Source organism: Rutidosis leptorrhynchoides, chromosome 6, assembly GCF_046630445.1.
Source record: "Rutidosis leptorrhynchoides isolate AG116_Rl617_1_P2 chromosome 6, CSIRO_AGI_Rlap_v1, whole genome shotgun sequence".
In the NCBI taxonomy this organism is placed as follows: domain Eukaryota; kingdom Viridiplantae; phylum Streptophyta; class Magnoliopsida; order Asterales; family Asteraceae; genus Rutidosis; species Rutidosis leptorrhynchoides.
Genome location: NC_092338.1, coordinates 110,070,040 through 110,142,128, shown reverse-complemented (window position 1 = coordinate 110,142,128; position 72,089 = coordinate 110,070,040). Strand labels below are relative to the sequence as shown.

General features: G+C 34.0%; 6 protein-coding genes across 6 annotated transcripts; 2 read left to right on the top strand and 4 right to left on the bottom strand.

Moving 5' to 3' along the window:
• The first annotated feature begins 1,724 nt into the window (after positions 1–1,724).
• LOC139853262 (triacylglycerol lipase SDP1) lies at positions 1,725–5,009 on the top strand. Its single transcript, XM_071842632.1, has 3 exons — positions 1,725–3,680; positions 3,786–3,929; positions 4,044–5,009. Exons 1-3 carry the CDS (start codon positions 2,250–2,252, stop codon positions 4,938–4,940), a joined length of 2,472 nt encoding a protein of 823 aa, XP_071698733.1. The 5' UTR covers positions 1,725–2,249; the 3' UTR covers positions 4,941–5,009.
• A 72-nt stretch (positions 5,010–5,081) lies between these two features.
• LOC139853263 (GTP-binding protein BRASSINAZOLE INSENSITIVE PALE GREEN 2, chloroplastic) lies at positions 5,082–9,099 on the bottom strand. The gene is made up of 4 exons (XM_071842633.1): positions 8,893–9,099; positions 7,467–8,806; positions 6,151–6,318; positions 5,082–5,483 (listed from the first exon to the last, which is right to left on the bottom strand). Exons 1-4 carry the CDS (start codon positions 9,002–9,004, stop codon positions 5,166–5,168), a joined length of 1,938 nt encoding a protein of 645 aa, XP_071698734.1. The 5' UTR covers positions 9,005–9,099; the 3' UTR covers positions 5,082–5,165.
• Positions 9,100–35,945: 26,846 nt separating this feature from the next.
• Positions 35,946–37,886, bottom strand: LOC139853965 (uncharacterized). Its single transcript, XM_071843300.1, has 3 exons — positions 36,824–37,886; positions 36,239–36,751; positions 35,946–36,130 (listed from the first exon to the last, which is right to left on the bottom strand). The coding sequence occupies exons 1-3, from the start codon at positions 37,884–37,886 to the stop codon at positions 35,946–35,948; spliced, it is 1,761 nt and encodes a 586-aa protein (XP_071699401.1).
• A 2,290-nt stretch (positions 37,887–40,176) lies between these two features.
• Positions 40,177–43,226, top strand: LOC139852888 (peptide chain release factor PrfB3, chloroplastic). Its single transcript, XM_071842229.1, has 6 exons — positions 40,177–40,364; positions 40,737–40,954; positions 41,056–41,256; positions 41,760–41,969; positions 42,061–42,238; positions 42,788–43,226. The coding sequence occupies exons 1-6, from the start codon at positions 40,202–40,204 to the stop codon at positions 43,072–43,074; spliced, it is 1,257 nt and encodes a 418-aa protein (XP_071698330.1). The 5' UTR covers positions 40,177–40,201; the 3' UTR covers positions 43,075–43,226.
• A 463-nt stretch (positions 43,227–43,689) lies between these two features.
• On the bottom strand, positions 43,690–60,535 carry LOC139853369 (probable 3-beta-hydroxysteroid-Delta(8),Delta(7)-isomerase). The gene is made up of 4 exons (XM_071842756.1): positions 60,266–60,535; positions 52,541–52,687; positions 52,352–52,460; positions 43,690–44,141 (listed from the first exon to the last, which is right to left on the bottom strand). The coding sequence occupies exons 1-4, from the start codon at positions 60,426–60,428 to the stop codon at positions 43,874–43,876; spliced, it is 687 nt and encodes a 228-aa protein (XP_071698857.1). The 5' UTR covers positions 60,429–60,535; the 3' UTR covers positions 43,690–43,873.
• A 2,188-nt stretch (positions 60,536–62,723) lies between these two features.
• LOC139855823 (transcription termination factor MTERF8, chloroplastic-like) lies at positions 62,724–64,268 on the bottom strand. The gene has a single exon (XM_071845068.1). The coding sequence runs from the start codon at positions 64,145–64,147 to the stop codon at positions 62,948–62,950; it is 1,200 nt and encodes a 399-aa protein (XP_071701169.1). The 5' UTR covers positions 64,148–64,268; the 3' UTR covers positions 62,724–62,947.
• Between the last annotated feature and the right edge of the window lie 7,821 nt (positions 64,269–72,089).

Genomic DNA, 72,089 nt, shown 5'->3' with positions numbered 1-72,089 from the left:
TAGTAGACAATTAATTTTAAACATTTCAAAATAGAATAGTGGACTATAGATTTGGGACTGAAAAAAGAGATAATAATAATAGTAACTTGGTTTTTAACGTATTCACAAAATTAAATTCCCTATTTGTCTATCAATCAATCTTTTTATGATTGCTTGGCATCTTATATGACCAAACTCTTTAGTTTTTTGTTTTTATTTTCACCGTTTTGTTATTGAATTCTTGTTTGGATTTGATTTCATTTGCGTCATGTGATTACTAAAATAGTTAGATTAGAGTTCAATATAGATAGTTAAATTTAATAATGTTTTAATATCTATAATTTTTTTTCACTATATTCGATTTCTATAATCTTAAACGTGTTTGTAAAATTATCACTAAATAATTGAAGCTTTATTATATTAATTTATTTCATTTCATTTCCACTGCTCTATGATAACGTTGTGTTCTCGAAATTTTTTTAGCGAAAAAGAAAAGGGTGGAAAGAAGAATAGAAAATAAAGTTGGAAATGACTGTAACGGAAACTAGTTTATGTGTATTTTTGAGTATGATGGATAGTAAATGAAAAGAAAGGAAATAACTACTTGTGTGTATTTTTGAGTTAGGGTGTGTTTGGACGAAAGTAACTAGAGCTGAAGCGTATTATTTTTATAATTGTTCGATAAGCAGCTAGAGTTGGAGTTTATACTTGTGAAATGACTTAAAATAACACATATATAAAATGTAAAAACTAATACAATAAAGGGTATATTAGTACATTTATATCTTATAAGCTTTACATTATTTATGAAGCTAATTTCAAGAGTTTATTTTCCTGGGACTTCTTTTATTATAAGTTCTACTTTTTGTTGATGTCAAACAAAACTTATGATTTGTAACTTATTAAAATCATAAGTTCAAACTTCTCTAAAGTCCCTTAAATTCTCATAAGTTTGTCGGCCAAACACACTCTTACACTAAAAAGTAAAGATACGCAATCAACATATAAAAATTTACAATTATACCATTTTAAATAATTTAGCTATGTAATTGAGTTAGAAGTCAATTACATAAATGCAAAATTAGTAACAAATAGAAAATAAATCACAAATTAAAGTCAAGATTTAAATAAAAAATGTAATATAACTGAAAAAACCGTTTCAATCCAAATAAAAGCTCATAAAATCTTAACGCATTGAATATATAAATTTTATTTTTATAAATATACTTTTTTCTGTCTCAATTTAATTGTTAAGTATTTATTTTAAGATGTATCAAATCAAATTAATTATGCAAAGTTTCATAAATATACTCCTTCCCTATTTGTCTATCAATCGTTTTGATAATGCCAAATCTTGAATAGGTTAAAATTGGATTAGGTGTCTTTTTTGTCCTACTAAAAATCCATGTGTATGATTGCTTTGCATGACCAAACTCTTTAACTTTTTGTTTTTATTTTTACCTTTTTTGTTAATGAATTGTTGTTTAGATTTGATTTCATTTCCCTCACGTGATTACTAAAATAGTTGGATTACACTTTAATATTTTTACTAATATATAATTGATAATAATTGATAAATTCACTCATAATTATAACAAGTAGAAATAAGTGAATTTATCAATTTAATAAGTGAAATTATCACTCCTTTTACAAATAAACGATGACGTTGATGATTCGAGTTACCCGAGAATCTTTATCTTAAAACGGATAAGAGTGAAGCAGCTGAAACACACAAGTTGCGCCAATAATTCCCCCCACCCTTTTTCCTCAAATCCACTCACTACTCAAATCCAGTCCCGTTTAAAACCCTAATTTCAATTTCCACCACCACAAATTCAAATCTTCATTCATCCTTCATTATCTAATCTATACTCATACTGATACAGTCATACATATACACGCGCTTCTTATCTGCAATTCAATTCCCTGTCTCTATTATCTGCAATTATTTTCCACCTATATATTAATTTGTATATGTATTATTTGTATATATAATAGTTTGAATACAAAATTGATTCTACAAAAGACACGTTGCACCTCAGCGTAACCGCCACGGTACTCATATATCTTCATAAATCTATATTCACACTTCTTATATCCATATCTGTACAATTATATACAGTTTGTTATTGTATAATCCAATTTTGATCATTTGTTGTGCAATTGATATGAGTTCTAGCAATTGTAACAAAAATTAGTTTAGAATTTGTGTCAATTGAGCTGTTATTGGAGCAGGAAGACGAATTAGGTTAAGTGATTGTACTTACAAAATGGATGTGAGTAGTGAAGCTAAAGTCGACGCGTTTTCGATCGGACCGTCGACGATGCTAGGCCGGACTATTGCTTTTAAAGTTCTGTTTTTGAAGTCAATGGCTCATTTTAGGCATCAGATAGCTCATTTGTTGGTTTATTACTTTTATAGTATTAAGGGGTATGTATCAGGTACTGTTACGCCTGTGATCTCGTGGTTGCATCCACGTAATCCGCAAGGTATATTAGTGTTGGTGACATTAATGGCGTTTTTACTTAAACGATGTACGAATGTGAAAGAGAGAGCTGAAATGGCATACAAGAGGAAATTTTGGAGGAATATGATGAGGGCTGCGGTAACGTATGAGGAATGGGCTCATGCTGCTAAGATGTTGGATAAAATGACGCCTAGATTGAATGAGTGCAACCTTTATGATGAGGAGCTTGTTAGGAACAAGCTTGAGGAGCTCAAACACCGTCGTGAACAGGGCTGTTTAAGAGATATTATATTTTATATGAGAGCTGATCTCGTTAGAAACCTTGGTAATATGTGTAACCCGGAGCTTCATAAGGGTAGACATCAGGTGCCTAAGCTTATAAAAGAATACATTGATGAGGTTTCAACACAATTGAGAATGGTTTGTGATTCTGATTGTGAGGAGATTCTTTTGGAAGAAAAGCTTGCATTTATGCACGAGACACGTCATGCATTTGGAAGGACGGCTTTGCTTTTAAGTGGCGGTGCGTCTCTTGGTGCTTTTCATATTGGTGTAGTGAAAACATTAGTTGAACATAAGCTTTTACCTCGAATTATTGCTGGGTCTAGTGTTGGATCCGTTATGTGTGCTGTTGTTGCCACCAAATCGTGGCCAGAGCTTCAGAGTTTTTTCGAAGATTCATTGCATTCTTTGCAGTTTTTTGATCAAATGGGTGGAATTTTCAATATTTTTAAAAGGGTTACAACACTGGGTGCGGTTCATGATATTAGACGTTTGCAGGTGATTTTAAGGAACTTGACTAATAATCTTACATTTCAAGAAGCTTATGATATGACGGGCCGTGTTCTTGGGATAACCGTATGTTCCCCTAGAAAACATGAACCTCCAAGATGTCTTAACTACTTGACTTCACCTCATGTAGTTATATGGAGTGCGGTTACTGCTTCTTGTGCGTTCCCGGGACTGTTTGAAGCTCAGGAGCTCATGGCGAAGGATAGAAGTGGAGAAATCGTTCCCTATCACCCTCCATTTCATTGGGGCCCAGAAGAGGCCAATGGCAGTTCGACACGTCGCTGGAGGGATGGTAGCTTGGAGATAGATTTACCCATGATTCAATTGAAAGAGCTCTTTAATGTAAATCATTTTATTGTGAGTCAAGCAAACCCTCATATTTCTCCTTTACTCAGGCTGAAAGAAGTTGTAAGAGCTTATGGAGGCAACTTTGCTGCAAAGGTATGTTTGATTAATTCAAGCCATTCTTTCATTAGATTGAAATACAGCATACGATTTACTTTACTTTTAATAAATTTCTACTTTTTTGACATTTTAACGATGCAGCTTGCCCATCTAGTAGAGATGGAGGTGAAATACCGATGCAACCAGGTGTTGGAACTTGGCTTCCCATTAGGAGGACTTGCAAAGCTATTTGCTCAAGATTGGGAGGGTGATGTCACTATTGTTATGCCTGCTACCTTAGCTCAGGTTTGTTTTAGATTATTCATAATTGAATGATTTTAATTGTTAACTTTTTGATATAAAGTTTTTTACTGTTTATAATGGACTGATTAATATGTTTTATGTATTTGTGTTATCCAGTACTCAAAAATCATACAGAATCCATCTCACTTGGAGCTTCAAAAGGCTGCAAACCAAGGCAGGAAATGTACATGGCAGAAGCTTTCAGCTATTAAAGCCAATTGTGGGATCGAGCTTGTTCTTGACGAGTGTGTTGCGATTCTGAACCACATGCGCAGGCTCAAAAGGAGTGCAGAGCGAGCTGCTTCGGCTACAGCTACACATGGGTTGGCCAACACGGTCCGGTTCAATGCGTCTAAACGAATCCCTTCATGGAACTGCATGGCACGTGAGAGCTCAACCGGATCATTGGAAGATCTTGCTGACGTGGCGTCATCTATCCACCAGGGGCTCGGTGGACGGAACTGGCGGCTCAACCACAACATACACGATGGAAGTGACAGTGAATCCGAGACTGCAGACTTAAATACCTGGACTAGATCTGGTGGGCCTTTGATGAGGACAGCCTCAGCTGATCAATTTGTTGACTTTGTTCAAAACTTGGACTTTGACTCCAAAACAAACATAACAACGCCACATCGTCAGAACTCGAGGGTGACAATAATCCCACCAGAGAGAAGTTTAGATTTAGAGTCAGAAATTAGGGATATGAACAATAGACTTCATACAAGTATTACAGTTTCTGAAGGTGATCTTTTGCAGCCTGAAATGATCCAAAATGGCATTGTATTTAATGTTGTTAAGAAAGAAGACTTGACCCCATCAAATAGAAGCCATGATTCAGAAAATAACAACTCGCCTTCAGACTCAGCTGCTGAATGTCTCCAACTCGATCGCCCAGAAAAAGAGACAGATGGTAGCTCAGCATCTGAATACGGTGATGCTGATGTCGGTCTTGATGACCATGAATCCATGGATCGAAGCGGTCCTATAGATGATGAACATGGTAGTCAGTAGTCACTTATGTATTTGAAGGTTATTAACTGTTGTAAGCTTATAATTGCTTTATGTTTTCAGGTTTCAAGACCTTGCTTTCTTAACTAATCCCCTTAAATATGCATTAAAAAACGGATACAATCTACGATAACAAACGAGAGATACAAAACTGTAAATACAACATTTTTGTTTCTGTGTAACATTGAAAGATGGAAGACTCAATTTAGTTATATGAATAAGTAAAAATTATAGTAGCACGTCTACGTTATGTGACTGGGTTTTCTTTTCTTTTGCAAGGGCTTCGGATATAGCCTTTGGAAGTAAGAAGCCAGGTCTTTCGAGAAATCGTGCACGATCAAGCACCAAAGGTTCTCGGGATGTTATCTCGATGCCGTCAAAAGTCCATAACGTTACAGTTGCTTCTCCTTTCAAACCCAACGAAAACCACCCTAGGCCTGCAGCTGATAGGTCGATGCTGTTCACGTCCCAGCTCGTTCCAGACACTTTGAATTCCCTTGACTCCCACTTGCCCAATTCTGATACTCGATCTACACCGACTGGTGGCTGAAACATAACAAACAAATTTAATCATTTAAACAAAAAGACTTGTTATTCAGTGTTAGGATGCAAAAATAGCATTTTTCTGTACAGATAATCTAAAATAATGATTTCTTGGTGCCGAATATAGAACAGATTAGGGGAACCAAGGTTGCGAAACTCCCTAATTGGGGACCCTAGAACTCGTTCAGGACTTTGGAGGGAGTAATCGGCAACTCAGGAGGGAGTAATCGGCAACTCATGGATTAATCGGATTGAACTTTTCATAAATTTTAATAACAAGTTTCAAAATTATATGTTAATCGGATTGAACTTTTTATAAATTTAAATAACAAGTTTCAAAATTATATGTGTAACTACGGGAAAAAATTATAAAAACATAAACTTTAACGTATTTGTCAAAATATATAAACATAATCAATCATTTATTCACAAACTTTAACATTCTAGATTAAATTCATAATATAATAATATAATGTTGCCCAATTTTGACATTGATCGACTTTGGCCAATAAATCCAATTTTAACCCATTAACCGACGTTGACTGATTAATTAAATCGGACTTTAAAATCAGATCGGTACATTCTAAAAAAGAGTAATCGAGGATTAATCGGGTTTTTTACAACAGTGAGGGGAACACTTGCATGCATGACATGCATCAAATTAGGATACCTGTAATCTAACACCGGCATGCTTGTTCCAAATCTCGTCTGCATTTTCAATCTTTCCAAAATGTAGAGAAACATTTGGTGAAGCCCAAACGGTAACATAGATCGTCTGCACAGACGCTTGAGTTAGGTCCAGTCTCATCAGACCGCCCACATGTATCGCCTGACCTTGCTGCAAATATCAAAATACAAACATCTTGCATCAGATACAATATTTGGTTCAGTCGTCCATTTATTCACACGAATCGCTCTTGACATCTAAATATCCAAACCAGTACTTCTACTTCAATGTTATTATTTTCCTGTTTATAACACCGTACATCCCCATCCATAGAACGTTGCATATAGTGTAAGGCATTTATTATATTTCATATCAATTTAGATGTTAAAGACAATGGTAGCGGCTCATTTGGGTATGGGATTACTTAGACCCGGCCCAAACCCGACCCAATGCCATCCCTAGTTACGGCTTGTTTTGGTTTCTCTATATCGGTTGTACTTGTTGATCTTCGGATCTGTTCTATATTGTGGCAAAAACGTTGATACCCGGCAACCCGATTGGCCCACAATCAGCTGCCAATTATATAATGTGGGGGGGGCATACATGACACACTTGGCTTATGGAGGTGGCAGGGATCGAACCCCTATGCTCTGCTTATTTATGGCAAAATGCCCTCACCCATTACAAACTGAGCTACACGCCATTCTTGGATCTGTTCTAATGTTATTATGTTTTTTCAAAAAAAAAAAAAAAAAAAAAAAAACAGTGGTAGGGCTGGTAGCACTGTTTTCAACCAAGATATATTATAACAGAAAAAGTAATAAGTAATTCATTCAATTAGCTTTTTACATTACAATTATTTCAGGTCAAATGCTTGATTTCCATGGCTAAAAAAATATTTTAACACGTAGAAGTCAAAAGCTAATAATCGAAAGCAAGACTACGAAAAGCAGTTTCGAACATTAATGTGTAAAATGGCAAACGGGTTGGTAAAATGTGAAAAACTAAACAACTTAGTCAAGCTGAAAAGCGGTCGAAAGTCACCCAAACTGTACTAGAATGCACAAAACTTCCTAAGACAGTATTCTTACATATATCATGATTCTAACAAAATTGTTGGCAAGATCAAATTTAACATATTAATCATTTCAATCATTAGTGTAAATATAAGAACCCCATTCACATATCAACCCAACCGAGTTGACTAAGTTTGACCGTTGCCCAACCCATGTTCTCACCTTAAGTTAGTACTATTAATGTCTAATTAGCAAACAGACTGCAAACAGCTACAAATTGCAAACAGATAAATAACTACTCACCTTAATTCTATACGTTCGAGGGCGCAGCTCCTTGCGTATTTCAATCATCTTTTGCTCCTCGCTATTCAATCTCATAGACATCAAATACGGATGCAATAAACCGGGTGTATCATACATTTTCGCTTTAGCAGATAATATGCCCCCAATCCTTAAAATACCCAAAGTAGTACCAGGAACCGCAGCTTCAGTAAGCTTACTAACTTTAACTCCTCCTTTTTTAGCAAGTGCGTTAATCAACGTCGATTTACCAGCATTTTGGGCCCCAATTACCCATACATGCCCTCGAGGTCCAGCCAAATCCTTAACAAAAGTTAGCAAATTTCTGACACCTAAATCCTTACGCGAACTAACCAAATACACCCCGTTTAGCCTAGGTGCACCTTGAGCCCTAGCACGATGTCGGACCCATCTGTCTAACCTGGTGGGACTAATCTGTGAAGGTAAAAGGTCAACTTTTGTAGCTACAAGAATCAGTTTAGGCAGCTTTTTACTGCGCTGTAAACCATCGTGGCCACCTTCTAACGCTGCAAATAAAGATTTAGCAGCTCGTTTTGGAAACGAACCATCAAAATCTACACAATCAACCACCATTATTACAACTGTCGAATCAGCATTACCAGTTGGTTTCATCAACCGGGTACTAATTAACTTGTCGAAATCAAAATCGGGAATCAAGTTCTCAGCAGTTTGATTCTTAACCTGACCATAGTTTCTTAAAGAATGACATCTCGCACAAACGGTAACCTCGTCTTTTTCGATTACAGCTTCACGAGCTAACTTCTTTCGCTCGGATTTCGACACCCGTTTCTTTTTCGATTTTTCGAGTACTTCTTCTGTAATATTCCCATACCCTACACCAGGTGCACTAAAACCATCCAATTCTTTCAAATCATCCTCATCATTGTCTAAATCCGACTCCCATTCGGAGTCCCAATCAAGATCATCATCAATCTCCAATTCACTATCCAAATTATCATCCTTTTCACTCTCGAATTCGCCTTCTTCCACTACATCACCATCTTCCATTTCACCTTCAATTTCATCTAAAACAAACTCATCTCCAAATTCATTTGTTATATCTATATCCAATTTCTTTTTCTGATAAAACCCAGGTAAAGTGGGATCATTATCTTGCATAAAAACACCACAACCAGGACAAACAAGCCCTAAATTGTCATCATCATCTCTCCCCTCACTCAAAAGTGGCTGCTTTCTATACCTTTTTCTTGAGCTTCTACTATTGGGGTTTGAATCATTTATTGTTTGTGTGGTTGATAGATTACCATTTACCGATAAAGTAACATGTGAATCTTGATTCTTGAAGTTTTTGTGGTTAAAACCTGCAAAAGGAATAAAAGATATAAATAAAGATGACAAGTGTGCATTTTAATGAAGAATGAAAAGGGTAAGGAGAAATGGGGTTTACCTGTAGACCTGAGAAGACGAATTGACTGAAAAGTACGGTGATTCTGCAAATTAAGGATTAGGGTTTGAGTTCTTGAAGGAAATAAAGGTGAAGTAGATAAGAAAGTTGTCATCTTTTTGGGTTACATCTGCAATGATGAATTGATGATGGGGTTTTGCTGAACCCTGTTTAGGGGTTTTTGGATGTGGTTACTTTTCATAGAGCGAAAAATTGGAAAAGGGAGGATAAGTTAGAATAAATAAATGTAAAATAATAGAATACGGAGCAGCTAACACTCGTAGCTAATTACCGGCCCAAGACTTATCCGGAAGAGTCACGTGCGTGAAAATTACCTCCCAACGGATCCTCACACATATGACAAATGACACGAGCATTGCTGAAAAAAATAATTTTGCTCGATAATCTAAACATTCTTTTAGTAGTAGAAATCACACGAATATTGTGACGGAAAATCATTTGCAACAATACATATTTCGAATGTATACATTAAATATTTTTTAGTAGTTTATAATTATTATACGCATATCAAAAATTGGTACGATTTATTAAATGAAAAGTAAGGAAAATTAAAAATAAATATATTCCAAAAAAAAGTTTTTAAAAAACTAGAAAAGAAAAGAGAGCCTATAACAATATGTTGTTATTCATGTTAAAAACAAACGATAACGTTTAGTTTAAAACGAAAGGGAAAGTACAAAGCAACTAATTTCCTTTTGTAATGACCCGCACTTTTTCGATCGTTCTATACTTATAAGATTAATATTTATATAAATTAAACCTTACCAACATGATAAGCAATCCAAATTGTTGAGACTTATGTTTTCGAAAAGAGTTTTACACAACGTTTGACCGTCTAGTTTGACCGATGATATCACGAACTATACAATATATGATAATTATACGTTTGTGTATATATATGTATATATACATATTTAACATGATCTAAGAATGTTTTAATATCTCATTTTGTATTAATAACAATAAGTTATAAGTATATTTTGAAACTACTAACTTAAGTTTTCAAAACGATAACCATACGTAACGTTATTTGACTTAAATACTTATGACCTATAATGTTTATACATATATCGTATAAGTAATGTATTTAATCACTTTTAAAGACTTAAATACATAAAACAATATAAGTATATTTACAAAAGATAGCTATATTTGAATCCTCGTTCCGTTTTCTCAAAGATTTCTATACGTATACCTAGGGTATATGTACCCGTATCATACGCAGCTTCTAGATGTATTTACTATTGGTATATACCAATAAAAATCTGCTCCTTAGCAGCCTTAAATGATTAAGAAACATGTGGAACCAACCATTTGTCAAGTAGCATGAATTATTTAGCAAGAAAACAAAATTAGGTATTTTTTTTTCCTTTATAACCTAAAAACGTTTTTATGCATGCACACCATTTCTTCACCCCATTTTCTCATACTTACACTTCCATTTCTCTCTCAAAATACTCTTAACTTCATACTTGATCATCTCTAAGCATTTTCCCCATCATTTAGCTTCAAAAACAACACTTAAACCTCATAAGAAAACCTTACAAAAACACTTCAAGAAATCCTTCCAAGAACACAAACTTACTTCCAATCTTTCATTCAATTCCATCACCCTTTTGGTTCTAGCTTTTTACTCCTCTTTTACAGCAACCTTGTCCAAGGAACTTGAGGTAGTAACTATGTTCATAACCTTATTCGATTCATATATATATAGCTATCTTATTTTGTGGTATAAAATTTTAACAACAAGAACATAGTTTAAATGTTTTCAAACTTGTTTGCAAACTAAATAGATTCTTATAACTTAACTTTTAAAATACTTCAAGACCTGTAATATAACTTAAAAATATGCTAATTTAACAAGGTATAACTTGGTTTTTCAAAGAACACCTTAAAAACTGTTTTTACGACGTCGGAGTGCAACCGGGGGCTGTTTTGGGTTGGATAATTAAAAACCATCTTAAACTTTGAATTGGAGGTTTATTTTCTGGAAAAATGATTTTTACTATGAATATGATAACACATAAAAATTTCATGATTTAACTCAAAGTATAAGTATTTTTAGAAAAATAATCATTTAAGGTTGTTTACATGATGGAAAATGATTAACTTCATAAGTTTCACTAAAGTTTGACCTATGACCTGTGATTTCGAATACAAACTAAGGTATTTACAGTTCATAGTCTTAAAGAGGGACTCGATCCAAGGAAGTGGCAAGTTGAATCAACGAAAACGGAGTTGTAACGAAGAAACTATGACCAAAACGAGATCGGATATCTAAGACTAGTTTGGCTACGAAAATAATTGGAGAAAATTAAATAAATCACATCTTTTTAAAATAACATGATATTTTATATATATGTACTCATAATTTAATTTTATATGGTTCAGGATCACCCGTAAACAATACGAGAAGATTAATCATAAGATCCCATGATTGTACGCAACACGTCATTTGACAACACCGGTACTTTATGTACGCAACACGTCATTTGACAACACCGGTACCATGGGTCAAGATTAATCTCGACCAATACATATACGATGGGGGTTTTTATTTATTTCATTGGGGGTTTATTAAACACCTAAAAATGAACCATTAAAATTGAATTACTAACATCGGACTGCTAACTACGGACTAAGAAATTATTAAAACTATTAAAAGTATAAAAAGTATATATATGTGACGATTGTTTAAAATAGAAATATATTGATAAACTATATATGGATAGGTTCGTGATATCAATCGGAGACCAAGTCGAAATTACATATCTTCAAGACGAAAGTGAGTATATAGTCCCACTTTTAAACTCTAAATATTTCGGGATGAGAATACATGTATTTTATGTTTTACGTTATGGACACAAGTAACTGAAAAATATATTCTACGTTGAGTTGTACCACTGGCATACTTCCCTGTAGCTTGGTAACTAATATTTACAGCGGTATTGTAAACGCGAATCCTGTTGATAGATCTATCGGGCCTGACAACCCCAACCGGACTGGACGACCAGTATTCAACGGTTGCACAGTACTTCGTTTCGTGACTACACTTGGTACGGTGTAGTAAGATTTCATAATAAAGGGAATATGCGACGTGATTAAATGTTAAGTATGGTTACCAAGTGCTCAACCACTTAGAATATTTTATTAAACTGTTTATATATGAAATCTTGTGGTCTATATATATATTGCTGCCGGCACTAAACCTATATCTCACCAACTTTATGTTGACGTTTTAAACATGTTTATTCTCAGGTGATAATTAGAAGTTTTCGCTGCATTATGTTGAATTTGAGCAGGATCTTGCGTACGCATATTTGTGTCAAAAATAAGACTGCATATCCAAGAACTTGTGTTGTAAAATATGCTAGAAATCGTGTTGTTATCATCATTTGTAAAGTTTGTAAGTCGAAGATTATCGCTAAACGATAATCATCTTTATTTTGTCCAAAGCTTGTATCAAAAATAAGAATCATGGTTTGTAATGTATAATATATGCAGTTTTTCTTTTAAAAATGTCGCATATAGAGGTCAATACCTCGCAATGAAATCATACGTTATCTAACACGTTCTTACGGTTAAGGACGGGTTATGACATGTGGTATCAGAGCGGTGGTCTTAGCGAACCAGGTTTGCATTAGTGTGTCTAACTGATAAGTCGTTAGGATACATTAGTAAGTCTGGACTTTGACCGGGTCTGATTTAAAAACCATTGCTTATCATTGTTGGTTAAAATTTATATGTAAATATTATGTAGTACTAATGGGTTAGTTGTTGTGTGATAGATGTCGGGCTCAAAACTTGTTATCACATTCAGCGACTCCGAACCAGAATCTTCAGATGGTGTTCCAGTCATTAACCTATCCGATGACGAAAATAATATCTTTGGGGAAGACTCACAAATTCCGGATGAACCGACTATAGAGAACCCGGAAAGTGAACCCGAGGAGGAAAGTGAACCCGAGGAGGAAAGTGAACCCGAGGAGGAAAGTGAACCCGAGGAAGAAATACAGGAAATTACAAAAGAAGAGTTCGAACTAGGAAAGAAACGAAAGGCTAATGAATTAGAAAATTCAAATCCTGAGTTTAATAAGGATGATGTGGCACCAACTCCACTAGACACTACCACCCCTATTCCCGCTATTCCTATTCATTCTATCCCGGCATCCAGTTCCTCAGTCCCACAGCCAAAATATAGGCAAACAGCCAGGATAAGCGTTAAGCGATTCTCTGAACCTAAACGTCCTAGAAAATAGACCAAACGATGCGCTGCCGTATTAAACCATGGGATCATATAATGTTTTGTATAATATTATCAGTGTGGTTTGCTTAATGTTCGATGTAAGATAAGCATATGTAAAAATAGTGAAGTGTGAAATGCAATAATTTTCCATGGTTAAGTATTATTTAGATGGTAGTAATTGATTCTGTACTAAGCTATTAAGTATGGACATTAACGGGTAGGTACTACCCTAGATATAATTATAAAACGCTAATAAGAAGAAAAGGCTTTTATAATAATACCTGGTTCATATTATTAATAAGCTATAATGTACTGTGAATATACACTACATCTATAATATTCCATGTGAATAATTATTTTCTTTTCATTCTTATAGAAGAATATGGCGCGATTGAACCGAATGACGGAACAAGAAATCCAGGAACTCATCAATCAGCGAGTGAACGACAGAATGTTATGGGTCGAGGCTGCAAGAGGTGCTGCAGTTAACCCAAATCTTTGTGTGGGGTGCACTTACAAAACTTTTCAAGCTTGCAAGCCCTCATCATTCAGTGGAACAGAAGGACCGATCGGTTTAACCCGGTGGATAGAAAAGATGGAAACTGTGTTCAAAATCAGTGGTTGTGTTGAAAAGGACATGACCAAATACGCATCGTGCACTTTACAAGATAGTGCACTCACGTGGTGGAAAAATTATGTGAAGGCTGTAGGAGGAGATGTAGCTTATGATACTCCGTGGGAAGAATTCAAAACAATGTTAATCAACGAATATTGTCCAAGGAACGAGGTTAGGAAGTTGGAAGATGAGTTACGAAGTCTGAAGGTTATTGGTACTGAAATCACCAACTACAATCAGCGATTCATGGAATTAGTTTTGCTATGTCCTGAATTGGTTCCAACCGAAGAACGGAAGATTGAAATGTACAAAGATGGTTTGCCCAAAAAGGTCAAGGCAAATGTTACAGCATCGAAACCTACGACAATTCATGAAGCTATAACCATGGCAAACGAGCTAATGGATCAGGTCATCATGGATAAGAAAGTATCCAATACTGATGTGAAGGTATCAGGTAACAAAAGAAAGTGGAATGGAAATTATGATCGAGGTAACCAACAACAATCTTTTAAGAAACAAGAAAACACGCAAGGTACGGGTAGTGGTTTAAGCTTTGGTTATAAAGGACAAAATCCTTTATGCAACCGATGCCACAAACATCACTCTGGTTACTGTAATGTGGTATGCAACAAATGTAATCGAAAGGGTCATCTTACTGAAGATTGTAGGGCTCTCGTTACAAATACAAATGGTACCAAGACTCCTGCCACCAATGCAAATAGAACTGCTTTGGCTACCATTACTTGTTTTGGGTGTGGAAAACAAGGTCACTATAAGAGCCAGTGCCCGAATCTAGAGAAGAATATCAGACCTGCACGTGGGAGAGCATTTGTTATTAATGCTAGAGAGGCATGTGAAGACTCGGAGCTTGTTACGGGTACGTTTACCATTAATAACTTATCCGCATCTATTATATTTGATACTGGTGCTGATAGAAGTTACGTGTGTAGAGACTTTCACGCTAAATTGAATTGTTCATCATTACCTCTCGATGCTAAGTACATGATTGAGTTAGCTAATGGTAAACTAATTAAAGCCGATAAAATTTGCCGTGATTGTAAAATAAATTTAGCCGGAGAAATGTTTAAAATTGACTTGATACCCGTAGAATTAGGAAGTTTTGATGTAATAGTCGGCATGGACTGGATGTCCAAAATAGGAGCTGAAGTTGTGTGCGCCAAGAAGGCAATTCGCATTCCTCGTAAGGATAAAACGCCAGTAATGATTTATGGAGAGAAGGGTAACTCAAAGCTAAAACTCATTAGTTATTTGAAAGCTCAAAAGTGCTTGAAGAAAGGGTGCTATGCTATCTTAGCACATGTTAATAAACTCGAAACAAAGGAAAAAGTGAAGAGCATCAATGACGTGCCTGTGGCAAGAGATTTTCCTGAAGTCTTTCCGGAAAAGTTGCCGGGATTACCTCCATTTAGATCTGTAGAATTTCAAATAGATTTAGTACCAGGAGCTGCACCAGTGGCTCGTGCTCCATATAGACTTGCACCGTCCGAGTTAAAAGAACTTCAGAGTCAGTTAAAAGAATTACTGGATCATGGATTCATACGACCAAGTACTTCACCGTGGGGAGCTCCGATTCTATTTGTTAAAAAGAAAGATGGATCTTTTAGGATGTGTATAGATTATCGTGAATTAAATAAGTTAACTATCAAGAATCGGTATCCACTACCGAGAATTGACGACTTATTTGATCAACTCCAAGGATCATGTGTGTACTCAAAAATTGACTTAAGGTCGGGCTATCATCAATTACGTGTCAAAGAAGAGGACATTTCGAAAACTGCTATCATCAATTTTTACTGTAGCAATTCACTGTAGCAAAGTCAATTTCACTGTAGCAAATAGTGATTTTCGAAAACACTGTAGCATTTTGGGTACTGTAGCAATTTGAAAATGTTACTATCGTTTACTAAATAACTTGAAATTATATATATGTATATATTTTTTTTTTAATATACATAAATCAGTTTTTAAATACACATTGGAAGTTATTTATAAATAAATTTTAATAATAAATATTTCAACTTATCATATATATTCAAATAGATATTTAAACCAATAAATTTAATGTACGGTATCAAATAATTAATACATTGTTACCTTTTCAAGTTATAGTATATATGTATCTATTTACATATAATTGTTCGCGAATCGTCGAAAATAACCGAAGGGTATTTAAATATATAAAAGTAGTTCAAAAATTTTGAGATTCAGTTTTACAGACTTTGCTTATCGTGTCGAAAATGTTAATCATACAAAGATTAAGTTTAAATTTGGTCAAAAATTTCCGGGTCATCACATATTCCAAGAGTGAGCAAGAGCATGAGCAGCATTTAAGGTTGATATTAGAGTTGTTGAGAAAAGAACAGCTATATGCTAAATTTTCTAAATGTGCTTTCTGGTTGAAAGAAGTGCAATTTCTTGGCCACGTTGTTAGTAGCAAAGGAATTCAGGTTGATCCAGCAAAAATTGAAGCCATTAAAAAATGGGAGACTCCTAAGACACCAATGCAGATACGCCAATTTTTGGGTTTAGCCGATTATTATAGAAGGTTTATTCAAGATTTTTCCCGAATAGCTAAGCCGTTGACAGCGTTAACGCAAAAAGGGAAGAAATATGAATGGACTTCTGAGCAGGAGAGTGCATTTCAGTTACTGAAAAAGAAGTTGACTACGGCGCCTATTTTATTGTTACCAGAAGGGAACGATGATTTTGAAATATATTGTGACGCTTCGCGACAAGGTTTTGGTTGCGTTCTTATGCAACGAAAGAAAGTTATTGCATACGCATCCCGACAATTGAAGATTCACGAGCGGAATTATACGACGCATGATCTAGAACTGGGAGCAGTCGTGTTTGCATTGAAGATATGGAGACACTACTTGTATGGGGTTAAATGCACTGTGTTTACTGATCATAAAAGCCTTCAACATATTTTTGATCAGAAACAGCTGAACATGAGACAACGTAGGTGGGTCGAGTTAATAAACGACTATGATTGTGAAATTCGTTATCATCCCGGGAAAGCGAACGTGGTGGCCGACGCTCTAAGCAGAAAGGAACGAGAACCAATTCGAGTACGAGCGATGAACATAAAAATTCGCATGAATCTCAACTCACAAATCAAAGAAGTTCAACGAGAAGCACTTACTAAAGAAAATATAGGAAATGAAATAATGAAGAAGTATGAGAAGCAACTCGTTATGCGGGAAGATGGAATTCGATATTTTGCAAATCGTATTTGGGTACCGAAGTTGGGTGGATTAAGGAAGTTGATATTAAATGAGGCACATAAGACAAGATACTCGATACATCCTGGAGTTGGAAAGATGTACCAAGATCTTAAGACACATTATTGGTGGCCTAATTTAAAGACAGACGTTGCAACATATGTTGGGGAATGTTTAACTTGTTCCAAAGTCAAAGCTGAACACCAGAAGCCGTCAGGGTTACTTCAACAACCAGAAATCCCAGAATGGAAATGGGATGGTATTACCATGGATTTCATCACGAAGTTACCAAAGACTGCCTGGGGATACGACACCATTTGGGTGATTGTTGATCGTCTCACCAAGTCTGCACACTTCTTGCCTATAAAGGAAACAGATAGAATGGAGAAACTATTACGATTGTATATAAAGGAAGTTGTTTCAAGGCATGGAATACCTATTTCCATTATATCCGATCGTGATAGTAGATTTACATCAAAGTTCTGGCAATCACTACAGGAGGCCCTAGGAACTCGTTTGGATATGAGTACTGCGTATCATCCGCAAACCGCCGGGTAGAGTGAAAGAACGATTCAGACTCTTGAAGACATGCTCAGGGCATGTGTGATCGATTTTGGAAACGGATGGGATAAATATCTACCATTAGCAGAATTCTCGTATAATAATAGTTATCATGCGAGCATTAAAGCTGCGCCATTCGAAGCATTGTACGGAAGGAAGTGTATGAAATGTCCCGTTCTTATTGATTAAAAATGTTCCATATTAATTGATTTCGTTGCGAGGTTTTGACCTCTATATGAGACATTTTTCAAAGACTGCATTCATTTTTAAAACAAACCATAACCTTTATTTCATAGATAAAGGTTTTAAAAAGCTTTACGTAGATTATCAAATAATGATAATCTAAAATATCCTGTTTACACACGACCATTACATAATGGTTTACAATACAAATATGTTACAACAAAATAAGTTTCTTGAATGCAGTTTTTACACAATATCATACAAGCATGGACTCCAAATCTCGTCCTTATTTAAGTATGCGACAGCGGAAGCTCTTAATAATCACCTGAGAATAAACATGCTTAAAACGTCAACAAAAATGTTGGTGAGTTATAGGTTTAACCTATATATATCAAATCATAATAATAGACCACAAGATTTCATATTTCAATACACATCCCATACATAGAGATAAAAATCATTCATATGGTGAACACCTGGTAACCGACATTAACAAGATGCATATATAAGAATATCCCCATCATTCCGGGACACCCTTCGGATATGATATAAATTTCGAAGTACTAAAGCATCCGGTACTTTGGATGGGGTTTGTTAAGCCCAATAGATCTATCTTTAGGATTCGCGTCAATTAGGGTGTCTGTTCCCTAATTCTTAGATTACCAGACTTAATAAAAAGGGGCATATTCGATTTCGATAATTCAACCATAGAATGTAGTTTCACGTACTTGTGTCTATTTTGTAAATCATTTATAAAACCTGCATGTATTCTCATCCCAAAAATATTAGATTTTAAAAGTGGGACTATAACTCACTTTCACAGATTTTTACTTCGTCGGGAAGTAAGACTTGGCCACTGTTGATTCACGAACCTATAACAATATATACATATATATTAAAGTATGTTCAAAATATATTTACAACACTTTTAATATATTTTGATGTTTTAAGTTTATTAAGTCAGCTGTCCTCGTTAGTAACCTATAACTAGTTGTCCACAGTTAGATGTACAGAAATAAATCGATAAATATTATCTTGAATCAATCCACGACCCAGTGTATACGTATCTCAGTATTGATCACAACTCAAACTATATATATTTTGGAATCAACCTCAACCCTGTATAGCTAACTCCAACATTCACATATAGAGTGTCTATGGTTGTTCCGAAATATATATAGATGTGTCGACATGATAGGTCGAAACATTGTATACGTGTCTATGGTATCTCAAGATTACATAATATACAATACAAGTTGATTAAGTTATGGTTGGAATAGATTTGTTACCAATTTTCACGTAGCTAAAATGAGAAAAATTATCCAATCTTGTTTTACCCATAACTTCTTCATTTTAAATCCGTTTTGAGTGAATCAAATTGCTATGGTTTTATATTGAACTCTATTTTATGAATCTAAACAGAAAAAGTATAGGTTTATAGTCGGAAAAATAAGTTACAAGTCGTTTTTGTAAAGGTAGTCATTTCAGTCGAAAGAACGACGTCTAGATGACCATTTTAGAAAACATACTTCCACTTTGAGTTTAACCATAATTTTTGGATATAGTTTCATGTTCATAATAAAAATCATTTTCTCAAAATAACAACTTTTAAATCAAAGTTTATCATATTTTTTAATTAACTAACCCAAAACAGCCCGCGGTGTTACTACGACGGTGTAAATCCGGTTTTACGGTGTTTTTCGTGTTTCCAGGTTTTAAATCATTAAGTTAGCATATCATATAGATATAGAACATGTGTTTAGTTGATTTTAAAAGTCAAGTTAGAAGGATTAACTTTTGTTTGCGAACAAGTTTAGAATTAACTAAACTATGTTCTAGTGATTACAAGTTTAAACCTTCCAATAAGATAGCTTTATATGTATGAATCGAATGATGTTATGAACATCATTACTACCTTAAGTTCCTTGGATAAACCTACTGGAAAATAGAAAAATGGATCTAGCTTCAACGGATCCTTGGATGGCTCGAAGTTCTTGAAGCAGAATCATGACACGAAAACAAGTTCAAGTAAGATCATCACTTGAAATAAGATTGTTATAGTTATAGAAATTGAACCAAAGTTTGAATATGATTATTACCTTGTATTAGAATGATAACCTACTGTAAGAAACAAAGATTTCTTGAGGTTGGATGATCACCTTACAAGATTGGAAGTGAGCTAGCAAACTTGAAAGTATTCTTGATTTTATGTAACTAGAACTTGTAAAATATATGAAGAACACTTAGAACTTGAAGATAAAACTTGAGAGAGATCGATTAGATGAAGAAAATTGAAGAATGAAAGTGTTTGTAGGTGTTTTTGGTCGTTGGTGTATGGATTAGATATAAAGGATATGTAATTTTGTTTTCATGTAAATAAGTCATGAATGATTACTCATATTTTTGTAATTTTATGAAATATTTTATGCTAGTTGCCAAATGATGGTTCCCACATGTGTTAGGTGACTCACATGGGCTGCTAAGAGCTGATCATTGGAGTGTATATACCAATAGTACATACATCTAAAAGCTGTGTATTGTACGAGTACGAATACGGGTGCATACGAGTAGAATTGTTGATGAAACTGAACGAGGATGTAATTGTAAGCATTTTTGTTAAGTAGAAGTATTTTGATAAGTGTATTGAAGTCTTTCAAAAGTGTATAAATACATATTAAAACACTACATGTATATACATTTTAACTGAGTCATTAAGTCATCGTTAGTCGTTACATGTAAGTGTTGTTTTGAAACCTTTAGGTTAACGATCTTGTTAATTGTTGTTAACCCAATGTTTATAATATCAAATGAGATTTTAAATTATTATATTATCATGATATTATCATGTATGAATATCTCTTAATATGATATATATACATTAAATGTCTTTACAACGATAATCGTTACATATATGTCTCGTTTAAAAATCATTAAGTTAGTAGTCTTGTTTTTACATATGTAGTTCATTGTTAATATACTTTATGATATGTTTTCTTATCATAGTATCATGTTAACTATATATATATATCCATATATATGTCATCATATAGTTTTTACAAGTTTTAACGTTCGTGAATCACCGATCAACTTGGGTGGTCAATTGTCTATATGAAACATATTTCAATTAATCAAGTCTTAACAAGTTTGATTGCTTAACATGTTGGAAACATTTAATCATGTAAATATCAATCTCAATTAATATATATAAACATGGAAAAGTTCGGGTCACTACAGTACCTACCCGTTAAATAAATTTCGTCCCGAAATTTTAAGCTGTTGAAGGTGTTGACGAATCTTCTGGAAATAGATGCGGGTATTTCTTCTTCATCTGATCTTCACACTCCCAGGTGAACTCGGGTCCTCTACGAGCATTCCATCGAACCTTAACAATTGGTATCTTGTTTTGCTTAAGTCTTTTAACCTCACGATCCATTATTTCGACGGGTTCTTCGATGAATTGAAGTTTTTCGTTGATTTGGATTTCATCTAACGGAATAGTGAGATCTTCTTTAGCAAAACATTTCTTTAAATTCGAGACGTGGAAAGTGTTATGTACAGCCGCGAGTTTTTGAGGTAACTCTAGTCGGTAAGCTACTGGTCCGACACGATCAATAATCTTGAATGGTCCAATATACCTTGGATTTAATTACCCTCGTTTACCAAATCGAACAACGCCTTTCCAAGGTGCAACTTTAAGCATGACCATCTCTCCAATTTCAAATTCTATATCTTTTCTTTTAATGTCAGCGTAGCTCTTTTGTCGACTTTGGGCGGTTTTCAACCGTTGTTGAATTTGGATGATCTTCTCGGTAGTTTCTTGTATAATCTCCGGACCCGTAATCTGTCTATCCCCCACTTCACTCCAACAAATCGGAGACCTGCACTTTCTACCATAAAGTGCTTCAAACGGCGCCATCTCAATGCTTGAATGGTAGCTGTTGTTGTAGGAAAATTCTGCTAACGGTAGATGTCGATCCCAACTGTTTCCGAAATCAATAACACATGCTCGTAGCATGTCTTCAAGCGTTTGTATCGTCCTTTCGCTCTGTCCATCAGTTTGTGGATGATAGGCAGTACTCATGTCTAGACGAGTTCCTAATGCTTGCTGTAATGTCTGCCAGAATCTTGAAATAAATCTGCCATCCCTATCAGATATAATAGAGATTGGTATTCCATGTCTGGAGACGACTTCCTTCAAATACAGTCGTGCTAACTTCTCCATCTTGTCATCTTCTCTTATTGGTAGGAAGTGTGCTGATTTGGTGAGACGATCAACTATTACCCAAATAGTATCAAAACCACTTGCAGTCCTTGGCAATTTAGTGATGAAATCCATGGTAATGTTTTCCCATTTCTATTCCGGGATTTCGGGTTGTTGAAGTAGACCTGATGGTTTCTGATGCTCAGCTTTGACCTTAGAACACGTCAAACATTCTCCTACGTATTTAGCAACATCGGCTTTCATACCCGGCCACCAAAAATGTTTCTTGAGATCCTTGTACATCTTTCCCGTTCCAGGATGTATTGAGTATCTGGTTTTATGAGCTTCTCTAAGTACCATTTCTCTCATATCTCCAAATTTTGGTACCCAAATCCTTTCAGCCCTATACCGGGTTCCGTCTTCCCGAATATTAAGATGCTTCTCCGATCCTTTGGGTATTTCATCCTTTAAATTTCCCTCTTTTAAAACTCCTTGTTGCGCCTCCTTTATTTGAGTAGTAATGTTATTATGAATCATTATATTCATAGATTTTACTCGAATGGGTTCTCTGTCCTTCCTGCTCAAGGCATCGGCTACCACATTTGCCTTCCCCGGGTGGTAACGAATCTCAAAGTCGTAATCATTCAATAATTCAATCCACCTACGCTGCCTCATATTCAGTTGTTTCTGATTAAATATGTGTTGAAGACTTTTGTGGTCGGTATATATAATACTTTTGACCCCATATAAGTAGTGCCTCCAAGTCTTTAATGCAAAAACAACCGCGCCTAATTCCAAATCATGCGTCGTATAATTTTGTTCGTGAATCTTCAATTGTCTAGACGCATAAGCAATCACCTTCGTTCGTTGCATTAATACACAACCGAGACCTTGCTTTGATGCATCACAATAAATCACAAAATCATCATTCCCTTCAGGCAATGACAATATAGGTGCCGTAGTTAGGTTTTTCTTCAATAACTGAAACGCTTTCTCTTGTTCATCATTCCATTCAAATTTCTTCCCTTTATGCATTAATGCAGTCAAGGGTTTTGCTATTCTGGAAAAGTCTTGGATGAACCTTCTGTAGTAACCAGCTAGTCCTAAAAACTGGCGTATGTGTTTCGGAGTTTTCGGGGTTTCCCACTTTTCAACAGTTTCTATCTTTGCCGGATCCACCTTAATACCTTCTTTGTTCACTATGTGACCGAGGAATTGAACTTCTTCCAACCAAAATGCACACTTTGAAAACTTAGCGTACAATTCTTCCTTCCTCAATACTTCTAACACCTTTCTCAAATGTTCACCGTGTTCTTGGTCATTCTTTGAGTAAATAAGTATGTCATCAATGAAAACAATGACAAACTTGTCAAGGTATGGTCCACACATTCGGTTCATAAGGTCCATGAACACAGCTGGTGCATTAGTTAAACCAAACGGCATGACCATAAACTCGTAATGACTGTAACGTGTTCTGAAAGCAGTCTTTGGAATATCATCTTCTTTCACCCGCATTTGATGATACCCGGAACGTAAGTCAATCTTTGAATAAACAGACGAGCCTTGTAGTTGATCAAATAAGTCGTCGATTCTCGGTAGTGGGTAGCGGTTCTTGATGGTAAGTTTGTTCAACTCTCGGTAGTCGATACACAACCTGAATGTACCATCTTTCTTCTTGACAAACAAAACAGGAGCTCCCCACGGTGATGTGCTTGGTCGAATGAAACCACGCTCTAAAAGTTCTTGTAATTGGCTTTGCAGTTCTTTCATCTCGCTGGGTGCGAGTCTGTAAGGAGCACGAGCTATTGGTGCAGCTCCTGGTACAAGATCTATTTAAAATTCAACGGATCGATGTGGGGGTAATCCCGGTAATTCTTTCGGAAATACATCGGGAAATTCTTTTGCAATGGGAACATCATTGATGCTCTTTTCTTCAGTTTGTACTTTCTCGACGTGTGCTAGAACAGCATAGCAACCTTTTCTTATTAGTTTTTGTGCCTTCAAATTACTAATAAGATGTAGCTTCGTGTTGCCCTTTTCTCCGTACACCATTAAGGGTTTTCCTTTTTCTCGTATAATGCGAATTGCATTTTTGTAACAAACGATCTCTGCTTTCACTTCTTTCAACCAGTCCATACCGATTATCACATCAAAACTCCCTAACTCTACTGGTATCAAATCAATCTTAAATGTTTCGCTAACCAGTTTAATTTCTCGATTCCGACATATATTATCTGCTGAAATTAATTTACCATTTGCTAATTCGAGTAAAAATTTACTATCCAAAGGCGTCAATGGACAACTTAATTTAGCACAAAAATCTCTACTCATATAGCTTCTATCCGCACCCGAATCAAATAAAACGTAAGCAGATTTATTGTCAATAAGAAACGTACCCGTAACAAGCTCCGGGTCTTCCTGTGCCTCTGCCGCATTAATATTGAAAACTCTTCCGCGGCCTTGTCCATTCGTGTTCTCCTGGTTCGGGCAATTTCTAATAATGTGGCCCGGTTTTCCACATTTATAACAAACTACATTAGCATAACTTGCTTCGACACTACTTGCTCCGCCATTACTCGTTCCGACACCATTTGTTCCTTTCGTTCTATTAACCCCTGGTCCGTAGACCTCACACTTCGCCGCGCTATGACCATTTCTTTTACACTTGTTGTAAAATTTGGTGCAGAACCCCGAGTGATTCTTTTCACACCTTTGGCATAGCTGCTTCTGATTGTTGTTGTTGTTGCGGTTATTATTGTTGTTGGGATGATTGTTGTAGTTGCTGTTGTTGTTGTTGTTGTTGTTGGGCCGTTTGTTGTAGTTGCGATTGATGTTGCGATTGTTGGGATAATTGTTGCGATTATTGTTGTAATTGCTGTTGTTGTTGTATTGGTGATTCTTATCACCGTTTTCCTCCCACTTTCTTTTGACTTGCTTCACATTGGCCTCTTCAGCAGTCTGTTCTTTAATTCTTTCTTCAATCTGGTTCACTAGTTTGTGAGCCATTCTACATGCCTGTTGTATGGAGGCGGGCTCGTGTGAACTTATATCTTCTTGGATTCTTTCCGGTAATCCTTTCACAAACGCGTCGATCTTCTCTTCCTCATCTTCGAATGCTCCCGGACACAATAGGCACAATTCTGTGAATCGTCTTTCGTACGTGGTAATATCAAATCCTTGGGTTCGTAACCCTCTAAGTTCTGTCTTGAGCTTATTGACCTCGGTTCTGGGACGGTACTTCTCGTTCATCAAGTGCTTGAATGCTGACCACGGTAGTGCGTACGCATCATCTTGTCCCACTTGCTCTAGATAGGTATTCCACCATGTTAACGCAGAACCTGTGAAGGTATGCGTAGCGTACTTCACTTTGTCCTCTTCAGTACACTTACTTATGGCAAACACCGATTCAACCTTCTCGGTCCACCGTTTCAATCCGATCGGTCCTTCGGTTCCATCAAATTCCAAAGGTTTACAGGCAGTGAATTCTTTGTAGGTGCATCCTACACGATTTCCTGTACTGCTAGATCCAAGGTTATTGTTGGTATGTAGTGCAGCCTGTACTGCGGCTATGTTTGAAGCTAGAAAAGTACGGAATTCCTCTTCATTCATATTTACGGTGTGTCGAGTAGTCGGTGCCATTTCCTTCAAAATAGTTAAATGGAACAAGTTAATCATACAGAATATTAAGAGTAGTTAATAGTATTTCGTAGCATAATATGAACTCATTTATAAAAGCTTTTTCTTCATATTAGCGTTTTATAAGTTTAAATTCGGGTAGTACCTACCCGTTAAGTTCATACTTAGTAGCTAATATACAATTCAACTACTACAATTCTATATGAAAAAACTGATTATAATAATATTTCGCGTTCAAACTTTTATACAATATTTTACAAACTTACAATACCGCTTATTTTACATAAAGCATGAAATATAGCACACAATAACTTTGATACAAGATAGTTGTGAAGACAATTCTAGCTAGTACACAAGTCGTTCAGCAAAGGCAATAAAGACACGTAATTCATACGTCCAGAAACAAGTCATGCATTCTGGTTTTACTAGGACTACTTCCCATCCTTGGTCTTGTGCAACATAACCGTTATGGCCGTTGATAAGACAGCGTGTTGTAATGTCATCAAAGGGACGAGGGTTACGTAATGTCCAACAGTCCCGTAATAATCTAAAAACCTCATTTCTTACCCCAATTACCGACTCCGTCACTTGTGGAAACGTTTTGTTTAATAGTTGTAGCCCGATGTTCTTGTTCTCACTTTGGTGAGAAGCGAACATTACTAATCCGTAAGCATAACATGCTTCTTTATGTTGCATGTTAGCCACTTTTTCTAAATCACGAAGTCCAATATTCGGATATATTGAGTCAAAATAATTTCTTAACCCGTTGCGTAAAATAGCATTTGGGTTCCCCGCAATATATGCGTCAAAGTAAACACATCGTAACTTATGGGTTTCCCAATGTGATATCCCCCATCTTTCAAACGAAAGTCTCTTATAAACCAAGACATTCTTGGAACGTTCTTCAAAATGTCTTACAAACTGATCTCGCCTTAAATAGTTGTGCCGAGGAATTCTGACCGACTCTAGACAAGATTTCATCAATCATGTCTCCGGGTAGGTCTCTTAAAATATTGGGTTGTCTATCCATTTTGTGTTTTTATACTGTAAAATAGACAAGAGTTAGATTCATAAAAAAAATACTTATTAATACAAGCAATTTTTACATATATCATAAAGCATAAGCACACTATATTACATATATTACACCACACGAATATAACTATCTTATTCCGACTCGCTCGTTTCTTCTTGTTCGATTTTGGTTCGTTTTGCCAAGTTTCTAGGGATATATGATGTTCCCCTAATACGAGCCGTCGTTGTTCACATTGGTTTAGAAAAACCTGGTGGTTTAGAGGTTCCCGGGTCATTGTTACAACTTAAGGAATTCGGGGGTTGACGATACATATAAAGTTCATCGGGGTTGGATTTAGATTTCTCTATTTTTATGCCCTTTCCCTTATTATTTTCTTTTGCCTTTTTAAATTCAGTTGGGGTAATTTCTATAACATCATCGGAATTCTCGTCGGAATCCGATTCATCGGAGAATTGGTAATCCTCCCAATATTTTGCTTCCTTGGTGGAAACACCATTGACCATAATTAACCTTGGTCGGTTGGTTGAGGATTCTCTTTTACTTAACCGTTTTATTATTTCCCCCACCGGTTCTATTTCTTCTTCCGGTTCCGATTCTTCTTCCGGTTCTGATTCTTCTTCCGGTTCCGACTCTTCTTCCGGTTCCTCTTCGGGAACTTGTGAATCAGTCCACGAATCATTCCAATTTACATTTGACTCTTCATTATTATTAGGTGAGTCAATGGGACTTGTTCTAGAAGTAGACATCTATCACATAATATCAAACACGTTAAGAGATTAATATATCACATAATATTCATATGTTAAAAATATATAGTTTCCAACAAAAATGTTAAGCAATCATTTTTAAAGAAAACACGGTCGAAGTCCAGACTCACTAATGCATCCTAACAAACTCGATAAGACACACTAATGCAAATTTTCTGGTTCTCTAAGACCAACGCTCGGATACCAACTGAAATGTCCCGTTCTTATTGATTAAAAACGTTCCATATTAATTGATTTCGTTGCGAGGTTTTGACCTCTATATGAGACATTTTTCAAAGACTGCATTCATTTTTAAAACAAACCATAACCTTTATTTCATAGATAAAGGTTTTAAAAAGCTTTACGTAGATTATCAAATAATGATAATCTAAAATATCCTGTTTACACACGACCATTACATAATGGTTTACAATACAAATATGTTACAACAAAATAAGTTTCTTGAATGCAGTTTTTACACAATATCATACAAGCATGGACTAAAAATCTCGTCCTTATTTAAGTATGCGACAGCGGAAGCTCTTAATAATTATCTGAGAATAAACATGCTTAAAACGTCAACAAAAATGTTGGTGAGTTATAGGTTTAACCTATATATATCAAATCATAATAATAGACCACAAGATTTCATATTTCAATACACATCCCATACATAGAGATAAAAATCATTCATATGGTGAACACCTGGTAACCGACATTAACAAGATGCATATATAAGAATATCCCCATCATTTCGGGACACCCTTCGGATATGATATAAATTTCGAAGTACTAAAGCATCCGGTACTTTGGATGGGGTTTGTTAAGCCCAATAGATCTATCTTTAGGATTCGCGTCAATTAGGGTGTCTGTTCCCTAATTCTTAGATTACCAGACTTAATAAAAAGGGGCATATTCGATTTCGATAATTCAACCATAGAATGTAGTTTCACGTACTTGTGTCTATTTTGTAAATCATTTATAAAACCTGCATGTATTCTCATCCCAAAAATATTAGATTTTAAAAGTGGGACTATAACTCACTTTCACAGATTTTTACTTCGTCGGGAAGTAAGACGTGGCCACTGTTGATTCACGAACCTATAACAATATATACATATATATTAAAGTATGTTCAAAATATATTTACAACACTTTTAATATATTTTGATGTTTTAAGTTTATTAAGTCAGCTGTCCTCGTTAGTAACCTATAACTAGTTGTCCACAGTTAGATGTACAGAAATAAATCGATAAATATTATCTTGAATCAATCCACGACCCAGTGTATACGTATCTCAGTATTGATCACAACTCAAACTATATATATTTTGGAATCAACCTCAACCCTGTATAGCTAACTCCAACATTCACATATAGAGTGTCTATGGTTGTTCCGAAATATATATAGATGTGTCGACATGATAGGTCGAAACATTGTATACGTGTCTATGGTATCTCAAGATTACATAATATACAATACAAGTTGATTAAGTTATGGTTGGAATAGATTTGTTACCAATTTTCACGTAGCTAAAATGAGAAAAATTATCCAATCTTGTTTTACCCATAACTTCTTCATTTTAAATCCGTTTTGAGTGAATCAAATTGCTATGGTTTTATATTGAACTCTATTTTATGAATCTAAACAGAAAAAGTATAGGTTTATAGTCGGAAAAATAAGTTACAAGTCATTTTTGTAAAGGTAGTCATTTCAGTCGAAAGAACGACGTCTAGATGACCATTTTAGAAAACATACTTCCACTTTGAGTTTAACCATAATTTTTGGATATAGTTTCATGTTCATAATAAAAATCATTTTCTCAAAATAACAACTTTTAAATCAAATTTTATCATATTTTTTAATTAACTAACCCAAAACAGCCCGCGGTGTTACTACGACGGCGTAAATCCGGTTTTACGGTGTTTTTCGTGTTTCCAGGTTTTAAATCATTAAGTTAGCATATCATATAGATATAGAACATGTGTTTAGTTGATTTTAAAAGTCAAGTTAGAAGGATTAACTTTTGTTTGCGAACAAGTTTAGAATTAACTAAACTATGTTCTAGTGATTACAAGTTTAAACCTTCGAATAAGATAGCTTTATATGTATGAATCGAATGATGTTATGAACATCATTACTACCTTAAGTTCCTTGGATAAACCTACTGGAAAATAGAAAAATGGATCTAGCTTCAACGGATCCTTGGATGGCTCGAAGTTCTTGAAGCAGAATCATGACACGAAAACAAGTTCAAGTAAGATCATCACTTGAAATAAGATTGTTATAGTTATAGAAATTGAACCAAAGTTTGAATATGATTATTACCTTGTATTAGAATGATAACCTACTGTAAGAAACAAAGATTTCTTGAGGTTGGATGATCACCTTACAAGATTGGAAGTGAGCTAGCAAACTTGAAAGTATTCTTGATTTTATGTAACTAGAACTTGTAAAATATATGAAGAACACTTAGAACTTGAAGATAGAACTTGAGAGAGATCGATTAGATAAAGAAAATTGAAGAATGAAAGTGTTTGTAGGTGTTTTTGGTCGTTGGTGTATGGATTAGATATAAAGGATATGTAATTTTGTTTTCATGTAAATAAGTCATGAATGATTACTCATATTTTTGTAATTTTATGAAATATTTTATGCTAGTTGCCAAATGATGGTTCCCACATGTGTTAGGTGACTCACATGGGCTGCTAAGAGCTGATCATTTGAGTGTATATACCAATAGTACATACATCTAAAAGCTGTGTATTGTACGAGTACGAATACGGGTGCATACGAGTAGAATTGTTGATGAAACTGAACGAGGATGTAATTGTAAGCATTTTTTTTAAGTAGAAGTATTTTGATAAGTGTATTGAAGTCTTTCAAAAGTGTATAAATACATATTAAAACACTACATGTATATACATTTTAACTGAGTCGTTAAGTCATCGTTAGTCGTTACATGTAAGTGTTGTTTTGAAACCTTTAGGTTAACGATCTTGTTAATTGTTGTTAACCCAATGTTTATAATATCAAATGAGATTTTAAATTATTATATTATCATGTATGAATATCTCTTAATATGATATATATACATTAAATGTCTTTACAAAGATAATCGTTACATATATGTCTCGTTTAAAAATCATTAAGTTAGTAGTCTTGTTTTTACATATGTAGTTCATTGTTAATATACTTTATGATATGTTTTCTTATCATAGTATCATGTTAACTATATATATATATCCATATATATGTCATCATATAGTTTTTACAAGTTTTAACGTTCGTGAATCACCGATCAACTTGGGTGGTCAATTGTCTATATGAAACATATTTCAATTAATCAAGTCTTAACAAGTTTGATTGCTTAACATGTTGGAAACATTTAATCATGTAAATATCAATCTCAATTAATATATATAAACATGGAAAAGTTCGGGTCACTACAGTGTAGATCTCCTATTTGTTGGAATGAAGTAGGAGATCGACAATTAACTGGTCCCGAGATCATACACGAAACGACTGAGAAGATAGTACAAATCAAGGAGAGATTGAAAACAGCCCGTAGTCGCCAAAAGAGCTACGCCGATGTTCGAAGGAAACCATTTGAGTTTCAGATCGGTGACATGGTTATGTTAAAGGTGTCACCGTGGAAAGGTGTAATACGCTTCGGAAAAAGGGGTAAACTGAACCCAAGATATGTAGGCCCGTTCAAGATTATCGAACGCATTGGACCGGTAGCTTATCGACTCGAGTTACCACAACAACTCGCCGGAGTACATAATACCTTTCACGTCTCAAACCTTAAGAAGTGTCTTGCAAAGGAAGACCTCACCATTCCTCTTGAAGAAATCCATGTCGACGAGAAACTACAATTCATCGAAGAACCAATCGAAATCATGGATCGTGAAGTTAAACGGCTCAAGCAGAGCAACATACCGATCGTTAAGGTTCGTTGGAATGCTCGAAGGGGTCCCGAGTTTACTTGGGAACGAGAGGATCAAATGAAACAAAAATATCCACACTTGTTTTCCGATGACGCAAAATAGGTACAATTTTAAAATTTCGGGACGAAATTTATTTAACGGGTAGGTACTGTAATGACCCGCACTTTTTCGATCGTTCTATACTTATAAGATTAATATTTATATAAATTAAATCTTACCAACATGATAAGCAATCCAAATTGTTGAGACTTATGTTTTCGAAAAGAGTTTTACACAACGTTTGACCGTCTAGTTTGACCGATGATATCACGAACTATACAATATATGATAATTATACGTTTGTGTATATATATGTATATATACATATTTAACATGATCTAAGAATGTTTTAATATCTCATTTTGTATTAATAACAATAAGTTATAAGTATATTTTGAAACTACTAACTTAAGTTTTCAAAACGATAACCATACGTAACGTTATTTGACTTAAATACTTATGACCTATAATGTTTATACATATATCGTATAAGTAATGTATTTAATCACTTTTAAAGACTTAAATACATAAAACAATATAAGTATATTTACAAAAGATAGCTATATTTGAATCCTCGTTCTGTTTTCTCAAAGATTTCTATACGTATACCTAGGGTATATGTACCCGTATCATACGCAGCTTCTAGATGTATTTACTATTGGTATATACCAATAAAAATCTGCTCCTTAGCAGCCTTAAATGATTAAGAAACATGTGGAACCAACCATTTGTCAAGTAGCATGAATTATTTAGCAAGAAAACAAAGTTAGGTATTTTTTTTTCCTTTATAACCTAAAAACGTTTTTATGCATGCACACCATTTCTTCACCCCATTTTCTCATACTTACACTTCCATTTCTCTCTAAAAATACTCTTAACTTCATACTTGATCATCTCTAAGCATTTTCCCCATCATTTAGCTTCAAAAACAACACTTAAACCTCATAAGAAAACCTTACAAAAACACTTCAAGAAATCCTTCCAAGAACACAAACTTACTTCCAATCTTTCATTCAATTCCATCACCCTTTTGGTTCTAGCTTTTTACTCCTCTTTTAAAGCAACCTTGTCCAAGGAACTTGAGGTAGTAACTATGTTCATAACCTTATTCGATTCATATATATATAGCTATCTTATTTTGTGGTATAAAATTTTAACAACAAGAACATAGTTTGAATGTTTTCAAACTTGTTTGCAAACTAAATAGATTCTTATAACTTAACTTTTAAAATACTTCAAGACCTGTAATATAACTTAAAAATATGCTAATTTAACAAGGTATAACTTGGTTTTTCAAAGAACACCTTAAAAACTGTTTTTACGACGTCGGAGTGCAACCGGGGGCTGTTTTGGGTTGGATAATTAAAAACCATCTTAAACTTTGAATTGGAGGTTTATTTTCTGGAAAAATGATTTTTACTATGAATATGATAACACATAAAAATTTCATGATTTAACTCAAAGTATAAGTATTTTTAGAAAAATAATCATTTAAGGTTGTTTACATGATGGAAAATGATTAACTTCATAAGTTTCACTAAAGTTTGACCTATGACCTGTGATTTCGAATACAAACTAAGGTATTTACAGTTCATAGTCTTAAAGAGGGACTCGATCCAAGGAAGTGGCAAGTTGAATCAACGAAAACGGAGTTGTAACGAAGAAACTATGACCAAAACGAGATCGGATATCTAAGACTAGTTTGGCTACGAAAATAATTGGAGAAAATTAAATAAATCACATCTTTTTAAAATAACATGATATTTTATATATATGTACTCATAATTTAATTTTATATGGTTCAGGATCACCCGTAAACAATACGAGAAGATTAATCATAAGATCCCATGATTGTACGCAACACGTCATTTGACAACACCGGTACTTTATGTACGCAACACGTCATTTGACAACACCGGTACCATGGGTCAAGATTAATCTCGACCAATACATATACGATGGGGGTTTTTATTTATTTCATTGGGGGTTTATTAAACACCTAAAAATGAACCATTAAAATTGAATTACTAACATCGGACTGCTAACTACGGACTAAGAAATTATTAAAACTATTAAAAGTATAAAAAGTATATATATGTGACGATTGTTTAAAATAGAAATATATTGATAAACTATATATGGATAGGTTCGTGATATCAATCGGAGACCAAGTCGAAATTACATATCTTCAAGACGAAAGTGAGTATATAGTCCCACTTTTAAACTCTAAATATTTCGGGATGAGAATACATGTATTTTATGTTTTACGTTATGGACACAAGTAACTGAAAAATATATTCTACGTTGAGTTGTACCACTGGCATACTTCCCTGTAGCTTGGTAACTAATATTTACAGCGGTATTGTAAACGCGAATCCTGTTGATAGATCTATCGGGCCTGACAACCCCAACCGGACTGGACGACCAGTATTCAACGGTTGCACAGTACTTCGTTTCGTGACTACACTTGGTACGGTGTAGTAAGATTTCATAATAAAGGGAATATGCGACGTGATTAAATGTTAAGTATGGTTACCAAGTGCTCAACCACTTAGAATATTTTATTAAACTGTTTATATATGAAATCTTGTGGTCTATATATATATTGCTGCCGGCACTAAACCTATATCTCACCAACTTTATGTTGACGTTTTAAACATGTTTATTCTCAGGTGATAATTAGAAGTTTCCGCTGCATTATGTTGAATTTGAGCAGGATCTTGCGTACGCATATTTGTGTCAAAAATAAGACTGCATATCCAAGAACTTGTGTTGTAAAATATGCTAGAAATCGTGTTGTTATCATCATTTGTAAAGTTTGTAAGTCGAAGATTATCGCTAAACGATAATCATCTTTATTTTGTCCAAAGCTTGTATCAAAAATAAGAATCATGGTTTGTAATGTATAATATATGCAGTTTTTCTTTTAAAAATGTCGCATATAGAGGTCAATACCTCGCAATGAAATCATACGTTATCTAACACGTTCTTACGGTTAAGGACGGGTTATGACATGTGGTATCAGAGCGGTGGTCTTAGCGAACCAGGTTTGCATTAGTGTGTCTAACTGATAAGTCGTTAGGATACATTAGTAAGTCTGGACTTTGACCGGGTCTGATTTAAAAACCATTGCTTATCATTGTTGGTTAAAATTTATATGTAAATATTATGTAGTACTAATGGGTTAGTTGTTGTGTGATAGATGTCGGGCTCAAAACTTGTTATCACATTCAGCGACTCCGAACCAGAATCTTCAGATGGTGTTCCAGTCATTAACCTATCCGATGACGAAAATAATATCTTTGGGGAAGACTCACAAATTCCGGATGAACCGACAATATCTTTGGCATTTAATTTTGTATTTTTCTATTTTATTTATTTGTTTTATTTTATTTTTATTATTAGTATGATTATATTATATTTTTAAAAATATTATTTAAATTCAACGGCTATATTTCCAACCGTTTGAATTTTTATTTTTATTTTTTTCAGACGGCTATATTTTTTCGTATATAAAAACTCACCCATCACAAACTATAACACACACTTCATTTTCATTTCTCCTTAAAATCTATATAATTTCTGTCAAATTTCAAAATGAATCCTCCGTTGAATATTCGCGTAAAAGTTCATTACGGAGGTGAATTTGAAGATGGATTGATGAGTTATACACCGGACTCAACACGTGATTATTATATTAATATACGCGTTATTTTCAAAGTTTGCTTGCAGTTCTCCATCAAGGCATATCATACCCAGTCAGACAAATATGGTATTTCAAAAGACCCGGAGCATACAATAAATTATAATGAAAATTATAAAGTCGGGCAATATCATCGGCAGTTGGTTTTCTCAAATACACGAGAGCAAACAAATGAAATACGCATCTACAAAAATTATCTAGACATAAAGCAGCCGTTTTCTCACCAATTTTTATATATTCGTCAAACATATCTGGTGTATTTCCATACGCCATTTGACGTATGGCCGCGGTGCACTTTTGTAGGATCGTCAAACTTTGACGACCAACTGCGTCTGGACGTTCCCTAAAATACAAAAAATAATCGGGAATATTTGTACTATTAAAGTTAGATATACCTTCGATGATTCGATGAAATAATTCACGACTCATTCGAAAACGTCGTTTGAATTTTTTTTCCGGATACACGGGTGTTTCCGAAAAATAATTATTGTATAACCTCACAGCCGCATCTTCCCGATCCCTTGCTATATAAACCCGTGTTCGCGGGACTCGTGAACTACTCGCTTCTCCCTCCACCTCTTCTTCCGTTAAACTTTTAACAAAATTAACCACATTTTCATCATCGGAATCATCAATGATAAAATCAAACATTTTGTATGCATTTTCCATTGTTTGTTATTTTTTAAATGATAAAGGAAATATAGAAAGAAAGATTGTTTTGTGTGTGTAAAATGATTAATAGATTATGTATATATATATAGATAAATATAAAAATAAATTTTTTTTTTTTTTAACTAACGGCTACATCCCCCCAACGGCTCAATTTTTTCCCCCAACAGCAAACAGCCACGTGGCCAAACAGGCCGTTGGACATCACGTTGCAGCAACCAAAACGCCTGACTCGTGTTGGCCGGCAACGCCGCGATACGGCGAGCCTCCGGCGTTTTGGGGTGGACACGTCGGCAACAACGGGGTTGTGGAACCCCTGATACAACTGGTCAGGGCCGGTCCCGAGAATTTAAGTGCCCCGAACGATGCGAAGAAAAAAGGCCCCAAGACTCGAAAGAATAATATAAATATAAAATAATTAAAAAAACATGACAATTAACTTCATATCAATAAACATAAAGAGTTTAACATTAGAATTACATACCGTAATAGTTAACCAATGATTTTTGAAGCTAGCCTCGCATTCTTGGTAGCAAATTGTTTAATTACCTCTTCACAATTTATACTCTCTAAGATTTCATTCTCAATAGTTATCATCGCCAATCCACCCAGTCTTTGTTGGGACATTGTCGATCGTAGGTAATTTTTCAATAACTTCAGCTTTGAAAAGCTCCTTTCCGCAGATGCCACTGTAACTGGAATAGTCAATAATATTCTATATGCAATCCTTGCGTTTGGAAAATATTCTTGAGCCTCATTCAAATGCATCAAAATATCTGAAGGATTCTTAAATTCACCGGCTCCTATTATGTCAAATGACTTCAACTCCATATAAAGTTCATGACCATCGATATCCGATTTTCCTTCATACTTGAGTTTATTTTCCAATTCGTTACAAAACAACTTTAGATCTTTGTCTTCAATTCCCCTCAAGTTATGCGGAAATAAGAAACCAAATAACTTATCATAGTTTTTAAATTGATCAAATCTTGTTTCAAGAGAAAGAATAGCTTTATCCACAATGTATAAGAAATAATTTACTCTAAAAGCCTCTTCGGGTATAAATGAAACGTCCTAGCTACTTGAACTCTCATCAGATCTTTTTTTCCTGCGAATCAAACGTTTTTCTGGAAATACTGGGTCAATGTCCATTTTAACTGCAATCTCCTTAGCTTCATCAATAGCTTTTGTAAAACCAGTTTCTCTATAATCCTTAAAGTACTCAAGCAATCTGTTTATTTCTTTGATAGCAATCTCGATATTCATATCTTTTGATTGTAACTTTTTGCTCACAATGTTCACCTCGTTTAATACTTGATACCAAATGACAATTGATACCAAAAAGTCAAACTCACCAAGTTCTTTTTCAGCTATTGAATTTGCTTCACTAGCAATTGCAGCATCTTTATCTTTTTCTCCAACTTCAAGTAAAGCTTCTCGTATCTCTACAAGTTGCGTTTTAATAGCTTTAAGACACTCAACACGACTTTCCCAACGAGTTTGAGACAATGGCTTAACATTCAAATCTTTAACATTATGTTTCAAAATTTTCCACCGATTAACAGAATTATGAAAAATAGTATATATACGTTGAATCTGTCCAAAAAAGTTCTTTCCCTTAACACAACTATTAGCCATATCACATAATGTAAGATTAAGTGAATGACAACCACAAGGTGTGTAAAATGCTCTGGGATTCTCCTTTAAAAATCTCATTTGCACTCCTTGATGTATTCCTTTCATGTTTGCACCATTGTCATATCTTTGACCACGCATATCATTTACATCAAGACCAATACGCTTTAATTCCTCAAGTGTCATATCAAATAGACCTTTTCCCGTGGTGTCATTAACATTCAAAAATCCTAAAAAAGACTCCTCAACAATAACTGAATTAGAGGTGAACTTTACATACCTCACAATCATGCTCATTTGTTCTTGATTACTTGAATAAGGAGTACAATCAAGTATGATTGAGTAATACTTTGCTTCCTTTACCTCCTTTATGATATGTTTTTTAATCTCATCACCCAACATAAGAATTAGCTCGTTTTGGATCTTGTGCCCAAGATAATGCACATGAAGCTCATAATTAGTGATTCGTCGCACATGCTCTTTAATAATCGGGTCAAACTCTTCCAACATTTCAATGAGACCCAAAAAATTTCCATTACCTGTTTAATACATTTAATAAATAATAAGTGAAAATGAAACCAAAACAATTTGGAGGTACATGAACACAAACACTAATAAATATTACGGAGTATTACCTTTTTGGTACAACTTTTCTTTTGATCCACGGAAAGCTAAATTATGTTAAGCTAGAAATTTCACAACCGCAACGATTCTCAAAAGGACTTGCATCCAGTAATCTCTTTCTTTGCACAATTGTTCGTATTGAACTTTATCAATTGTTTCGTTCAACTTCAATCTTTTACGCATATCATACCATTTGCTCATATTTTCAAGATGAACCGGGGTAACTTCATGTATTCTGAGTTTTTCCGGAGCACGCATCCAATTTTTATAACCTTTCCCGGCCAAACCACCTCTCGGCTGTCCTTTTCTAAAAATTTTACAACAAAAACAAAATATTTTGTCTAACTCTTTTGAATATACTAGCCATGGTCGATCACACTTCTCCAAATTTGATAAAGTTCTTGTATATAAAGTTACACAAAACCTTCTCTTTTTGGTATACGGACCAGTAACTATGTTATTATCTCTTTTAGGACCCTTTTCAACCAAAAGTTTAATCTCATCAGAATTAAGTGCTTCCCAACTTCTCGGGTCAAATATATCAACAATGTTATGTATCACATCTTCTCCATTTATATTTGTCTGAACGTGTTCATCTTTTTTCGCCTCTTGTTCATCAATATGCTCTTGGCCTTCTGTTTCTTCTAGATTTACTTGTACATGCTCGTGCCTTTCAAGAGTCGGTTTATTCAAATACTTTTCTAGTGCACCAGCTTGAGACTTTTTCATTTTTTCATCTAGTCTTTTTCTCTTACATTTTTCACAACCGGATAATTGTTTAGGAGCCATCCTTAATCCTATTCACCAAATCTATAAGAGTATAAGACAATAACCATAAAACAATAGTTAAGGCAAAGATCATACATTATGATTATTAATATTACTCAATTGAATTTGTTAATAAAAAAAACAAATTACATTCTGTTGCACAATATGTCAAAATATCACATGGGTCATGTACCATTAGTACTCTAAAGAGTAAAGTCCAATACAGATACTTTAAATCTCTAATCGACACATATTAATTCAATTATTCAAATACTTTGCCACTTCGGAGTAATATTTAATTCAAATACAATATGTGAATCAATTCAAACAATGAAACAAACTGTTGTGATCACTATATTCGGAGACCGGAGTAATAAACTAGACCGGAGTAATAAACTAATACTTAATTCAAACACAATACATTGATTCCTATAATTACAGAGTATAATTTATAATTTATATAAATATATAATGGATAGAAGTCAAAGAACATAGAAGATAAAAAGAACAAAAAGAATTTACCTGTCTCAGGCGACAACTTACGAACCCTTTTTTTTTTTTTTTTTTGTCGAGTGAAATTTGGAAATTGGAAGCGATCGATCGGTCACTGATATATTATATCCCTTATTCCTTTCAGCAACTGGGCTTGAAATGCTTGAAAAGAGAAAAAAAAAAAGCCCCAAAATTATATGGACTAGTATTCAAGGCATGATATATTTGGGCCCCTTAAAAAATTGGGCCCTGAACAAATGTCCACTTTGTTACCCTATTGGGCCGCCCCTGCAACTGGTCTAAGAAGCTCTCCCATTTAGTATATGGGTATATAGGTATACGAAATCTATATAAAGAAATGAGTTTTTAGTTTTCAATATTTCAGCTATAAAATTAAATTAAATTTCAAGTAGATAAATGTCAAATGAAAGTCCAAAGTTAAATAAAAAGTCCATAACAATTTTCAACTCAGACAAAAAATCATAATCATTATGATCTTAAAACAACAAATAAAAATTACTATCACATTGTTTTGTTATTATAGAATCCATTGATTGATGTAAAAAAAAAAAAAAAATCAAATATTGCTCGCACTTTTTTAGTACTATCCAACAGAAAAAAGATATGTATGTTTAACATTATCGTCTTTCAACTTATGGTTCGAAACAAATAATTATAATTATTTATAAAAAGTTTAACCAGTACAAATAAACTAAAAAACTCGTTTAAATCATCTGCAAAAAAAAAAAAAAAAAAAAGAAAAAAAAAAAAAAAAAACGAAAAAACTACTGGTTCGAAATACGGAGTAAATAAATAAATAAATAAGTAAATCACGGGTCAATTATCCAATTAGAATAACAAAAAATATAGAAATAGAAATAAAATCCCTTCCTTTTGGCACTCTAGTTTATTTGTTGGAAGTTGAATTCCACCCAAAAAAAATGGCGGCTGAAACAGCAGCAACACCCTTCAACCGTTACTACGGTTGTACTCGCCGGAGGTACATCGCCGGAATAAGAAACCGTCACCGGCTGTTAATTCCAGCTGCAGCAGCTTCTTCTCAACCCATGGATATCCACACCAGCAATTCCTACAAACAACTTGGTGTGTGACTTATGTTCTATGCCGCTTTCACAATTTTATTTCATATGTATCAGTTATCACTTATGGAATTCATAAATAATTCATAAGGGTTTTGAATATTTATGGACTTAAAATCCCGAATTAATTCACATTAATTAATTTCCAGTGTCACAAATAGTACTCCGTATATGTTATTGTTATGTTAAGCAGCCAAGGTGATATGTAATTGGTACTGAGGATGTAGTATTGAAGAGTAATTAATTGATATATAGTTGTGATGAATAATCTTTAACTCACATTTTTGAAAGCTAGGTAGAATAAAGTAAAAAGGGAAAATAAATAAACATTTTAACCAATCTTGGTGATGTTATTATTCATCTATAAATAAAATAGGTATGTTCTCATTGAGAAAGAAGATAGAAGATTCAGTAAATCGTGCCGAGATTTTGGGTTTGAGTGCTTTGGAGTTTGAAGAAGCAAGACGAGTCAAACAGGAAGAAATGATTCAAGAATATGATTTGTGGGACGATTTAGGCAAGTCTAGCGATATCTTGATCAAGTTAGCTGATAGTGCTAAGGTTGTTGATGCTCTTAAAGACCTTACATACAAGGTGGCATGCTGTCTTCATTTAACTATCTTCTTTTTGTTATGTTGAATTTGAATGAAAAAAAATGTTACTAACTTGTATTATTGTAATCTGATTTAATTTAGGTTGAAGAAGCCAAGCTAATCACAGAGTTGGCTGAAATGGACATTATAAATTATGCACTTCTTAAGCAGGCGTATTCCACATCGGTAGATGTTAGCAAGTTTTTGGATAAATATGAGATGTCGAAACTTCTTAAAGGGAAATATGAATTTGAGGGAGCTTGCATTATAATAGAAGCAGGATCTGAAGGAATTCGATCCGAGGTTCGTGAATCTTCTTTCATTCTCTTGTCATTGTTTTTACAATATGCATAAACAAATGTGATGACGATGTCAGCGCCTTGTCATTGATTTATAGTTACTGTTAAAGTGAGCCCTTATAAACGTTAAACTTTTAATGCATAAGTCAAAATAATACTACTTAAAAGTTATCATTATAAATAGTATAGCAAGTTATCATTGTTTTCGAGATCTCTCAATCAAAATGACTTCTGACTAGGGGTAATATGTGTTAAAAGAAGAATCTTTTTTTTTTTTTTTGGCTGCAAGTGTATTTTGACATACTTGTACTAATAGCAAAACAAGTATATATAAAGGGTTCTTAAAACTTTTAGACCCTTTCAAAATATTGGGTCCTGTTCAATGTCCTATCTTGCACACCCTCTAAGACGTTCATGATGATCTTATTATGCAGTTAAAGTGAGATATTCTTTTGTTTTTTTCTTGGTTACATTTAGATTATAAAAAAATATACTCAACCTTTTCAGGTATGGGCAGAACAACTTGTAGGAATGTACATGAAATGGGCCAAGAAGCAAGGGTTAAAGGGAAGGATAGTTGAGAAGAAATGTGCATCAAGATCATTGGGTATCAAGTCTGTAATAATTGAATTTGAACAGAAATACGCTTATGGTTACTTTTTAGGTGAAAAGGGTACTCACCGAATGATAACGTCTCATCCCGCATCCTTATCTGAGGTATGAATCATGCTGAAACTCATTCAGTATTTTTCATGTTAGTACTCGTATTTGAATAAATGTTCTTATCTTTGTTGTTTTTGTACTTAAGGTTAGTTCAGCTGCTGTTGATGTGATACCTCTTTTCCTTGATGAAACACCTGCATTAACCGTTGATGAGAAAGACTTGAAGTTCAACTACATCTCATTATGTGAAGATGATCGAGGTCGAAAAGGGTCTATGGTTCAAATTCAACATGCTTCAACCGGCTTGACGGTTCACTCATCAGGTAACTAATGGGTCACCTTTCGAAAAAGTTCCTCTAGTTGAACCAAAAATCCCTAAAACTCAATGCAATAGTAAGTAACAATAAGCAGTGTTTTAAACAGCTGCCGTCTCGGCCGCCGTGTCGGTTTGGTGACCCCCGTTTTGCCCAAAAACATCTAATAAGTCGGTCAGGGTCGGTCAACGCTGAAAAGTCGGGTCAATGTGAGTCAAAGTTTGGTCAAATCGTTAATATTTTTTGTACAAGGGTTTTGTGCCTTAAACATATGTTTGAAATATAAATGTATATATATGTTAAATCTATGTATTACTGAAGTCAACATTAGTCAACGTACGACTAGTCCCGACCGACTCGTCTCTGTCTCGGGACTTTTCCGACTTTGACAATAAGATACGTGGAAAAATGAGTGAATCACTAGGTAATCATGTGTGAAGTCAAAAGTTTCAGTTTTTTTTTTAGGACAAATCTGTTCTTATAACCCTTTATACTCGTAATCAATTTTTATTAGCTTACGCTTACTATATTTAATGTCTCGTGTTTAAAATGTTGTAGGGGAAAGGAACCAATTTTCAAACAAGATGAAGGCCCTTAATCGGTTAAAAGCGAACCTTCTAGTAATATTGAATGACCAAGGAGTTTCTGATGTTAGCAGAATCAAGAACGATGCTATTATCGACCCTTGGCACCTTGAAACCCGAAGGTATGTGTTTCGGCCATACAAGCTTGTTCAAGATGTAAAAACTGGCATTCAATTGGCAGACCCGAATTACGTTTTAAGTGGGAATCTTGACCCGTTTATTAGTGCTCATATAAACAATAGACAAGTATGTGACATGTGATGAAGTAGGTGTCATCGTCTCGTGTAGGATATGTACTGTTAATGTGTACGTCTTTGTTTGTGATATTGGTATGTAATTTAACAGGTTCTAATGAATTTGCTTGTAAAATTTTGAACGATCGATGCTATATATGAGGAAGTTTTTTGTGTTTTTTTGCTTCTTAGTATGTGTTATACACACTCTGTGTATGTTTGTTTACCTCTTAAATGAATGGTAACACGTGAACCATTCAGCATTCACGTATTTGTTACTGACCTCTGATGACAGATGGTGCGAAATGGTTTGGCAAACCATTCCGGGCTCGAATTCTCTCCTAACCATTAATCATCTAAATTTTGTGTAATATTCTCTTTGAATTATATCAAGAAAACTTATTAAACAAGGGGTTGATTTGTACACCACCTATTTTTAACCGTACACCATCAAACGTGCTTTACAGAGATCTACAGTACAACACTGTATAACATGTTTGGTGGTGTATTGCTAAAAATAGGTGGTGTACGAATGATCACTCATTAAATAACTATATTATATTTTTTATTATATTTGTTTTCAAAACATTTGAATCATTCAGATTATTTAGTTATATCAAACGCACCATTGGAATGAACAAAATGAAGCAAGTTTTGTATCTATGACTGCAAAAATTAAATGAGACATTGTTAATTCTCAGAATTCTTGGTTAATTTGAACACTTTTCATGCTCCCTTACCAATCAAACATAAATAACTGCAAAAATGTTTAATGGTCATAAATTACAACAATAAGAAACACAAATTCAGACCAAATGCCACTAGTTTTAACGAGTTTTGGACTTTTTCTGCTGGTCTTGTAAGCGTACTGCTGCACATATCCTCTTCCAGGATCGGATCACAATGAGGGAAGGTACCCAGACCCAAATCGAATTCATAAAGACGTAATAAAAGTAGTAGTAATACGGGCCCACGGAAAAGTTATCGCCTTCTAGGATTGATGTTATAAAGTACACAGCTGTTCCATAGAGTTGACCAAGAGCAATGGCTATTTGAAGCAAGTGACTGTACGATTTTCTTGTGGCTATAGCGTACCTGTCGTAAATCAGCAAATTAACATTAACAAATGCTGGCAAAATTTGCATCTGGGTTTGGCAAAATTTAACGCCTCTAGCGCCTGTTATGGGGCGTCAAATTTGACATATTTTGGGCGACTGTGTCATGTGCTACGGGCAAAATTAAATTTTGGCACCCAATCAGATTTGGACACTTCGTTTCCTCCTTATTTATTAATTTTTTTCTACTCAACTTTTGATTATATTTTACTGCATCGCCCAAAACCTTTCCACTCAAATTTGACACTCACCATAATTACGTTCAAAATTTGGTGTGGTCTTAAGGAAAGTCGTTCAAAGATGAAAAATTCCCAGTTTCTTCTTTAGAGGATGCTCAAATTGTATTAAGAAAGATAATATTTGACATTAGTCAGATGTGTAAATTTTAAAATCCCCTTGGGTACTGACAAATAACCTCAAATTAATAACACTAGTTGAAGGACCCGTGAATTCACGGGTCAGTTAAAAAGTTTTATTTTAATGATATATATTAAAAAAAAAAAAAAAAAAAAAAAAAAAAAAAAAAAAAAAAAAAAAAAAAAAATTAAATAGTAATAGTAATAGTAATGTTGATAATTGATAATCGCTCCGTCTAAAAAACTGTTTCGTTTGACTTTTTAAAGTCTTTCTTCTTCAACTTTTACTCTCAATTGTTTAGTTTGTATGATAAAATACTTGATGAAACTTATATGAATGAAAAATACATTTAAGACTCAATTCATAAAAACCTCAAAAGTCAGTTGAGATTGTTTTATTTTGGACCAAGGGAATATATAATTTGTAAAATACGATAAAATGATTCATTGTTTGACGATATTTATGATTATTATATTTAAAACGTGAATAATGTAACTTCCTTTTTTAAAATTATATTAGTAGAGAGAGTTCATTGACACATATAACTGGCAAAAAAAGAGAGGCTATTAACACTTTGTAGTGTCAAAGAGTTAATACATCGTAGAAATTCTTGTACCAAAGTTGATCTTTTTTTTTTTTTTTTTTTTTCTTTTGGATGTTTTGAAGTTACGATATGTATAATTTATGCAGTAAACACTAAATGGTAAATGGTGTAGTTATTCGGGGCACATTAAGAGTTCGTGAAGTATTTGCAAATTTCAAATTAAACCTGCAGCCTTAATTTTAGCAATTATATGAAAAATGAGTTAAGATTGATTATATCCATCAATACTAATTTAAATGTCTCCCTACTAATTTGCTTTATACGTAATTTGTTATAAGATTTTTAAAAGTAATAGATATAAGAGTTAACAAACTTATAAGATTTTTAAAAGTAATAGATATAAGAGTTAACAAACTTAGAGTGAATATCGGATTGATAAAAGGTGAATTAATTAATTAGTCAATTTATTAGTTGAATGCAATTAAGTTTGGCGTGTGTTTTTTTTATTTTATTTTAATATTACTAATTTTAATAAAATTATTAATGACATCATCAATAGATTGTTAGAAGCTTGCACGTGGATAATTACAGTTTAAGAGAAGGATTAATTGGTTTAAGCTTACATCATCAAGTTTGAGATTTAATATTTCCCTACTAATTTGCTTTATACGTAATTTGTTATAAGATTTTTAAAAGTAATAGATATAAGAGTTAACAAACTTATAAGATTTTTAAAAGTAATAGATATAAGAGTTAACAAACTTAGAGCGAATATCGGATTGATAAAAGGTGAATTAATTAATTAGTCAATTTATTAGTTGAATGTGTTATAATTCAGTAGGCTTATAACTACCTTTAGTGGTTTGATTCTTGATGTTATAATTCAGTAGGCTTATAACTACCTTTAGTGGTTTGATTCTTGATGTTATAATTCAGTAGGCTTATAACTACCTTTAGTGATTTGATTCTTGATTTAGAATACTAATAATGAAGTGTAAGAACAAAGATGATAATGGAGAGAAAGAAAGAAACACTTTGTAAGTGTGAGAAATGGTGCAAGTTTAATGCTTGCATTCATGAGTATTTATAGCCTAAAATCTCAATATAAAAATACATACTTTGTGTACCAAAATTGACTATATGTATACACCAAAATTGACTATCCATATCTATATTATTATTATTATTATAACACTCCCCCTTGGATAGCAATTTTATTTTGTTGAAGATCAACTATAAATTACTGCCTCGTTAAAAACCTTGCTAAAGAAAACCCAGTGGGAAAAAAAACTTTAGCTAAGGGAAAAAGAGTGCAGCATGGAGTTGACTCCCCCTCAAGTAGACATCGCTTCAGCTGTTACATCTTTTGAACATGTCTCATGCCAATGTTATGAACGTGTGTTCTGAAAATAGCAGTTGGAAGTGCTTTCGTGAAAAGATCAGCAGAGTTTTTGCTAGATTGCACATATCTCATTTCAATCTGGTTGTCCTTAATGAGATTTTGAGTGTATGAGAAGAATCTAGGTGGTATGTGTTTTGTTCGGTCACTTTTGATATACCCTTCTTTCATCTGTGCTATGCAAGCTGCATTATCTTCAAAGATAGTTGTTGGACTTTTATCGCGTTCTAGTCCACAAGAATCAGTAATGAGTTGTGTCATTGATCTCAACCAAAAACATTCTCGAGTAGCTTCATGTAATGCAATCACTTCGGCATGATTTGACGATGTAGCAACAAGTGTTTGTTTTTGAGAACGCCATGATATTGCAGTACCTCCATTTAGGAATACATATCCAGTTTGAGATTTAGCTTTATGTGGATCAGATAAATAACCTGCATCTGCATAACCAACCAAATCTTGTTTTGATTCGTTAGAATAAAATAATCCTAAATCAGTAGTTCCTCGAAGGTATCGAAATATGTGTTTGATCCCATTCCAGTGTCTTTTGGTAGGAGCAGAGCTGAACCTTGCCAACAAATTAACTGCAAAAGAAATGTCAGGTCTTGTACAATTTGTAAGATACATAAGAGCTCCAATTGCACTAAGATATGGTACTTCTGGTCCAAGAATGTCTTCTTGATCTTCACATGGACGAAATGGATCAGCTTCAACATTGAGTGATCTAACAACCATAGGAGTACTTAATGGTTTTGCCTTGTCCATATTGAAACGTTTCAAAATCTTTTCAGTATATGTTGTTTGATGTACAAGTAAACCATTAGGCATATGCTCAATTTGTAAACCAAGGCAATACTTGGTTTTTCCGAGATCTTTCATTTCAAATTCTTTCTTTAGAAGTTGAATGGCTTCATGGATCTCTTTATTTGTACCTATGATGTTAAGATCATCAACATAAACAGCTATGATCACATATCCGGATGTTGATTTCTTAATGAAAACACAAGGGCAAGTAAGATTATTTGTATACCCTTTGCTTATCAAGTAATCACTTAATCGGTTATACCACATACGTCCCGATTGTTTTAACCCATATAAAGATCTTTGTAATTTAATCGAATACATTTCTTTGGGTTTTGCATTTGATGCTTCTGGTACCTTAAATCCTTCAGGTATCTTCATATATATATCACTATCAAGTGATCCATATAGATAAGCAGTCACAACATCCATGAGATGCATTTCTAAATTTTTAGAAACTGCCAGACTGATTAAGTACCTAAAAGTAATTGCATCCATAACAGGAGAATAAGTTTCTTCATAATCAATTCCCGGTCTTTGAGAAAAACCTTGAGCTACAAGTCTAGCTTTATACCTTGTAACTTCATTTTTCTCATTTCTTTTTCGGACAAAAATCCATCTGTATCCTACAGGTTTCACATCTTTAGGAGTGAGAATGATGGATCCGAAAACTTTTCTTTTATTGAGTGATTCTAATTCAGCTCGTATTGCTTCTTTCCATTGAGCCCAATCATGTCTATTTTGACATTCAACCATAGATGTTGGTTCTGGATCATCATCATTATTCATGATGTCATATGCAACATTAAATGAAAATTTCTCATCAAGATTTTTCATTTCATTTCGGTTCCATAATATTTTTGAATATGCATAATTGATTGCAATTTCTGTATTGACATCATCAATCTCCTCTGCAGTAGGAGTACTGATTTGTGGTTCTTCTTGAACACTTTCTTTTACTTCATTATCAGCTGATTTTCTTTTTCGAGGATTTTTATCCTTTGAACCGATTGGTCTTCCACGTTTCTGACGTGGCAAAGATTCATGAGTGACGTTATTGCCAGCTTTTGGAATTTCAATTCGAGCTGGAGTATTTACTGCTGGTATATATGATTTTGTCACCGTTTTTGTATCTGTAAATGCATCAGGCAATTGATTTGCAAGTTCTTGTATATGCATTATCTTTTGAACTTCTGTCTCGCATTCTTTTGTGCGAGGATCAAGATACTTTAATTGAGGTTCACACCATGAAACATCATTTTCTTTATTTTTCATTTCTCCCCCTAATCTAGGGAACAATGTTTCATTAAAATGACAATCAGCAAAACGTGCTGTAAAAACGTCACCTGTCATAGGTTCAATATACCTTAATATTGAAGATGTTTCATATCCAACATATATTCCCAACCTCCTTTGAGGACCCATTTTTGTACGTTGTGGTGTCGCAATTGGAACATACACTGCACAACCAAATGTTCTAAGATGGGAAATATTTGGCTCTTGACCAAAAGCAAGTTGTAGGGGGGAATATTTATGACTTGCACTTGGTCTGATGCGAATCAATGCAGCAGCATGTAAAATTGCATGACCCCATATAGATACAGGGAGTTTTGTTCTCATTATCAATGGTCTAGCGATTAACTGTAAACGTTTAATCAATGACTCGGCTAAACCATTTTGTGTATGCACATGAGCAACAGAATGTTCAACAACAATTCCTATAGACATGCAATAGTCATTAAATGCTTGAGATGTAAATTCACCAGCATTATCAAGTCTCACCCTTTTAATGGTGTAATCAGGAAAATGAGCTCTCAATTTAATAATTTGGGCAAGAAATTTTGCAAATGCCACATTACGGCTTGATAACAGACAAACATGAGACCATCTGCTAGATGCGTCTATTAGAACCATGAAATATCTAAATGGTCCACATGGTGGATGAATTGGTCCACATATATCACCTTGAATTCTTTCAAGAAACATTGGTGATTCTTTCTCAACCTTAAGTGGTGAGGGTCTAGTTATCAATTTTCCAAGAGAGCAAGATGTACATGGAACCATTGTATCATGATGGATTTTTCTATCCTTTAGTGGATGTCCATGAGTACATTCAATAATCCTTTTCATCATTGTTGATCCTGGATGGCCTAATCTGTTATGCCATAAACTGAATACACCAGGATCAATATATTTTTCGTTAACTACTATATGTATTTCTGGTACATTTATATGTGTATAATGTAATCCAGAACTAAGTCTTGGCAGTTTTTCAACCACATGACTCTTGTCAGTGATACTTAAATATTTCTCATTTTCTGTTGTCACTGACTGATAATCATACCCGTTAAGGTATATGTCGGAGAAACTCAATAAATTTCTGCTTGACTTGGGAGAAAATAAGGCATCATTTATTAAAAATTTTGTACCATTTGGTAGTATGAAATTTGCCTTTCCTATACCTTTTATCAAGTTAGCAGGTCCTGATATTGTATGTATAGTTCCTTCCGTTGGTTTTAGATCAATAAAATATTTCTCGGATTTAAGTATAGTGTGTGTAGTTCCACTGTCTGCTATACAGAGATCTCCACCACTTGATTGATGTTGTATTCCAGCAAAATTCATATTGAACTTCATATATAAGAAATAAATAGTGAGTACATTAATATTACACAATATTTTAAACGCAAATAGATAGTACTGAAACATTTAGCAAACATAATGACAAAGACAGACGATATTAAATCGTTTATTTTTCAAAAAACACACAACTTAAACATTCAAGAAATCTTCATATAAATCAGATGGTTTCTCAGTGACTGTTGGATCAATATTATCCACAAAATTTACTTCCTTTTCTTTACCTTTCAGCGAATCCTGATACATCTTAACAAGATGTTTAGATGTTCGGCAAGTATTAGCCCAGTGGCCCATTCTACCACATCTGTAGCAAGATTCTTCAGAATTTTTAGAAGAATTTTCTTCAACATCTTGTTTAATGGGCTTGTTTTGTGGTTGATATTTATATTTTCGTGGATTACTATTTCTTTGACCACCACGGCCACGACCACGACCACGTCCACGCCCATTACCATTACCATAAGGATGGTTTCTACCATAGTTATGGCTTTTGGCATGATGATGGTGATGGTTATTATAACCACGACCTTGCCCGCGTCCTTGTCCCTGTTTATAATTATTTGCAGTATTTGCTTCAGGGATTGCAAGTGTACCAGTAGGACGGGATTGCTGATTTTTCATTAATAGCTCATCATTTTGCTCTGCAACTAAGAGATATGAATTAAGTTCAGGATATGTTTTGAACTTTAGCATTCTCAAATTTCTTTGCACTGTGATGTTTGCAGCATTCATTGTGGAGAAAGTTTTCTCCATCATGTCTGCATCACTAATTTCATGTCCACAGAATTTAAGTTGTGAACATGTATTATACAGAGCTGAGCTGTATTCATTTACTTTCTTAAAGTCTTGGAACCTTAATGTTCTCCATTGTTCCATTGCAGCTGGAAGTAAAATTTCTCTTTGATTATTGAATCTGCTTTTGAGACCTTCCCATAAAACATGGGGATCTTCTACAGTCACATAATTATTTTGTAAGCATTCATCAATATGTTGATGAATAAAGCAACATGCCGTAGCTTGTTCTTTTTCAGAACAAGTGTTGTTTTCATTTATGGTTTCAAGAATGCCCATTGATTTAAGATGCATTTTTACTTTTATAACCCATGGCATGTAGTTGTTTCCAGTTGATTCTAAAGGAGTAAATTTAAGCTTTTCCAGATTCGACATTTTCTATTATCAAAAATTAAAACAAACATCATGATAAATTAGAGTCAATTTATATTCATAAGTATATAAACATTAAACATAAATTTAATATAACATAAATGATAAGTAGGTGACAGTGTCGACCATGTGTAAGCAATCATAAATAAATGTTATATAACAAAAATATAAATATTAGTAAACATAAATGAAAAATTTGGCGACAGTGTCGACCATATATTTTTTCAGGTGGTATAACCGACCTATATCATTCTGGTGGTATAACCGACCATATATCATTTTGGTGGTATAACCGACCATATATCATTTTGGTGGTATAACCGACCATATATCATTTTGGTGGCAGAGCCAACCATATTTAGTATTAAGATTATCGTGCTGATAACGTGTTATAATTCAGTAGGCTTATAACTACCTTTAGTGGTTTGATTCTTGATGTTATAATTCAGTAGGCTTATAACTACCTTTAGTGGTTTGATTCTTGATGTTATAATTCAGTAGGCTTATAACTACCTTTAGTGATTTGATTCTTGATTTAGAATACTAATAATGAAGTGTAAGAACAAAGATGATAATGGAGAGAAAGAAAGAAACACTTTGTAAGTGTGAGAAATGGTGCAAGTTTAATGCTTGCATTCATGAGTATTTATAGCCTAAAATCTCAATATAAAAATACATACTTTGTGTACCAAAATTGACTATATGTATACACCAAAATTGACTATCCATATCTATATTATTATTATTATTATAACAGAATGCAATTAAGTTTGGCGTGTGTTTTTTTTATTTTATTTTAATATTACTAATTTTAATAAAATTATTAATGACATCATCAATAGATTGTTAGAAGCTTGCACGTGGATAATTACAGTTTAAGAGAAGGATTAATTGGTTTAAGCTTACATCATCAAGTTTGAGATTTAATATTTAGTATAGAAGATTAGTAAAGTTGAAAGGTAAAATGAACATAGTGGTAAGTAAAGATCGAAACTTTACAAGAAAATGCAATATTGCAATTTTTACGGGACAAGATAAACATGGGAAACGTTTCTAATTTGAGAACCGAAGGAGTATTTTAAGATCATTATATAAAAAAACCTAGATGAAAGAGGCATAGAAAAACAAGTATCACCATTTCCTTGATTTTATAAATTGCTCAATAAATCATTTACTACTAAAACTTACACATTATGTTCTATCTATCTTAGTTATAGAATGCATCCTTTCGAGTGATACTGTGAAATGTGATTATGTGATGGTGCAATAAAAGAAGTAGACATACGCAGCTAGAATGCAAGCGGGACCCTCGAGAACAGCTGTTATTCCTTCAACAGCAATTACTGCCGAATCTCGTCCAACGTATCTGGAGTCACCTTTGCTATATTCTTTCCCTGTCATTTTTAAAGAAAGCACATTCAAGAATTCATAAATTTATAAGTTCTGCAAAACATAAGGTATATTATGAACTTACAAACTTCTGCAAGGTAAGTGGGGTTCTTCTGCTTGTAAAACTCTGGGGTGAAAACAAAATAACCTTCGAGGATCATGTGTGTAAGGCCAGTGAAAACCCACCAGCACATGAGAACTTTGTCGAGTTTTGATATTTTAGGAAACCGCCCTGTCATCAAAAAAAAAAAAAAAAAAAAAAAAAAAAAAAATTAACTTCCTTATGCTTTCATTCTCTAATGCTACTTTATATTTTAAACTAAAAGACTTATAGCCTCATTAGACATGAAAATAGAGTTAACATTTACAAATTATAACTCTATGTGTGTGGTAGAGAGTAATAACAAGTCATGATTCATTAAAATAATAGATAGTCTAGCAACCAGAGTCACATTTTGAACAAATGAAACAGAAATATTTATGTAAACCATGCGGATCCTTATAATCACTCCCAATAACCAAAAGCCACTGAAAGATATTGGTTAGCATAGTCCAAGAAATACTCTTCTAGACAGATATTTATAATGAATGGTAATGATGCGCATAGCTGCACATCTATTGCGCATTATCAAAATGGCGCGCTTCGCCTTTTATAATCACGCAAGACCGTGTCTATGCGCTTGCTTACGCGCCATCTGATTATGCCTTAATAATATGCCCACAACGTTGGTCGCACAGTTTAAACATGGCGCCATCTAAATGGCATGAACAAGGCTAGAAATGTACTATGACGACACTAAAGCGGAAAGGACACCTGTAGCAGGACGGTACGATCCTGGCGTGGCATAACGGCCAGAAAAAGACAGCAGGGTATAAAGGAGACAGCACTAAAATAATGGCAGCACTTTTACAGCTTTTTGTAATAAAAGGACAAAGACAATAACAACGTGGCACCAGCATGTCCTTTTGTCTCCTTACGTGGCACTAAGAGACAAAATCTCACATGTATAAATAGATGCAACTTGAGCCACAAACACAACAACTTCCGAATTACATTCCATTTCACCAACGAATCACTTTCATTCATACTAATCACTCCAGCTAACCTGCGCGACCAGAATAGCTCTTCCAGACACTCTGCGATTTCAGGTTGTGTTTATACAACTTAAATCCGAACATCGCCCTTGGGCGATCAACTCCGGCTAACCCGAATGATGGTGGGTCACGTTTAACCACCATTTTTGAAATCATCATCTCGTATGAGGGTTATTCACGGTACTCCGGTCTGAGTTAAACTCAAGAAACCCTTAAATCCCCCTTATTTGTTGATCTTGCATGAACCGAACCCCTTGGACCATTTTATGCTTGATCAAATGGCGCCAACTTTGCGTTATATGTTGAAACTTAAAGTTATAGAGGAGGAAGAAAACAAATACGTAATAATCAATAAACTGAAGGATTAGTGTCTTAATGTTATAATATATAAATATATATATATAAATGGATAGTCAATTATTGATACACAAAAGTAATATTATTGTATTACCTAAACTTGTGATATTTTTGCTATAAATAGCCATGAATGCAAGCATTAAACTTGCACCATTTCTCACACTTACAAAGTGTTTCTTTCTTTCTCTCCATTATCATCTTTGTTCTTACACTTCATTATTAGTATTCCTAATCAAGAATCAAATCACTAAAGGTAGTTATAAGCCTACTGAATTATAACATCAAGAATCAAACCACTAAAGGTAGTTATAAGCCTACTGAATTATAACACGTTATCAGCACGATAATCTTAATACTAATTATGGTTGGCTCTGCCACCTAAATGATATATGGTCGGTTATACCACCTGAATAATATATGGTCGACACTGTCGTCTAATTATCATTTATGTTGCTAACATTTATATTTAAATTATCTAACATTTATATGGCCGACACTGTCGCCTAATTATCATTTATGTTACTAACATTTATATTTCTATTATCTAACATTTATATGGCCGACAATGTCGCCTAATTATCATTTATGTTTACTAATATTTATATTTATGTTATATAACATTTATTAATGATTGCTTACATATGGTGGACACTGTCACCTACTTATCATTTATGTTATATTAAATTTATGTTTAATGTTTATATACTTATGAATATAAAGTGACTATAATTTATCATGTTGTTTGTTTTAATAGAAAATGTCGAATCTGGAAAAGCTTAAATTTACTCCTTTAGAATCAACCGAAAACAACTACATGCCATGGGTTATAAAAGTAAAAATGCATCTTAAATCAATGAGCATTCTTGAAGCCATAAATGAAAACAACACTTGTTCTGAAAAAGAACAAGCAACGGCATGTTGCTTTATTCATCAACATATTGATGAATGCTTACAAAATAATTATGTGACTGTAGAAGATCCCCATGTTTTATGGGAAGGTCTCAAAAGAAGATTCAATAATCAAAGAGAAATTTTACTTCCAGCTGCTATGGAACAATGGAGAACATTAAGGTTCCAAGACTTTAAGAAAGTAAATGAATATAGCTCAGCTCTGTATAATACATGTTCACAACTTAAATTCTGTGGACATGAAATAAGTGATGCAGACATGATGGAGAAAACTTTCTCCACAATGAATGCTGCAAACATCACAGTGCAAAGAAATTTGAGAATGCTAAAGTTCAAAACATATCCTGAACTTAATTCATATCTCTTAGTTGCAGAGCAAAATGATGAGCTATTAATGAAAAATCAGCAATCCCGTCCTACTGGTACACTTGCAATCCCTGAAGCAAATACTGCAAATAATTATAAACAGGGACAAGGACGCGGGCAAGGTCGTGGTTATAATAACCATCACCATCATCATGCCAAAAGCCATAACTATGGTAGAAACCATCCTTATGGTAATGGTAATGGGCGAGGACGTGGTCGTGGTCGTGGCCGTGGTGGTCAAAGAAATAATAATCCACGAAAATATAAATATCAACCACAAAACAAGCCCACTAAACAAGATGTTGAAGAAAATTCTTCTAAAAATTCTGAAGAATCTTGCTACAGATGTGGTAGAATGGGCCACTGGGCTAATACTTGCCGAACATCTAAACATCTTGTTAAGATGTATCAGGATTCGCTGAAAGATAAAGAAAAGGAAGTAAACTTTGTGGATAACGTCGATCCAACAGTCACTGAGAAACCATCTGATTTATATGAAGATTTCTTGAATGTTTAAGTTGTGTGTCTTTCGAAAAATAAACGATTTAATATCGTCTGTCTTTGTCATTATGTTTGCTAAATGTTTCAGTACTATCTATTTGTGTGTAAAATATTGTGTATTATTAATGTACTCACTATTTATTTCTTATATATGAAGTTCAATATGAATTTTGCTGGAATACAACATCAATAAAGTGGTGGAGATCTCTGTATAGCAGACAGTGGAACTACACACACTATACTTAAATCCGAGAAATATTTTATTGATCTAAAACCAACGGAAGGAACTATACATACAATATCAGGACCTGCTAACTTGATAAAAGGGATAGGAAAGGCAAATTTCATACTACCAAATGGTACAAAATTTTTAATAAATGATGCCTTATTTTCTCCCAAGTCAAGCAGAAATTTATTGAGTTTCTCCGACATATACCTTAACGGGTATGATTATCAGTCAGTGACAACAGAAAATGAGAAATATTTAAGTATCACTGACAAGAGTCATGTGGTTGAAAAACTGCCAAGACTTGGTTCTGGATTACATTATACACATATAAATGTACCAGAAATACATATGGTAGTTAACGAAAAATATATTGATCCTGGTGTATTCAGTTTATGGCATAACAGATTAGGCCATCCAGGATCAACAATGATGAAAAGGATTATTGAATGTACTCATGGACATCCACTAAAGGATAGAAAAATCCATCATGATACAATGGTTCCATGTACATCTTGCTCTCTTGGAAAATTGATAACTAGACCCTCACCACTTAAGGTTGAGAAAGAATCACCAATGTTTCTTGAAAGAATTCAAGGTGATATATGTGGACCAATTCATCCACCATGTGGACCATTTAGATATTTCATGGTTCTAATAGACGCATCTAGCAGATGGTCTCATGTTTGTCTGTTATCAAGCCGTAATGTGGCATTTGCAAAATTTCTTGCCCAAATTATTAAATTGAGAGCTCATTTTCCTGATTACACCATTAAAAGGGTGAGACTTGATAATGCTAGTGAATTTACATCTCAAGCATTTAATGACTATTGCATGTCTATAGGAATTGTTGTTGAACATTCTGTTGCTCATGTGCATACACAAAATGGTTTAGCCGAGTCATTGATTAAACGTTTACAGTTAATCGCTAGACCATTGATAATGAGAACAAAACTCCCTGTATCTATATGGGGTCATGCAATTTTACATGCTGCTGCATTGATTCGCATCAGACCAAGTGCAAGTCATAAATATTCCCCCCTACAACTTGCTTTTGGTCAAGAGCCAAATATTTCCCATCTTAGAACATTTGGTTGTGCAGTGTATGTTCCAATTGCGACACCACAACGTACAAAAATGGGTCCTCAAAGGAGGTTGGGAATATATGTTGGATATGAAACATCTTCAATATTAAGGTATATTGAACCTATGACAGGTGACGTTTTTACAGCACGTTTTGCTGATTGTCATTTTAATGAAACATTGTTCCCTAGATTAGGGGGAGAAATGAAAAATAAAGAAAATGATGTTTCATGGTGTGAACCTCAATTAAAGTATCTTGATCCTCGCACAAAAGAATGCGAGACAGAAGTTCAAAAGATAATGCATATACAAGAACTTGCAAATCAATTGCCTGATGCATTTACAGATACAAAAACGGTGACAAAATCATATATACCAGCAGTAAATACTCCAGCTCGAATTGAAATTCCAAAAGCTGGCAATAACGTCACTCATGAATCTTTGCCACGTCGGAAACGTGGAAGACCAATTGGTTCAAAGGATAAAAATCCTCGAAAAAGAAAATCAGCTGATAATGAAGTAAAAGAAAGTGTTCAAGAAGAACCACAAATCAGTACTCCTACTGCAGAGGAGATTGATGATGTCAATACAGAAATTGCAATCAATTATGCATATTCAAAAATATTATGGAACCGAAATGAAATGAAAAATCTTGATGAGAAATTTTCATTTAATGTTGCATATGACATCATGAATAATGATGATGATCCAGAACCAACATCTATGGTTGAATGTCAAAATAGACATGATTGGGCTCAATGGAAAGAAGCAATACGAGCTGAATTAGAATCACTCAATAAAAGAAAAGTTTTCGGATCCATCATTCTCACTCCTAAAGATGTGAAACCTGTAGGATACAGATGGATTTTTGTCCGAAAAAGAAATGAGAAAAATGAAGTTACAAGGTATAAAGCTAGACTTGTAGCTCAAGGTTTTTCTCAAAGACCGGGAATTGATTATGAAGAAACTTATTCCCCTGTTATGGATGCAATTACTTTTAGGTACTTAATCAGCCTGGCAGTTTCTAAAAATTTAGAAATGCATCTCATGGATGTTGTGACTGCTTACCTATATGGATCACTTGATAGTGATATATATATGAAGATACCTGAAGGATTTAAGGTACCAGAAGCATCAAATGCAAAACCCAAAGAAATGTATTCGATTAAATTACAAAGATCTTTATATGGGTTAAAACAATCGGGACGTATGTGGTATAACCGATTAAGTGATTACTTGATAAGCAAAGGGTATACAAATAACCTTACTTGCCCTTGTGTTTTCATTAAGAAAACAACATCCGGATATGTGATCATAGCTGTTTATGTTGATGATCTTAACATCATAGGTACAAATAAAGAGATCTATGAAGCCATTCAACTTCTAAAGAAAGAATTTGAAATGAAAGATCTCGGAAAAACCAAGTATTGCCTTGGTTTACAAATTGAGCATATGCCTAATGGTTTACTTGTACATCAAACAACATATACTGAAAAGATTTTGAAACGTTTCAATATGGACAAGGCAAAACCATTAAGTACTCCTATGGTTGTTAGATCACTCAATGTTGAAACTGATCCATTTCGTCCATGTGAAGATCATGAAGATATTCTTGGACCAGAAGTACCATATCTTAGTGCAATTGGAGCTCTTATGTATCTTACAAATTGTACAAGACCTGACATTTCTTTTGCAGTTAATTTGTTGGCAAGGTTCAGCTCTGCTCCTACCAAAAGACACTGGAATGGGATCAAACACATATTTCGATACCTTCGAGGAACTACTGATTTAGGATTATTTTATTCTAACGAATCAAAACAAGATTTGGTTGGTTATGCTGATGCAGGTTATTTATCTGATCCACATAAAACTAAATCTCAAACTGGATATGTATTCCTAAATGGAGGTACTGCAATATCATGGCGTTCTCAAAAACAAACACTTGTTGCTACATCATCAAATCATGTCGAAGTGATTGCATTACATGAAGCTACTCGGGAATGTTTTTGGTTGAGATCAATGACACAAATCATTACTGATTCTTGTGGACTAGAACGCGATAAAAGTCCAACAATTATCTATGAAGATAATGCAGCTTGCATAGCACAGATGAAAGAAGGGTATATCAAAAGTGACCGAACCAAACACATACCTCATAGATTCTTCTCATACACTCAAAATCTCATTAAGGACAACGAGATTGAAATGAGATATGTTCAATCCAGCAAAAACTCTGCTGATCTTTTCACGAAAGCACTTCCAACTGCTATTTTCAGAACACACGTTCATAACATTGGCATGAGACATGTTCAAAAGATGTAACAACCGAAGCGATGTCTACTTGAGGGGGAGTCAACTCCATGCTGCACTCTTTTTCCCTTAGCTAAAGTTTTTCCCACTGGGTTTTCTTTAGCAAGGTTTTTAACGAGGCAGTAACTTACAGTTGATCTTCAACAAACAAAATTGCTATCCAAGGAGGAGTGTTATAATATATAAATATATATATATATATATAAATGGATAGTCAATTATTGATACACAAAAGTAATATTATTGTATTACCTAAACTTGTGATATTTTTGCTATAAATAGCCATGAATGCAAGCATTAAACTTGCACCATTTCTCACACTTACAAAGTGTTTCTTTCTTTCTCTCCATTATCATCTTTATTCTTACACTTCATTATTAGTATTCTTAATCAAGAATCAAATCACTAAAGGTAGTTATAAGCCTACTGAATTATAACATCAAGAATCAAACCACTAAAAGTAGTTATAAGCCTACTGAATTATAACACTTAATTCATATCTACGGATAATAATCAATAGACTGAAGTCTGTAACACAAGTGAAGACAAAACTCCTCCAGCTGCAACTAAAGGACCTAAAAAAGAATTTCATTATTTGCAAGAGTAGCCTATCTACTGAAACTCCCTAAGTTGTTTAAATCACCAAATTTTCTAAACTAGGATTTCATGTAGTTTGCATACAACATTTTTTTAATATAATTTACACTAGAACTTTATAAAAGTTCATAAGGTAGGAAGTTAAAAACATAAATATGTTACAAAATGCATTTACACTATATATGAGTAACAAGTCAAAGATCTTAAATAGATAGCATTGACTAATAAAGTCAACCTACTAAAACTATTTATATTTCTTCAATCTGTAAATTACTGGATATCGAATTAGAAGCAGAAGATAATGCAAATTAAAACCTCTCAAAAAGTATTAAAAAAAAAAAATTAGATTTAATAATCGAAAAGTACCGGCGATGATCCAGACGGAGAAGATGACAAAGACGGAAGCAGCGCCGTAAATACCGAGAATAGTAGATTGAGAAAGTAGAATCGGTACGTAATCGGTTAGAATCAGATCTGAAGGTATGAATGGATGCTGCTGCTGCTGCTGAATCGATTCAGATGACGTCATCCTTTCACTGTTTGGATACTGAAAACCTGCTTCTATCTCTATATGTCAATCTCTCTCAGCTCTGTTCAAGTCAACTCGTTCCTCTTCCTATCGATTTGATTTAAGAAAGACAACTAGATTTATGCTTTCTGAAACAATTACCCCCTTGACTATATCCGAGTTTGCATATTTAGTCCTTTGATTATCAGGGTAGTACAGAAAATGATTTTAATAGTACAGTAGTATAGTACATTATATCAACATTGGCTCTATTTTTGAGTCAACAACAATATTGGCGTCTTGACTGACGTTTAGAGCCTAAATTGAATTCCAGACAAGTTTTAAAATCCACGAAAATTTGATTCTACTATTTTCATAGCGTCTCAATTTTATTTTAATTTTATTCTACTTCTTTAAAAAAAAATCTACTTTTTGGCTGGAGGTCCACTCGGAAGCAATCTCTTTATCCGTTGAAAAGAGAGATGGATGATTTTCTCTACTTTGAGAGTGTTTTCACTCTGAGTGGATAAATGACTTATTTTTTTCTCGGATAGGGGAATGATTGTCTACATATCACCTCCCTCATACACCACTCATGTGGTATTGGGTTTTGTTGTTGTTGTTGTATACAGTATATCAACAATTTTATATATTCTCTCCTTTATGCACAATGGTGGATCCAATAATTCATATACAGGGACGGATCTTTGGGGGGCATGGACAGTGACGGAACTAGGATTTTTTTCACCGGGGTAAAAAAATTCAAAACCGTAACAATTATTTTGGACAAATGTGGAGGTTTTGGGTCAAAAAATTGAGGTTTTTAGACAAATTATGAAGGTTTTTCGGGTTTTGGGCAAAAATTGAAGGTTTTTGGGCAAAATTTGAAAGTTTTGAGGCAAAAGTTGGAGAATTTTGGGTAAATTTTGAAGGTTTTGGCCCAAAATATGTAGGTTTTAGGAAGAAAAAAAATCCACTAGGGCCAAAATCGAAAAACTCAAAATTTTTACACTGAAAAAAAAAATCACTGGGGGCGGACGCCCCCCTTTGCCCCCAAGTGGTTTTGCCACTGGGCATGGGTGGGCCATGGCCCTCTCAAAACTTTGTGCTATTAGTGTAAATTTCTACTACAAGGATATAGAAGTATATATTTTATGTCGTGGCCCTTCTAAAACGATATTGAAACGATTTTGGCCCCCCTTACTAATGTTGTTCAAGATCCGTCCCTGTTCATATACTTCGTAATATGTTTTGTCGTGTTTCCATGCAGCGATCATAAAATGTAGAGAACTGGAGATTATTAAGATCTAGATTCAATAGGATTTATTTTATTATAAGTTTGAAAGATAAAACCAAATGTGTAGTTTTTTGAACTCCGTCATCTTCTCGACACAAACATATTCGTATTGCATTTCTAAACCCGCGACACAAAAAGTATCTTGCAACTATGAAAAGATTTTTAAAGAGACGATTATCTGAGTATTATAATTCTAAGTTAAAGTGTGTATTAGTTGTGTAGTTGTCATTTTTCCTTTCCATTTTCCTCAACTTATTAGCATGATCTATTTGATCAAGGGCATATTTGTATTTCCAACTTCAAGAAAAAAAACATGAGTATTTTTTGCAAATATACTTGGAAATGTGCAAGATATGGGATCAAGAAGGCAAATAATTCTAGTCCATAGTCCCGGTGATGGTAGTTTAGTAGTTGGGGGACATGCAGCATAAAGCGGAGATCATGGATTCAATCCCTGCCCCATGTCCATCTAAACATGAGTTACACGATTTTCCTCTCACGTGTTGATCGTGGGAGTGGTCGGTGTGGGGCCGAGGGTCAGTTTTACCCTTTTTATACGTTCCAGAGTCTTCGTTGGGTTGAGGATACATTAGGCCGGCTTAACTCAGTGACACCTAGTTACAGGCTTTCGAGGAACTAACGTATATTGAGAAGGGTCTCGTCTAGATAATCAGATCTCTCTTGATGTGGTCATAATCGTTTACACGAACCTATATCGGCTGTAGCTACCAGTTAAATGAATGTACTGGTCAATTCGATTCACTGACACAAACAAATAAGAAATCAAGCACTTTTTTTTATATAAAAATCAGGTTTGTCTAAGCTGGTTGTTAAACTAAGCTACATACTATAAGCAGGTCAACAATCAACCCACAAAAAGGGTTATGTGCCAAAAGGTATACAAAACTATGTACAGTTATACTAACATTTACGTTAATCACTGACATTCATTCATAACAATTACAAAGTGACAATAAACATACATTCATTCATATAAACAATCATACAAGGTAACAGCGTTCAAACTACTCATATATAATACTCGAATGTATGAATCATCACTGTCAAAGCATAATGTATTTTTGAAGAGGTACATAACAAGAATTTGCAGAAAGTTAATAGTTTGATGTTGGACAACAGATAAAAACATGAATCAAGTCATGACATATTTAAAACCAACGCTGATGCAGATTATATAACCTTTTTAATTCACGTCAAAATTGGATGTTGTGATCCATAAAAATCAGATAACGTCTTTAATTCGGAGTTTAGAGTTAGTTGATCCCATTGCCTCATTCAAATGCTTATTATACACTTTCAAAAGTTCGACGCCCTCGTCTGCATACTGCTTCACAACCCATTTGAGAAACTTTGTATCAGAATACACCAACCACTTATTAAAGCAAAAAACATCATCTTCTGTCAACCCTTTTTCTGCTAAATACTGATAAACTAAACACCTTGGAATAATCCTCTTCTCTAAGCTAAAACTAATAACAATCGGATACTCAAAAATATAATCTTTTTCCCAACCCATAGTATTAAAAAGAAATTCCAATATTCGGCTAATTTTTTCAGTCGAAGCCATCATACAACCCGGATATTTCTCAAACGCGATAAATATCTCATCTTTAGACCAACCCCATTTTTTATAAAGGTCAATCTTCTTACCCCAAGTCGATTTGCTCATCGCCCTGATAGCATGAATCCCATAAAGAAACCTTGTTTTCGAAGGATCAAACCCCATTTCCATTACATCTTCAACAACTTTACGAAATCTAACAGCAGAAGTAAAAAAAGTTCTAGGCTGCTGCGTCAACATACTTACTATATTTGATTTAGGAACCCCTATGTCTTGCAGTAATCTAATATTTCCAGCGGCGTAAACTTGTAAATCGTAGGTTAAACCTAGTGGGTATCGCTTAATAGCGTTGATAACTCTATCGTCAGACTCTAAAACACTTTTTAAAAATGATAAGGCTGTTTCTTGAAACCTTTTACACAAAAGACGTTTTGGTGCAGCCGTAACAATTGCCCCAATATCAGTACTTGAAAGCCCTAAAGAATTCAAGATTTTAAAATTGGGCAGAAGGGTATTATCAGGGTCACATAATAAAATTCTGGGATGCCCAGAAATTATATTTGATACTTGTGATTTGGTTAACCCTTGATTGGTTAAAAGGGCAATAACAGAGTCAGCTGTATTTGGGGTTTTCGATAAATCGAGATGCTTAGATACTGAAAGTGCAGATTCTGGTGACACCCCACATGAATTAATAAGATAATTCAATGTAAAAGAAGGTTGATTTGAAGTTGTGGTTGTAAATAGGTATGATTGTAATGAAAATGATGATAATAATAAGACATTATTATACGGATGTTGGAATTTGATACAAGGTTTCACTTGGATTGAAATTGTTTTAGAGATGGAATTAAACAACATTGTAATGAAATTAAGAATAAAAATGAAGTAAATTTACCACTGGATATGGTTGATTTGTGATGTATCAGCATGAGATGATGTATGAAATTTGAGCTCTAAAACCCTGTTCTTTGAAACAAAACCCTAACTCCCCCCAACCGTACGAATGTTTAATACTCCGTATAAGAAAAAAAAAAAATCCAAGTCATTTCCTTTCTTTATGGTAAATGCAAGTTATTTCTTTTTATTCACTATTTGTATAAATTAGTAGTCGATAATAATTACGATAAAACCCTTTATTATTGATAACATTTATATCAAAAATATTAATATTGAATACTAACGCATAGATTATGAGCCCGGTTATTGAAATCATTTTAACTTCAATTAACAAATAATTGATAAAACACCGAACATGGGCTCCTAAAAAGTTATTTTAATACCGATCGTTAAGAATAATATTTTATGTATATCTCTAATCGTATACTTTTTTAGTACAAACTAATTTTATTATATCAAAATCTAAAAAGAAGCAGAACAGGAATACATCTAAATATCTATAACGATTATCAAATAACAATTTTAACTTCAATTGACAAACATGAGCCTTAACGTAATTTTTTTAATTTACGCGCAAACTGTATATTAATTTTATATTGTAATAAAGTATCATTCATAAACTATATTGTGCTGTTAATAAAAAATATCTATTTTATAATTTTTATTACAATAAAAGATATTGTAAATGGTTTTATAATATAAAATTTATCGTTGTTAATATTAATATAATATTATATAGTAATATAATATAATATTTTAAATAAAGAAATCTGTATATTATATTAAATTAGGAAATATAATAATTCAATTAATATATGGAAATAAGTTATAGACTGACACATGACAGAAATAAAAGAGGAGATGACACGTGGCAGAAATTAATCAGGAGTCGACACGTATGATTATTGTCTTGCGTTTTATATAATGTATAGATTTCTAAGTGCACTCGTAACGGTACCGTCATTGGCATGTCTTAGAGCCAAGTCTTCAATGGCGCCACTACTTTTTTTTTTTTAGTGAAAAACGAATTATTATAAATAAAGAAAAATAGATCCGATGATCTAGGGCGTTACAAGAGTCGTTACATTGACAAATATGAATATGTTTGACTTTACCCTATTATAATCACATTAGTACAACAATAATATAGAAAAAAAAAACCCGATACAACCACAATCTATGACAGAAGCTGCTTCCTTGAGGTAACCACCGTCTAGACCACCGAATCCTGAAAAAAGTCCTCACCTGAATCGAAGTCAGCATCGGCGAACAAAAATCCACGAGCCCATCCACCAAATCGCATCAACCCCAAACAAATAACACTGAACCCAAATCGCTCGCCGCCCAACCCAAGAACACCCACCTCGAAACCGCATCAACCAGCAACCCAAATCATAACCCCGTTAGTCAGCACAACCAAGCAAACCCAATAGCAATCAGCTCGAAAATCCTAACCCGTCGAAGCCCTACCATTCGAAAGATCGGGCACCAACCGAGAAAACTACTCCAGGAGACCAATCTTTTGGCACTTAACAACCCTAAAGTCACTAAGGCGGCAACAACATCGGACCGTTCTGAACCGAAACCGGTGACGAGGAAGATGGAGCTAGCGGGATCGAATCCAACGAAACCGCCAAGGGTCAAGCGAACTGAAACGACTCGTCCATATTACTATAAATGCAGTACATTATTCATTGGTCCCATAGCAAGGTATTTGACCTCTATATGATACATTTTAGAAAATATTGCATTCGTTTCATAAAAAGACACACCCTTATTATACATAATGCATGTTTTAAACAAGTGAGTGATTATTTAAGAAATAATCCCCATAATACATCGGTTTTCAAATACTACACACGTGACATAACAGTCGAATATAATACATGACAAAGGTTTTATTGAATGCAACACTTCATTTAAACAAAAGCATGAGACTTCATGCACAGCTTGCTCAGATAATGCACAGCGGAAGACTTTCTTAAGGACCTGAGAATAAACATGCTTAAACAGTCAACACAAAGGTTGGTGAGATATATAGGTTTAAAGCTAGCATCGATATAAATATAGACCACAAGATTTCATAGTTATAAATATTTAAATAAAGATATTCTATAAGTTGTTGAGCGCTTCGGTAACCATAGTTAACCATAAATGTAGCATAATCCCTTTATTATGAAATCTCCCTGCACTGTACCAAGTGTAGTAAAAACGAAGTACTATACAACCGTTTACGATACTAGAGCGACTAGCCCGGTTGGGGTTGTCAAACCCGATAGATCTATCAATAGGATTCGCGCTTACATGTTCTTACAACATGTAAATATTAGTTACCAAGCTATTAGGGAAGATATGCAATGTGGTACAACTCAACGTAGAATATATTTTAAGTACTTGCGTCCATGGCGTAAAACATAAAATGCATGTATTCTCATCCCAAAATATTTTTAGAGTTTAAAAATGGGACTATATACTCACGGTAGTAAAAGTATATTAATAATAAGTTTTCAGCTTATTAAAAATATGGCCGTCGTCCTTGGATTCACGAACCTATAACAATAATAATGATTCAGATAATAATACGACATGTGAATAAAATAAAACAAGTTCATAGAATACTTATATATTAAATTTTAACATTTTTATGTTAGTAGTCCTTTGTTAGTAGTCCAAAATAGTCCGAAATGTCCAACAGTCCAATAATCGGTATATATATAATCTTAGAATTACCCCACGACGTATTGTATACGTATTGTCTTTGCATCAACCCAGAGACGTATTGTATACGTATTGTCTTAGAATTTATCAAAACGTATTGTATACTTATTGTGATGACCCGGAAATTTCTAACCAAATTTAAACTTAATCTTTGTATGATTAACATTTCCGACACGATAAGCAAAGTCTGTAAAACTGAATCTCAAAATTTTTGAGCTACTTTGATATATTTAAATAACCTTCGTTGTTTTCGACGATTCGCGAACAATTATATGTAAATAGATACATATATACTATAACTTGAAAAGGTAACAATGTATTAATTATTTGATACCGTACATTAAACTTATTGGTTTAAATATCTATTTGAATATATATGATAAGTTGAAATATTTATTATTAAAATTTATTTATAAATAACTTTCAATGTGTATTTAAAAACTGATTTATATATATTAAAAAGATATATACATATATATAATTTCAAGTTATTTAGTAAACGATAGTAACATTTTCAAATTGCTACAGTACCCAAAATGCTACAGTGTTTTTGAAAATCACTATTTGCTACAGCGAAATTGACTTTGCTACAGTGAATTGCTACAGTGAAAATTGACTTTGCTACAGTAAATTGCTACAGTAAAAAATTGCCTTTGCTACAGTACTTTGCTACAGTGTATAGTTTATGGATGATTTAAGACTATATTTTGACAAAGGTACGATTCACGAAATGTAAAGTACAAGTTTTCTCAGTATACGATAGGACGCTCGAAAAACCGAAACCGGGACATAAGTCGAGTGACGATGTACGACTTATCGGAACGAAAATTACAAGTCAACTATGCATGTGAATTTAATATAATATGTAATTAATTATATAAATTAAATATATTATATTAATAATTAAAAAATATGTCGACAAACTAGAAGTTAAAAGATCATGAGCTGGAAATCCATCCCATGCGATCGCATGGGAAATGGTCTTGGAGGCCATGCGATCGCATGGCAGTCCTGGACAGGCCACACCTATAAAGCTCGAGATATCTGCCTCTGTTTTAATTTAAAAATTACTCCGTATTATATTTATTAATTATATTATTATTATTATTATAATTATTAAGATTAATATTATTATTAATCTTATTATTATTAGTAGTATTTGTATTATTATTAGTATTATACATAAAATACTACGACGAGGTCATGAGCGTGTCACTTTCAAAATAGTTTTATGAGCGGGATAAAGCTAAGGAAATTATGGGTTATTGCCAAGGAGGTTATGGGTAATATTCATGGGTATTATTTGCAAGTTAAACCACCTAGTGTTATCATCTCCGTTACGTCTACGTACTTTTCTACAATATTGAATCTCAATATTGATATGTAAGTACTTATATTTTATCTTTTATATAATAATTGTGTATCCATGTCTAGTGCTCGAGTATATATATTTATACATGCTTGTATGCTAAATTTTCTTGTTAAACAGTTTATGATGTACCACGAATTAAATACATATATTACTGATAAAAGGTATATGATATACATGTTTTTGGAAAGCTGGCGAAAAATCAATAACTTTTCATTTAGATATCGAATAATTTCGATGGACGGATTAAAAGATATGAGCAACTGAATTATGATTGAAGTTAATTGAAATTGCTTTTGAATCTACAATTAAGATTTAAACAACTTGTTTACGAGATTGATAAATTAGATTTTTGAATATTACCAACCGAGTAAATGAATCCTTATATAAGGTACGTCTCGTTTTGTTAAACTATTGTCAAAATTGACTTTTTGAAACAACATTGGATAACTTTTGTATGTCAATATCGAGCATTAGGATTGTGATACACTATGACCTGACCTAGCTTGATAGACATTTATTGACCAACATATGTTCTCTAGGTTGAGATCTACGGTTATTTGGTAATCCGTGTTTCGATCACATTTTGGTGAACGACTTTATATGCTGCTAAGGTGAGTTTCATTACTCCCTTTTTATATATATTTTTGGGCTGAGAATACATGCACTTTATTTTAAACGCAATGGATACAAGTACATACTAAATTCTACACTGAGTTTGAACCGAAAATCCCTTAGCTTTGGTAACTAGTAACTGCCGGTTATAAGAACTGGTGGGCGCGAGTAGTTATATATGGATCCATAGGGCTTGATATCCCCTTCCGAGCTAGAGCACTAGCCTTTTAACGGACGTATGCTATTTGAGAAGCGTACACGTTGGTTTGCGTGTATTATTAAGATGATTATATAAAGGGTACAAATTATATATACGTTAATTTTAGTTACCAGGGTGCTCAATTTCGTAGAATATTTTGATAAACGTTTCTGGATTGAACAACTGAAATCTTGTGATCCACCTTTATATACAGATTATGCGCAACATTAAAACCATGAACTCACCAACCTTTGTGTTGACACTTGTTAGCATGTTTATTCTCAGGTTTCCTAGAAGTCTTCTGCTGTTTGCTTAGATGTTAAACAAGCTATGTGCATGGAGTCTTACATGACATATTTTTCAAGGAGACGTTGCATTCACCAAATCATCACCATGTATCTTATTTTGACTGCATTGTCAACGGAAATACTGTTGTAAACTATTATTTATGGTGATTGTCTATATGTAGAAATCATCAGATGTCGAAAACCTTTGATTTAAATATTCATTTATGGTGTGCCTTTTCAAAAGAATGCAATGTTTACAAAATGTATCATATAGAGGTCAAATACCTCGCAATGAAATCAATGAATGACGTGTTCGTCCATATGGATTTGGAGCGATCGTCACAGTTGGTATCAGAGCATTGGTCCTAGCGAACCAGGTCTTGCATGAGTGTGTCTAACTGATAGTTGTTAGGATGCATTAGTAAGTATGGACTTCGACCGTGTCTGCATGTCAAAAGTTTTGCTTATCATTTTTTTTGTCGGAAATTACCTACTTATCATTCCTAGTCTAGACACGTTTTACTGCATTGATTGCATGAATAGCGTATAGACAAAATTCATATCTTAGCGTATCTGTTACTGTAAACTTTTCCTGACATCTTCCGAAAATTTCTCCGTGATTTATGGAATTTGGTATTATATATACATATGTAAATTATGTATTGAAGAATACTAAACTACATTCTATAATCTAATTCATATAAAAAAATCATCTCCCTAATTATACAAGATGGATCCCGTATCTAGTTCAAATTCCTTAAACTCTGACAGCTATTCCGATATGGATATTCACCTGAATTTCGAAGACAGTGTAACCGGAATGGATCAACCAATTAGCCATTATCTATTCTGGATGAATTGGGGATGGGTTCGTAGCCTACTTAATTATTAGAGACAAGAAGAAGGCGATCCCTTCCATCTACCACATTGCCCTCTTGGCGAAGAACCTGATGCACTTACCGGCGAACCTATTTGTAATACCATTTTCTCTCTCATCTCCAGAATATCTCGTCAAGATCATATACTCTCTCAAATTCTGGATCTTATTCATCCGCTCGTCCGAACCGCCAATCATCCCGGTGTAGTAGAAGAAGTCAACGAGCTTCGCGCTCGGGTAGTGGCTTTGGAGAATATGGTGCAAAGGTTACAAGCACCAGCAGAATCTTCGGCATCAATAGTACCACCGACAACAACACCAACAGTACCATTACCACCACCAACAACATCCGCACCGCAAGCCTCAACATCACAATATGTACCTTGAACATCAACGTCATACGCATCGTAGTTACCAAGAAATACCAGCAACAATAACCGATGATGTATTAACTTATTTCCCCTGAAGAAATTTTATGTATATTTAATATATATGAATTTTGAAATCAAAATAAATCTTTTTGTACTAAGCTATTACGTGTGAATCTTAACTGGTAGGTACTACTCGGTTAGTTCATATTACTAATATGCAATGATGTACATCCTTCGTTAATAACTTAACCATTGTTAACTACAATCTCTGTTTCAACTTAATGAATTCCATTTCATAATAAACCAAGTGTATTATTCAATTACATAATTGATTTTACATTTTTATTTTCGATGTACTCGAAACTTTCTAGAAAACATCATCTGTGCCTTGTAAGGTTCACAAAGATTCCACAAGCATCAACATCCTTCACCGAGAAATAAGAATAAATAATGGAGTATCAATTATATTAGCGAAATACTCCGCAAAGATTATGTAATCTTTAATGTTTTAGAGATTAATCATTTCTAAGTCAAGTCGAAAATCAAATGAGCTTAATATGATATTAACTCATTAAATCTGTATTAGATTTGAAAAAAAAATATACATACATATATTTTCATAAAGACGGTAATAAAAAAAAAATTCTTTTGTACAAAGTATTAATTGTGAAATCTTTAACGGGTAGGTACTACTCGAGAAATATTTAAGTTCACAATTAATATGTTACACTGTACATTCTTCAATTTTGATTCAAAAATCATTAACTATACTCACTATCTTCACAATGATACACAATCATTTCATACAAATTCAATCACATATTCTGATATCGACGGATCAGAATCCAAGTCATAACTCTGAACCGGTGACATCATTCTTAGATCTCTACATCTTTCAAAGCTATACTTTGACTTCAAAACTATGCAAGATCCTTTAGCATTGTTTTTACCGAAAATAACCTTGCAATTCCTTTTCAAAGTATCCAATATTATCAACCATTCAACCAGTCAACGACGACCTTTCAGACTTGTAATTTTGGCATATACGTTTTCGTTACTGGGGAACCTTTCATGTTCCACCACATTAGCAGTAAATTTACCAACAATTTCATTGATCTTTGACCTTCCAAAAAAATCCTTATACTCATTGAAACCGTATCATGTACTCATCCACATCTTGTAACGGCAATTGCCATACCAACTATCGGGAATTAGCAATCAGTATTTTGAAATCTTGTAGCACGTCTACGCCAACAGTTATATGTGTACATATAACGTCTACCTCCTGGACTTACATACTTCGAATGTGAAGTTTCAAAAAAAAAAAACACCCCAAACTACGAAACTAGTTCTCCGAATTTTGGAAAAATGTTGATGAAGCAGCAAAAACTGTAAACGACCTTAACAGTCAAAAGTTTGATGATAAAGAATAGTATGGTGGTAAAGCTGAGAAAAAGATAAAGTTTG

What these genes read in the sequence shown, in the direction of transcription:
- LOC139853262 (XM_071842632.1), top strand. Translation starts at nt 2,250, where the DNA reads ATGGATGTGAGTAGTGAAGCTAAAGTCGACGCGTTTTCGATCGGACCG. An exon ending in GAGGCAACTTTGCTGCAAAG is followed by an intron (nt 3,681 to 3,785) that starts GTATGTTTGATT and finishes TTAACGATGCAG; the next exon opens with CTTGCCCATCTAGTAGAGAT. An exon ending in TGCCTGCTACCTTAGCTCAG is followed by an intron (nt 3,930 to 4,043) that starts GTTTGTTTTAGA and finishes TGTGTTATCCAG; the next exon opens with TACTCAAAAATCATACAGAA.
- LOC139853263 (XM_071842633.1), bottom strand. Translation starts at nt 9,004, where the DNA reads ATGACAACTTTCTTATCTACTTCACCTTTATTTCCTTCAAGAACTCAA. An exon ending in TCGTCTTCTCAGGTCTACAG is followed by an intron (nt 8,807 to 8,892) that starts GTAAACCCCATT and finishes TTCCTTTTGCAG; the next exon opens with GTTTTAACCACAAAAACTTC. An exon ending in CTCGAACGTATAGAATTAAG is followed by an intron (nt 6,319 to 7,466) that starts GTGAGTAGTTAT and finishes TGATATTTGCAG; the next exon opens with CAAGGTCAGGCGATACATGT.
- LOC139853965 (XM_071843300.1), bottom strand. Translation starts at nt 37,886, where the DNA reads ATGTTGGAAGAGTTTGACCCGATTATTAAAGAGCATGTGCGACGAATC. An exon ending in AAGATCTGATGAGAGTTCAA is followed by an intron (nt 36,752 to 36,823) that starts GTAGCTAGGACG and finishes TTGTGGATAAAG; the next exon opens with CTATTCTTTCTCTTGAAACA. An exon ending in GCTAGCTTCAAAAATCATTG is followed by an intron (nt 36,131 to 36,238) that starts GTTAACTATTAC and finishes TATTCTTTCGAG; the next exon opens with TCTTGGGGCCTTTTTTCTTC.
- LOC139852888 (XM_071842229.1), top strand. Translation starts at nt 40,202, where the DNA reads ATGGCGGCTGAAACAGCAGCAACACCCTTCAACCGTTACTACGGTTGT. An exon ending in CAATTCCTACAAACAACTTG is followed by an intron (nt 40,365 to 40,736) that starts GTGTGTGACTTA and finishes TAAATAAAATAG; the next exon opens with GTATGTTCTCATTGAGAAAG. An exon ending in ATCCCGCATCCTTATCTGAG is followed by an intron (nt 41,970 to 42,060) that starts GTATGAATCATG and finishes TTTGTACTTAAG; the next exon opens with GTTAGTTCAGCTGCTGTTGA.
- LOC139853369 (XM_071842756.1), bottom strand. Translation starts at nt 60,428, where the DNA reads ATGACGTCATCTGAATCGATTCAGCAGCAGCAGCAGCATCCATTCATA. An exon ending in CTCCGTCTGGATCATCGCCG is followed by an intron (nt 52,688 to 60,265) that starts GTACTTTTCGAT and finishes TTTTGATGACAG; the next exon opens with GGCGGTTTCCTAAAATATCA. An exon ending in CCCGCTTGCATTCTAGCTGC is followed by an intron (nt 44,142 to 52,351) that starts GTATGTCTACTT and finishes GATTTACGACAG; the next exon opens with GTACGCTATAGCCACAAGAA.
- LOC139855823 (XM_071845068.1), bottom strand. Translation starts at nt 64,147, where the DNA reads ATGTTGTTTAATTCCATCTCTAAAACAATTTCAATCCAAGTGAAACCT.